The sequence below is a fragment of the Dipodomys merriami genome, unplaced genomic scaffold (genome assembly GCF_024711535.1).
Source record: "Dipodomys merriami isolate MVZ:Mamm:240054 unplaced genomic scaffold, mDipMer1.0.p SCAF_2, whole genome shotgun sequence".
Classification (NCBI taxonomy): Eukaryota; Metazoa; Chordata; class Mammalia; order Rodentia; family Heteromyidae; genus Dipodomys; species Dipodomys merriami.
In genome coordinates, this window is record NW_027203381.1 from 58,419,581 (window position 1) to 58,490,048 (window position 70,468).

The 70,468-nt window shown below is 50.1% G+C and overlaps 1 protein-coding gene and 1 non-coding gene across 2 annotated transcripts; one reads left to right on the forward strand and one right to left on the reverse strand.

The window, feature by feature from the left end:
• The first annotated feature begins 15,775 nt into the window (after positions 1 to 15,775).
• On the forward strand, positions 15,776 to 35,922 carry Ephb3 (EPH receptor B3). Its single transcript, XM_070029738.1, has 16 exons — positions 15,776 to 16,305; positions 24,285 to 24,349; positions 26,046 to 26,718; positions 28,885 to 29,040; positions 29,700 to 30,050; positions 30,211 to 30,335; positions 30,518 to 30,677; positions 30,762 to 30,870; positions 31,162 to 31,214; positions 32,585 to 32,707; positions 32,807 to 33,054; positions 33,678 to 33,893; positions 34,008 to 34,157; positions 34,248 to 34,441; positions 34,527 to 34,682; positions 34,986 to 35,922. The coding sequence occupies exons 1-16, from the start codon at positions 16,191 to 16,193 to the stop codon at positions 35,092 to 35,094; spliced, it is 3,003 nt and encodes a 1,000-aa protein (XP_069885839.1). The 5' UTR covers positions 15,776 to 16,190; the 3' UTR covers positions 35,095 to 35,922.
• Positions 35,923 to 56,370: 20,448 nt separating this feature from the next.
• LOC138832654 (U1 spliceosomal RNA) lies at positions 56,371 to 56,534 on the reverse strand. The gene has a single exon (XR_011373605.1). It is a non-coding gene; the product is annotated as a U1 spliceosomal RNA (small nuclear RNA).
• Positions 56,535 to 70,468: the final 13,934 nt, after the last annotated feature.

Below are 70,468 nucleotides of genomic sequence, written 5' to 3' on the forward strand. Positions count from 1 at the left end.
TGAGCCTCAGCTCCACCTCTGTTTTTTTTAATATTGTTATTATAAAGGTGATGTACAGAGGGGTTACAGTTATGTAAGTCAGGTAAAGAGTCTATTTTCTTTTGGACAATGTCACCTCTTCCCTTGCTCTCTTAGTTTTTCTCTCCCATCTCCACCCACAAGTAGTATAGTTCTTTTTTTTTTTTTTTTTTTTTTTGGTTAGTTGTGAGGCTTGAACTCTGGGTCTGAGTGCTGTCCTTGAGCTATTCAGCCCAAGGCTAGCACTCTACCACTTGAGCCACAGTGCCACTTTCGGTTTTATGGTGGTTAATTGGAGATGAGAGTCTCACGGAGGTTCCTGCCTGGGCTGGCTTTGAACTGTGATCCTAGGATCTCACCCTCCTGAGTAGCTAGGATTACAGGCATGATCCACTGGTGCCCTGTGTATAGTTCATTTTTAATATGATGTTTAATGAGTACCATTCCTGCATTTGTTCACCCTTTGCCCCTCCATTGCTGCGTCCCACTTACCTTCCCCAAAACATATAAACAAATAAACAAAAACATAAGGAAAATAGCAACAAAGAAAAATGCTGTTGGCTCCATTTCCTGGAGTTTGTTTCAATAAATATCACATTTGGCTTTCTGATGGTTAATTGGATATAAGAGTTTCATGGATGTCCTGCCCAGGCTGGCTTGAACAGTGATCTTCAGATCTCAGCCTCCTGAGAAGGTAGGGTCACAGGAGTGAGTCGCTATGGGCTATATTTTAGAGCCATGACTCTACTTCCAGTTTTCCACAATTAGAGATAACGTTACTGTGAATGGCTCACTTGTGTACCCAGCTGTGCATGTATGAGTCTCCCAAGAACAAATACCCAGAGATATTGTGCTCTTTAGGTCTGTTGTGCAATCTACCCTCTTGCTAGCCACAGGCCAGTGTCTGCTGCTTCCTAACTCTCACCCCACTCAATATTGTCAGATTCTACACATATAAGCATAGACTTTTTAAAAAATGCTATTGAGGTTTGAACTCAGAACCTTGTACTTGTGACTCAGGTGTTCTACCGTATAAGCCATGCACCCAATCCTTTGCTTTACTTATTTTTTTTTTCTGACAGGGTCTTATATTTTTACCTGAGATCAGCCTTGGACTAAAATCCTCCTATTTAGACCATCTTTCTACATAGCTGGGATGACAAATGCATCAGGCTCAGCTTGTTCATTGAGATGGGGTCTTGCTAACGTTTTCTCCCTGTGCTAGCCTCCCAATCTCCAACTCTTGAGTAGCTAAGGTTACAGGCATGAACACTGACACCCAGCTACCATTCCACATTCTTCATACTGTACTTCATAGCCTATTGTGGCAAAAACAATGAGAGAATTGCTGTACATGTTGACAGCATTCTGGAAGATTAAGACTTAGCAAAGTCTGGATGAAGCCGCAAGGCAAGCTGTGTCATTAGGAATTCTGAGCATGCTGCCCCAGAACATGGCGTGAAAGACATGAAATGAGAGAGGGATTTGGAGAGGCTTGTTGGCCATCTCCTCCAGCAATCTGCTTCCAGGCATTGTCCTCTTGCTTTGACCTTTCATCTGACCAGGGAGTCTAAATGCCTACGTTTTGGCTGAGGAGGCTGTAGTTGGAGGAAGTTGAATCCATACAATGATCAAACCATCAATGTGCTCTTTTTGAAAGGTAATTTATACAGGCCACCCATGAGAAGAGGGGTGATTAACTTCGTTCTCCATCCACAGACACTCTGCTGTGGTCCCGGAGTAGCTTGCGCGTCACAGGGGATGGTCGCGATAGTTGCTGTAGCAACAGCACTCCAAATGGAAGAAAGAGGAATTGACCACAGCACAGAAGTCCTTTCCCTGTGCAGTCCTGCTTGTGCTTCTTCATTACTGCCCATGGGACAGCTTACAGGCCCCGTGTTCCTTCTCCCAGAATCTTGTCCAAGTCAACAGACAGAGCTCCCTGCTGGCGTGTTCAGAGGAACAGTTGCCGGATACGCTTCACGCATTGTGACCAAGCTCTTGTGCCACCTACTGAAACAACAAAGGGATCCTTTGTGGGCAACCAGTGCTGCCATCAGCCTCAGGATGGCTGGACTCCCTCTGGCAAGTTCCTTTCTAGACAGTCCCCTCCCTCCCCACCCCCAGACATTTGTCCAAGAGAATCTGAGCTCTTGCTCAGACAATTGGGCCGTTTGAGCCACCTGGAGAGGTAGGTCAAGGGGCCTTCCCCCATCCAAACTTCTGGAGGAAATGACAGGACATCATGGGAGGTGACAGGTGGCAGGGGGGGGGGTGTGCTCAAGACCATCAGCATTTGCTGGTTCCTTTCCAGTGTTGTGTTACCTCCATGTGAAGGCCTTCCACTCAGCAGCCTGTGCATGTAACAAAGGCAGAGCCTTCCTTGGAAATAAGTCCATACAAGATTCGCAGCTGAGTGGCCTTGGCTCTTACTTTGAAGGGCAGGCTTATAAGAGGGCTACTTCTGCTTGTGGAGTTTCAAGGCAGGAGTCACTTGACCCAGGAGGTGGTGAGGTCGTGACCTCCATGAGGTCTTTATGAGTTGTTCCCTCCTCAATATCTTCCCACATGACTATTGTACTCTCTGCTTTTGTGATTCCTGTATTTTCCACTGAAAGACAGAAAGCGATTTGAGAGAGAAAGGCAGAGAGATAAAAGAGACAAAGAATCGAGATGACAGACAGAGAATGAGAGGGAGGAAACATATACATGTGTGTTATAGCACAATTACTCTCCCAGGGACAATAGCAGCATCTTACTTTTTTTCTTTTGTGCCAATATTGGGGCTTGAACTCAGGGCTTAGGCACTGTCCCTTAGCGTTTTTGCTCAAGGCTGGGGCTCTTCCATTTGAGTCACATCTCCACTTCCGGCTGTTTGGTGGTTAATTGGAGATGAGAGTCTCATGGATTTTCCTGTCCAAGCGGGCTTTGAGCTTCAATTCTCAGATCTCATCCACTTGAGTAGCTAGAATTACAGGCATGAGCCACTGACACCCAGCTACCTTACTATTTTTAATATTTTTCTTCATGATCTAGGAACTCAATACCTTTGTTGGTTAAAGAAAGAAATGAGGGGCTGGGAAGGTGGCTCAGTGGTAGAGTACTTGCCTTGCATGCATGAGACCCTGGGTTCGATTCCTCAGCACCACATAAGAAAAAAGAAAAAAGCCGGAAGTGGCGCTGTGGCTCAAGTGGTAGAGTGCTAGCCTTGAGCTGAAGAGCTGAGGGACAGCGCCCAGGCCGAGTTCAGGCCCCATGACCAGACCCCCCCCCCCAAAAAAAAAGAAAGAAAGAAAGAAGGAAAGGAGGAAAGAAAGAAAGAAATGAGTCAACCCTTTTAGAGTCTTGGAAGCAGAAGGACAGAAAAACTCAAATGATACTTTTTGCCTTGTTGCTTCTGTTTTGTTTTCTGTTTCTCCAGATGTTTCTTCTATTTTCATTTGGGGAAGATAACAATCACCCTTAATGGAAGTATTTCAGCTCTGGAAATGAAGAATGAAGGCAACCATGGTCTCTCCTTTCTTCAATCACCCCTGGGGCTATTTTTTTTCTCTTTTATGTTCCCCCCTGAGACTGGGGCTCCAACTTAGGGCTTCATGCTCTCGGTATTTTTTTACTCACAGATGGTGCTCTACCACATGTGTCTCTCCTTCAGTTCAGAGTTTTTGCTGGTTAACTAGAGGTAAGAGTCTCTCCGATGTGTCTGCCGGGGTTGGGTCTGCATGGTGATCCTCAGATCTCAGCCTCCTGAGAGGCTAGGATTATAGGTGTGAACCAGCAACATTGCCTCCTTGTGGCCATTTCTGCTCCTGGACTAGCATGACATGAGTCTGAATGGCCTAACTTGTACCCCTTCTCCCCATCACCTCGTGATGGGGCAACCCTGCCATGTGGAGTTGAGGATGGCAGACAACTGAAAGGAAGGCTAAGAGGAGGCTAAAAAGTCTATCTGGGGCAGACAGAAACAACAGCTGTGCCTCTATTTGCTAATAGCACATGCATACTAGTATTATTTCTGTTTTCCAGACGAGGAAACTGAGGCTTAGAGAGGTGGCACAGGACACACTGATAGGGACATAAACCTGACCTGCTTGATTGTAGCACCCACAATCTTTATATTTGCTCCCTATCTAAGGGCATGAGGCTGTAAGCAACTGGTGGAAACCCCTCACATAAACACAAATAGTACCAACAGAATGTCACACTGGTTAGGTGGTGTCAGACCTGTTCACAGGTCATTGAAAACCAACAGGCAAGAGAGGACTGATGTTACTGATGGAAGCAGCAGCTGAGAGGATGGGAGGACGTAGATGGCCAGAAGCCAAGAGAACAGGCAGGAATACTTGTGTACCAATTACCCTGATTGAGCTAATAAGACTTGTGAAGGGAGGATGGAATCACCATAATTTGGGACACATGGCAGGAGCTGTCTGCCCTTCACTGAGACACAGGATCCAAGGGGTGGAGATGGCTGTAATTTGGGACAAGCTGACTTGGGGACAGATGGAGATAGATGCCCAGGAGCTAGTAGGTATCTGGGGTCTGGAACAGAGCAATGAGCCCTCAGCACATCCAAGGTACTCCAAGGACCCTGAGGAGTGGAAGACTTGCAAATACCTGAGGACTAAGGGTAGAGATCAGAGCATTGCGGGGCACGGGAGATCAGAACACTTTCTAGAATTAGCGATTTTACAAGGGAAAGCCCAGAAACAAGATCTCTGTTCATGACTGCACCTCAGCGGGATTCTGCCTGCTCTTTGTGCCCTCCTTCCTCTCCCCAGTTTGCCTTGCCCGTGTCAACCATTCTTGGCATTTCAGCATCCACAGCATTTCCTCAGCACAGCTTTGCCTGGCCTTTGCCTTTATAACATCCAGGTCTTCCCACACAGCACAGTTATCATTACATTCGAATCACTTGACCGAGCCACTAGTGATTTTCCTGCTATGCTGTAAGCTCCCTGCAGGCAGGGACCTTGCCTGCCTTTCCCACCGTTGTATCTCTGTGGGCAACGGAGAGACTCCTCTCAGCCTCTTTCCCTTGCTCTGCCTTCCCCAGGGATGCTCATTTATGTGGCCAGTTTCCAAGACATCAATAGGGATGGTCACAGTATGAGAAAACACACCCAACATTGTTCTGCTCCTTCTGCAGCTTCCTTTATTGGTGCCACTGGGTCAGGAAAACAGCCTGGCAGCTTCTTTCTCCTGTCTTTCCACAAAGGGCCAGGGTACTTGGCAGGATCCTTGGGTGGATTCCACATCCCTAAGACCCTACCTGGGATGGCAGATGGAAGCAGGACCCCCATTCAACTCAAGAGCAGCCTGCCCTGGGGGACTCGTATACTCACCCAAGCTTAGAGTCATGCCAATTGGTTTCTTGCTTATTTTTATCCTCATGGCCTTTGGAAGGTTATGGAAAGAGGGATGACTAGAGGCAAAGGTTTGGCTATTCCTGGGTCCTCTGGTCACTTTTTAATCTAATCAATTTCTCACTTCATTTAACTCCTGTTCAATGCTGAGGGCAAGAGAGTGGGAAGAAAAAGCCAGACCAAAGTTGGCTTCTGTCCAGGAGTCAGCAACACTGAAGGGGATTTGTTCCTAGGAGAATCTCATCTTGGACATTTCCAATTTGGTGCAAATCCAGAGTCCTGCTCTTGAATAACTAATTCAACCCCATGTACCCGACAAGGAGCCAAGTTTCATCCTCAGGCTCTACGGAAGGCTTTGTGGTCAGTTTGGTCAATCTGGGCAATCATCACCTGAGCAGGTAAGGGTTGAAAGGTTTGATGGCCTATGAGATAGTATTTTCTTAACCCATAAATGGCTTTCAGATTTAATAGGAAGTCTTTCAAACTGGGCATCGGTAGCTCTCAGTTGTGATCCTAGCTACTCAGGAGGCTGAGATTTAAGGATCATTGTTTGAAGCTAGCCCAGGCAGGAAAGTATATGAAACTCTTATCTCCGATGAACTGCCAAAAAGCCAGAAGTAGAGCTGTGGCTTAAGTGGTAGAGTGCTAGCCTTGAGAAAAACAAACAAACAAAACCCATAAGGACATTGTCCAAGCCCTGAATTTGAGCCCCAGGACTGGTACCAAAAAAAAAAAAGTCAAAGTGCCTGCCCGCCTGCTGATCATAGCACCCTTATAAGCTATGTGATATATCTCCTATTTTACAAAGGGAGACACTGAAGTTCAAAGAATCTGGCATTAGACAGAATGCCCAGCACAAGTAATAATAATTATCATTAACAACAGTGACACTATTATTCTTTTCTTTTTTTTTTTTTTGTCAGTTGTTGGGCCTGAACTCGGGGCTTGGGGGCTGTCCCTCAGCTCTTCAGCTCAAGTCTGGCGCTCTACCACTTGAGTCACAGCGCCACTTCTGGTTTTTCTGCTTAGGTGGTGCTGAGGAATCAAACCCAGGGCCTCATGCATGCAAGGCAAGTGCTCTACCACTGAGCTACCTTCCCAGTTCGTCACACTATTATTTACTGAAGATCTACTTCGTGCTATGTACCCTATCACACTTTTTACAGGTGTCTCTCATTTAATCCTTACAACTTCTCCTGGTGATCAGAGATGGGTGACTTGCTAATGAGGAGGGAGGTCAGAAGCCACCTTCCTGTGTCTCCAAAGCTCTTCCGCCCCCACTGTGCCAGCTTCTTTCTTGCTAGTAGTGGAGTTTCACCCTGATCCAGAGAGGATCAGGAGGACCCAGACAGTCCGAAAAGGAAATGGCTGGGAGCCTGTGGCTCATGCCTGAAATCCTAGTTGATCAGGAGGCTGAGATTTGAGGATCATAGGTCAAACCCAGGCTGGACAGAAAAGTCCTGAGACTCTTATCTGCAATTAACAAGTGAAAAGCTAAAAGTGAAAGTGTGACTCAAGTGGTAGAGTGCTAACCTAGAGCAAAAAAGCTAAAGAACTGTACCCTGGCCCAGAGTTCAAGCCCTAGCACTGGCACAAAAATAAATAAATAAGAAAGGCTGTTAGGACTGGCTTCAAAATCTCAGCTTTCCGTTGTCTCCCTTTCTTTTCTTTCTTTCTTTTTTTTTTTTTTTTTTTTGCGGGGAGTGGGGGGGGTGTCTGGTCATGGGTCCTGAACTCTGGGCCTGGGCGCTGTCCCTCAGCTCTTCAGCTCAAGGCTAGCGCACTACCACATGAGCCATAGCACTACTTCCGGCATTTTTTCCCCCTGTTTATATGGTGCTGAGGAATCGAACCCAGGGCCTCATGCATACAAGGCAAGCACTGTACCCCTGAGCCACCTTCCCAGCCCTCCCTTTCTTAAGTATATTTATGACAACTGTTTGGGAAGGGAAGGGGAACAACAAAATGGTGAGACAAAGGACAAAGGGAAAACTAATGCAACAGTGATAGTCACAGACAATATGTTGGAAATGATCTGTACAAATGAGGGGTAGGGGGAAAGAGGGAGAAGATGGGGAAGGGGATAACAGACAAGAAATGTACTCACTCCCTTACTTATGTAAATGTAACCCCTCTGTACATCACCTTGACAATAAAATTAAAAAAAAATTTTGGAACATGGAAAATCTAACAGACTTGACATAAATAGATTCAATGTTCAATCTTTTTTCCGTGTGTGTGTGTGTGTGTGTGTGTGTGTGTGTGTGTGTGTGTGTGTGTGTGTGTCTGTGCAGTTCTGAGGTTTGAACTCAGAGTCTCTGCTGTCCCTGAGCTTTTTTTTTTTTTTTTTTTGCTCAAGGCTACCTCTCTACTACTTGAGTCACAGTTCCACTTCTGGTTAATTGGAGATAAAAAAGAAAAACTCATGGACTTAGCCAGGAGCTGGTAGCTCATGCCTATAATCCTAGCTACTCAGGAGGTTGAGATCTGAGGATCACAGTTCAAAGCCAGCCTGGGCACAAAAGTCTGTGAGACTCTTATCTCCAATTAACCAGCAAAAAACCAGAAGTAGTGCTGTGGCTCAGTGGGAGACGCTTGCTTTGAGCTGAAGAGCTGAGAGATAGCGCCCAGGCCCAGAGTTCAAGTCCCACGACAGACCAAAAAAAAAGGGGGGGGGAATCTCATAGGCTTTCCTTCCTAGGCTTTCCTTCATATCTCAGCCTCCTGAGTAGTTAGGATTAGAGGTATGAACCCCTGGTGGTTGGTATATCAATCTCTGTCTAATTCTTGGTGTGTGTTTTAATTATATTTCCATTATCTTTAAGCAGTTCCAATTTAACACATCAATTTATGAGTACAATGCTTCTTAATATGTTTAATAGTTTTCTTTCATCTGTCTCAACCCCACTCATCCCCTCAATTTTCCTAGTTTCATAAGATATGTTGAATATTATGACTGACTTCCTGCACTTTACAGTAGCTTTGAAAAACAGGGAGTTGAAATGGCCTGACTTGTTCTGTACACATTGCATGCAGTCAAGATCTAGTGCCAGTTCTGGCTGTGCTGGGAAGGGAGCCCAGGATGAAATTGGCCAGACCAACTAAGTTATCCTCTAGAGGGGTAAGAAGTGGGCATTCAGGATGTCTGGTCCACAGCTCCCATGGCAGGTATAGAGGGCTTGCGCTGCCCAGACATGGTAGATAAAGACCTCGCAAAGACCCTCAGCTCTGCAGAAGGAAGGGGAGTCCCAAGGAGGCTTCTTTTGGCAAGAAGCTAGGCCAGGAGACCTTGAAAGTGCCATGGTAGTCCCATGGACACCTCTCCAGAGTTCCCTTCACAGAAGCAGTGAGGGGAAAGGAGAGGGAGGGAGGAAGAACAAATGGGGATGAACTTAGGATTTTCTTATAAAGCACTGTTTTTTTTGTTTGTTTTTTTATAAAGCAATGAGATTGACTTAGCCTCTTCTTGAGGCCTTAGAACCTACCGGCAATGTCTTATTTCCCTGAGCGGGACTCAACTCCTCATACAGCAGACAAAGCCCTCTCCAAGGTGGCTACTCATCGCTGACCCTGAAATTAGGATTTAATGCCTCCCCCTTTTCTCCCCTTTCATGGCATTAGGGGAGCTTTGAAACTGTACCAGACCAGAACTCTGGAGATGGGTGAGCCTTCTTTCTTCTAAAACCAGCCCAGGTGGTCCCGGTGTGTATCTTTAGTAGAGACCCTTGCTTCTATCTTCTCTGCTAGTCATATCCTTCTTTTTTTTTTTTTAACTTTAAAAAATGTTTATTTTGTGTGTGTGCGGATGTGCCAGGACTGGAGCTTGAACTCAGGGCCTTACATTCTTACTTTTTTTTTTTTTCACTCACATCTGGCACTCTACCACTTAAGCCACCACTCAACTTAAAGATATTGCTGATTAATTGGAAATAAGAGACTCTCAGATTTATGTGCCCTGGATAGCTTTGAACCTTGATCCTCAGATCTCAGCATGAGCTAGTGGCACCTGGCTGGTCACATCCTCTAATTTAACATGGGTCTCAGAGCACTTCTTCCTTCCTGGAGAGGTTCCCAAGATCCCTGTCCTGGAGCTGTCTTTGGCAACTGGGTTGGTGCCCAGTCTCCATCTGTGTTCCTGTAAGGCGTTGTGCTTGTCCCATAATGCTTGCTACTGCCCTGATTCTCCTGTGAGTATGATCTCCCCAAGGATGGGGGCCCAGTCTACTAGTTCCCAATTTGAACTTGAACACCTGGTCCATGATCACTGCTCAAGAAATAGGCTGAAATGTTAAATATCAAGTTAAACGTCTAGCTTTCTAAAAACTCCCCCTAGTCCCTCATATTCCCTCCTTTCTAATTAAACATGAAAGCCAAAGTCTTTTCCATTTCTTAACTTTCCTGAAATGGCTGTGGGTATTGGTCCTTAATTAGCACTTTTGGATCCCTCTGGGTCCTCCCTGTCCTCCAGAGTCAGGAGCTGGCTCTGTGTTCCTGCAAACATTAGTGTTTCCTCAAATAGCTACTAGAAAAGAAGCCCGGGCTCCTAGTACAAAGGGACCGTTTGCAAACAAGAGCTCTGCACAGGCAGGTTCAAAGGCCACTGAAGCGCTCCCCCTCTTGGGGAGATGTTTAAAGTACCTCCATCCAAGATCACAGAGAGGTTCAGTCAATACTCATCCATTTCCTCCTCCACCCTTCCTCCAGGGAAGCCCAAACTGAGCTCTCGTCAGAGAGGATACTGGCTGTTAAATAGCTTCAAGGAACTGGAGGGGATGATTTGTGTAGGATCAGAAAGGAGATAAAGGCACCAAGCTGCCAACCAAGCATTAATTGGTTTTGGAACTGCGAAGAGCCTTGCTCTGGCCCAAAGACCCAAGGCAATTTCCAAAAGCAGCTGTAGAGGAAGAGGCCAGCACCTTTCCCACCTCCTTTGAATGGGTGGCTCGGAAGTAGGAGAAAGAGCCAGGCCTCCACAGGGCATCCTCTTCCTGCCAACTGCCTGGGCCTGGAGGGAAGCCAATCTGCTCACCTCGTGGGTCTTGGGAATGTGCCCAGGTATAAGGAAACTGCAGCTGTCTCCTCAGCACTGCAAGGAGGTGTAGGCGCTGACCTGAAGTGCCAGGGAGAAAGGTGGCTGCTACTAAAGTGGTGCTGGATGTAGACAACTAGTCTTTGTTGAGTTTCTGGCTCCTTTGGCTTTCCTTCTCTGAAGTCAATTTCTTGATCTGAAAAGGAAAGACGGTTTTGGACCAGATATCAAAGGTCCTTTTCAGCTTTTCTGCCAGGATGAAACAGGGAACAGAAAACTCCAGGAGTGGTTGTAATTCAACATAAAGACAAGAACTGTACCCCCTGTCTGGGGGACTGTGAACATCCATACAGTGGTATCCAGGTTCTAGATCAGGGGTCGGAGCATAAGGGAGGGATGAAAATCTATCCCCACATTTTTGTATGAAATATCAGATGAAGAAACGGAGGTCCAAAGAGGTTTAAAAAACTCACACAAGGTCACACAGGGAGCACGCAAGAATGGCAGGTAGATTTAACTTTCTTGCTTGCTTGCTTGCTTGCTTGCTTTTTGTGCTGGTCATGGGGCCTGAACTCTGGGCCTGGGCATGTCTCTCAGCTTTTCAGCTCAAGGCTAGCACTCTACCACTTGGGCCAAAGCCATTTCTGGCTTTTTCTTCTGCTTATATGGTGCTGAGGAATCGAACCCAGGGCCTTATGCATGCAAGGCAAGTGCTCTACCACTAAGCCACCTTCCTAGCCCCAGATTTAACTTTGTTATATCTGATAGATTGGCCAGAGCTGAATGGAGCAACCTATAGCAAAAAGAAGCCACAACTAATTAGTAATGTCTGCCACAGACTTGGGGATCAGAAATGGCAGAATGCACCACGTGTTCTCTTGCTTACGGTTTTAGTGTAGTGAATTGTCCTTGAGAGGAGACTTCATGTAGAAAGAACCCCGGTGCTTGTGCTGGAGACTCAGTGGCTAATAAGACAAATTCCCACTTTCAGGAAGCTTAAGTGAGAGGAAGACAGGGAGGGAGGAAGAGAGAATATGCTGATTCTGTTACTTGAACTCAGAGCCTCACACTATCGCTTGGCTTTTCTGCTCAAGACTAGTATTCTCTCATTTGAGCCACACCTCCACTTCTTTTTTTGTTTGTTTTTGTTTGCTACTTAAATTGGAGATAAGAGTCTCAAGAATTTTTCTGGCTAGGCTGGCTTCAAATAATGATCCACAGATCATAAGTATAGAATTGCAGGCATGAGCCACCAGCACCTGGCTTCTAGATTCTTTTTTATGTTGGCAGTACTGAGATTTGAACTCAGTGCCTTGCCTTTGCTAAGCCAATGCTGTACCGTTTAAGCCACACCCCCAACTCAGGAAGCTTACGTTCAGGAGAGACCAATGATAGATGTATAAACCAAAGAATAATTGGTATAATCTCAGTCAGTGCTAAGTAGTATAAGGAAAGTAAAATAGTATAATAGGATAGTTAGTGATGGTATGAGGAGAAGGTAGGAAACCAAGGTGGTCAGGAAAGTAACATTTAAGTTGAGGCCTAAATACTAAGATGGAAACATCCCTGTGAAGGCTAGAGAAAGAGCATCCAGGCAGAAGCACTGCCAGTTCCTTTCAGGGACCTTGAAGGGCCAGAGAGAACAGGATGGAGACTGCTCAGAGGCTGGGGGCAGGGGCGGGGGGATGATGGTGAGGTGGGAGGGGAGAGGGAGAGAGACAGCTGTCTAATGGGACTAACAAAATCCTGAGTCTCTCTCCAGTCATTTTGCTACCTCACCCCTTTACCACAATTGAGCCTACTCCTCCTAAGTCCTTCTTTCCCTTCTCTGTAAATGAAGCCACTGACACCTTAGTGGTCAGACTACTTACTGTGCTACCCCTGCCATGTCAACATCAACCCCTTACCTAGGCCTCTCCTCTGGCCTCTCTGGCTCTACTATACTTTTCAACATAAGCTCCCTAGTATTTAGCAAATTACTCCCACTATCACTTTTTGCCCAAGATCTTTTCCTCCTTGTTTTGCAACTATCCCAACAGTCAAATCAAGGGACAGACATGTCATCATCTTTAGAAAAAGATCTGAAGTTGGTTGCCAGTGGCTCACACCTATAATCCTAGCTACTCAGGAGGCTGAAATCTGAGGATCCTGGTTCAAAGCCAGCTTGGGCAGGAAAATCTGTGAGATTCTTATTTTGAGGGAAATGGAGTTGTGGTTCAAGTGATAGAGCATTAGCCTTGAGCACAAAAGCTCAGGGACAGTGTCTAGGCCCTGAGTTCAAACCCCAGGATCAGCACCAAAAGAAAAAAAAAATTGAAGTTTGTCACAGACACAGAAGCATGAAGACCTAATTGAGTTCACACACATTCCTGTAGTTGTCCCCAAAGCGGAAGTACTTGTTTTAGGGACTGGGCATTGATTATCACAGGGACTGTTTATCAGGGTCCTGCTGTGCTTCTGGCCAGAGTATCACAACAACTCTGCGAGGAAGGTGTGGATAGCATCTTATTCCTGTGGAGACTCAGCTTCTTATTATAGATCCTATTATAGATCTAAACCCACTGACTTGGACTTGGGTCTCTGATGCCAGTCAAAGCTTTTGCTTCTGTATCAAATTTCTTTCCAGATTCAAACATACTAAGGATGATGGGATCAGAGAAAGGTCTTGACCTCAGCTGGATGTCTACCCTTTGTTCCAAAATCCAAGGTCAAAGCTTGCCTCCTGGGTTCCTTGGGCCCTTCAGCCTGGAAACATAAGAAACCTGGGACCTTCTGCTCATATAATGCCAAAGGAAGAGCAGTGTCCCAGACCTCTGTATCTAGTAGAGTTCCCAATCCTACTGTCCACCTGCCCCAATCCCATGCCCCTTTGTTGCCAGGTGGTCATCTTCTTGTTCCAGGCTCTGGTAGCCAGCACCCCAGTGCTCTCTGGCCTGTTGGCCTTTTGTTCAGGAAGCATTCCCGTGGGAACCATGGTGCTAACATCCGGTGAGGACAGATCCTCCGTTACCTGCTGCCTTTACTATCAGGCCCAAGAACAAAGGAGCTTGGTGCCTGCCGCCTGGCTGGCTGTGTTTGTCGAGGGTGAGGTTTAGCCTGGCACAAATGCTGAGCAAACAGGAGTGTCAGGCTCACAGATCCGCCTTACAAAGAGGAGCTGGGAGGTGTTGGTGCTAGGCCACCTGCTGAAATATCAGCCTGGTCAACTCCAACCAGCACCCCGGGGAAGAGGGGACTACAGAAAAACAGTCCCATTTCTGGGCCTCAGTTTCTCTAGCTCTTCACAAATAGAGCTACAAGAAGGGATTCTGTGATCTAAAACATTGAGAGTTGTTTCCGAAATCCTTGAGGGCTTGAGAACAGGTCTGGGAGGCAGAAATGCCTGGATTCTGGGGTGGAATCAGGACCTCGGAATAATGGTCCTTCCCCATCTCCACCCCCTGCATCCACACAGGCTTCATTCAGTCTTTGACCAGAAAGACCGACTTCCCTCAGAGCAAGGACCTTGGACTCTGGATTCATGACCCCATCTACCATATTGGGATTTTTGCAGGACTGGAGTTCTAGGGTACTTCATGGTCAGAGGACTAACTGTTCCTCTCTTGTTTCTGTGACCACCTAGAACCTGACCCTCACTGGGCCGGAAAACTTGAAGGTAGCTGGGAAAGTCTCCTAGAGGTTTTGCAAGGATATCCCTTTAAAAGACAATGAGAGGCTGCATAGTAGCAGCGACTTTAGAATTTAATATGCCATTCAGGGCCCATACCCCAGAGATTCCAAGTCCTAATGTCCTAGGTGGGCAAGGGGAGCTCCAGATTCTAAATTCCAAGCAGGCACCTAGGTGCTCTTTGCATTTCTAATGAAGTAGAACACATGTCTAAATGCTATGCTCTTCTGGGTCTAAGTCCCATCTTTGTCTTGGTTTGGCTGTGTAACTTGGGCAAGCCACCAAGCCTTTGTAGACATCAGTTTTGTCTGTATAATGAGGCTATAATAACACCTACCTGAAATAAGTGTGAGCCATTGTTTCAGTGTTTATTGCACTTTGTAAATGTTTGTGGAGTGAATGGGGCTGGAGTCAATTTTCTGGAACCAGAATACTCTGGGTTCTCTTTGATGTTTCCGGCTACTGCATGTCTCTCACCCACCAAATCACAAAAATTTCCACAAATGCTACCTCTTAAATCCACCTTGAACCTGCCTTCTTTGCCCCTCCTGACAGTTATCATCCTAAGCCAAGGCACTTTCTTTGCTCCTCCTGACTTTTTTCATGGCTTCCTTGCTGGCCTGGGGATTGCACCTTTGTCTCTACCCATTCATCCTCTCCCAAAGCAGCCATACTAAGCTGATAAGGTAACACCACTTTCAGATTCCCAGCTCACAGGAAGGCCTTATCATAAATCCAAAAATAAAACCTTCCCCTGGTCCCCACCTACTACTTCTCAACTTCTTCCAGCCCCTTTCAGCTCTAACTCTACACTGAAGCTCTTTGGAACTTGGGGATTCTTCCAATCAGTTTCTTTTGCATGAGTGTATTTTCTCTGTCTGGAACACCCTTCCTCCTCTCCCCCATCCTTCCCTTACTATTTATCTTTTATATTGACATTCAGATGTCATTTTCTCAGGACTAAACGTTAGCCATGAGAAAACTCGGTTCTCTCTCTACAGTAATGCGTGTTACACTCTACAGCGAGACTACGTTTGGGCCCCCACAACCTGGATAACACAGTCCTCTGTCTTACACATTTGGTAGTGCCAGAAGAGAATACAGTCTGACGCATTGTGGGATGAACTGACTTGTTCGTTTCTTGAATGAACGGCTAAACGCATCGCTTAATGAATGAATGAACTGAAAAACACCTCCCTTTTTCCTCTCCTCTCCTACTCCTCCCTACCCCTCCAACCTACCCTGAATGCCTAAATTGAATCTAGGGACTTGCTAGGAAGAAGAGACAGCCACATGGGGGCGTCTCAGGGCCCGTGTAGGCCACAGGAGGGCGCCCCTGGCTCGCTCTATATAGCTGTCACCTCCTCAGACACAAGTTGACTACTAATCACCAATGAACGACAGGAGGCGGGCTTCTCCCGTGATTGACAGTTTAGCCCCGCCCAATCTAATTCATCTTTTCTTTGGCCCCGCCTACTCTAGCCCCAATCCGCGAGGGAGGGCCAGCTGGAGGCTCAGCCAACAGAACCTCCAGCTGGATGCTCCCGAAACCTAACCAGCGGGCCGGGCGGTCTGTGAGTGGGCGGCGGGACGCTGAGGGCGGGATCGAGGCAATGACTGGCAGGTGGAAGCTCCCGCCCCTCTTGCCCAGAGCGGCCGCGCTAGAGCTGGGGACAGCAGAAGTGAGTACGTGAGCCTCGCAGCAAGATCCCAGCTCGGATCCCGGACGGCGTGCGCTCCCGGAGCCCAGGATCTGAGGTCGGCTGGCAGCAGATTGCCGGATTACTGTGCACCTAGCATCCCGACCACCTGCGCCCTCCTGCTTCCCGGAGTCCGACAACGAACCTCCCAGCGCCCGGGATCCTCCTGGACCGGTCCGTCCAGATTCCCGCGGGACCGACCTGCCCGCATCTCAGGATCGCCAGGCTCCGGGCGCCGCCTCGGTTCCGGAGCCGCCCGCTGGGATCGCGCCCCCTTCTTGCCCGGATCTCCAGGGACCGTACGCGAGCCTTCCCACCAGTCTGCCGAGCGGACCTTTTCTCGGGTGCCTGTAGCCCCGTCGGCGCGGCGCGGCCCGGCTCGGCTCCCGGAGCCCCCCAACCCCCCGGCCATGGCCCGAGCCCGCCCGCCGCCGCCGCCGCCGCAGCCGCCGGGGCTTCGGCCGCTGCTCCCTCCGCTGCTGTTGCTGCCGCTCCTGCTGCCCGCCGGCTGCCGGGCGCTCGAAGGTGAGCGGCGTCGGGGGGCGCGCCCCGGGTAAGGTGCCCGGGGCTCCGGCGCGCGCGGGCCTGGCGGAACGGGCGGGTAGGGTGAGTCCTTGCGGGCTGAGCGCACGTCGGGGAGGTCCCGCCGCCCGCGCCCGCCCAAGGGTGGGAGGATGGCGTGGGGAGGGCGCCCCCGAAGCCGCCTGGGGCTGGAGCGGGCCCCGCGGCGCACGGGGTGGGGGGATTGCAGGCAGCCGGGCTTCTCAGAATGAGCGTCCCCACGGTCACCGGCTGGCAGTGGGCTTTGGTGGGAGCACCCCACCTCTCGGCAGAGAAGCCAGGCCCTGGGTCCCTCCAGCAGGCGAGGAAGTGTGGGTGACCCACCGGGGAAGGCTGGGGGCCGCCAGCCCGTGGCGGGTGGAAGCGACGAGCGACCGGACTCTCTAGTTGGGGGGGCGGCGGTGGTTAGGAGCCCGTTGGAGTTAACTGTGTGGGTGCGCGCACCCCTCTTGGTCAGGGGATGGCTGTGGGGTGGAGAGGCGGGGGCCGGTTATTGTTTAGGGTTTACCCAGCGCCAACTGCGCTGGAGGTTGTTGAGTGTCTGCGTTGCACCCTTCTCCGAAGCTCCACTTTCTAAGGGCTTGGGTTTCCATTGAGCCCCCAAAGCAGTGGGATTTGCCCCAGGTAAATACCGCAGCCAGTGCGGTGGGAAAGCCGGTGGGTTTTTTTGTGAAACCTGCCCAAACGACCGCTGTGGGGTAGCTCCAACTTCCCGACGATTGTGCTTGCATGGACAGCCTGCAGTGGCCCTGGAACGAACACACCAGCCACTTGACACCGACCTGCTGGAGACAGAGGCACAGACACAGGTCAAAAACAATAGGGACACACACACACACACACACACACACACACACACACACACACACTGTACTCAAAAAAGAAAAAAGAAAAAAGAAAAAAGTGGAGCCATTAAATGAGGGGGCGAAAGTCTTCCTTAATATGGGAGAAGAGATCACACAGAATTTTGGAGGAAACTGGAATATGGGCAGTAGTTAGGTTTGGCATCTCTGACAGATGTAGGCACTTTCTAGGTTTCGGAACAAAAAGGTAAATTCTACATAACTTGGTTAGTTCCTGTGTTCACAATCGGCAAACTTCATGGTTGGCAGGAAAGAATCCTTTAGCACGGTTGGAAGAGAAGGCATCTGCTTTGGTGCTTTTACATCTTTGCTGCTGGGGTGGGGAGGTTCTTGTGATCCCCCTCCTCTTTTTATCTTTGAGCCCACAATGCAGACAGATCGATTCACATGGGTGGACTTGTGTAAATTCAGACAGACACACCGAGGTCGCGCCTACCCGTGCGCACACTCACCCACATGTGTGTGATAGGATCGCAAGCGTGAGAAACCAGTGTGGGGCTTTGTTGTTGATTGCCTTTAGGGTGTGAACCTGGGAGCCAGTTCTCAGGTCTGTGTCTGTCTCAGTCCAGGAGAGGCGACATTGACACACCAGTACTCAGATTTACACTTGCCGAGCTGTGTGTCACCTGTGTGTGTCAGGCCCCACAGCCCTTGTTGTGGGGTGTGTGTGGGGGTGTGGTTTGGGTCATTGGAGGCTCACTCCCTGTCTCCCTCCCCCCTCCTTTTCCTTGCTTTCTCCTTTTCTTTCTAAACAGTCTCCTAGACCCCTTGAGGCATGCCCTAGCCAGGAACTGGTATCCAGGCCTTCCAAGGCCAAGAAGCTGGTGATGATAGAGACAGTGAGCTGGTGATGATAGAGACAGTTCTAGATTGGCTGGAGCAGCCCACTGAAGGGGCATTTTGTTCCCATTCCCTCTTCTTCCTTCAGCCCTGAAGAAGCTTGTAGGAGCAGGGGAAGGTCTCATACAGAAGTCCAGACCCATGGGCCTCCCCCTTCCCCATCCCCCCCAAGAAACAGAGCCTACATAGGGTGGTTTTCACCAGTGCCTTCACTTTTGCAGCCTTAGACCCTGTGGTCATCAGTTTGCAGTGTGCGAAAAGATACACAGATTCCAGCCTTACACCTACCCACCCCAGTTTCTTCCTCCATGAGATAGTGAAGGTATTGGCCTCAGTGTTGTGGGGACTGAATTGTGACTGTGTATAAAGTGCTTAGCACACAGTCATTGTTATTCAAGGATTAACTGTGGTTGTTATCCTTACCCTAGGGTCTGCTCCTTGGGGAGCGTGGGAAGTGAAACTGCCCTTATCCCGCTTGGGGGTGGGGGATGGAGGGAGGAATGATGGGAAAGAAGTGGGGGGGGCATGTCTCCCTGCAGCCAGCTCCAAAGAAAGAAGGGATGGGAAGAGAAATAACTCATTAGGCCCCCGCCTGTACCCACCCTACTCCTTCCAGGAATGAAGTATAGCATAGGTGGACTTCTAGATCCTGGATGCGATGTCTAGGGGACAAGGCTATGTGGGTCCCTTAGCACTGATGAACTCTTCAGCCTCCCACTCCCCAACACGTTCAGCATCCAGCGTCCTCCATCCGTCCTTCCATTTGACTTGGTCAAGATTCTGTTTGCCCTTGTCCTTTTGGCTTCTCTGCAGCTTGGGTCATCAATTGCATTTAGTCCCAGGTTCTCTGAGCTGAGTATGCAACTCTCACGTGCCCACTAGTTAGATGCTATTTGGCACCTGGCTCTTCTTCTTTCCTTGCACACTTGAGGTTCACCAAGGCTCTGCTTCTAAAGATCTTCTCATTTTCCATGTGACTGGAGTCAATTGTTTTGCTTGTCCTACCTAACCAGAAAAAAAAAATCACCTCTTACTGTCCTGCCTCCAGATTGCCCTGGGAGGTATTCCAGACACAGGGAAAGAGGCCACCTTGTCATTCAGACTCCTTTTGAGTAATGTTCTATAGTTTTCCAAGCCTCCCTCCTTCAGGACCATGAATAGATGGGGAAGTATGGTCCACTGGGGTGAGCAGGTCAAGAATGGGGCCTGGGGTGAGGAATGGTGACTGAGGCACCCTTACATCTGAGGAAGGTTCTCAGGCTGGGAAAGGAGAAACTATTAGCAGATTGTAAGAAACTATTAGCAGGCTCTAGCCAGCCAAGCAATGCCAGCTGAGGAGTCACCGCCATGGAACCTGACACTGGGGAAAAGGTAGTATGCCAGTCCATCTCCTCAGAGGAGTAACCCTGAGAATGTGGAAGCCTGGAAGGGACAATAGTCTAGGATTGTTGTGGCTTGTTCCCTTTGTTGGACTTGCCTCTGGCTCCTCTCCCCTTCTCTTCCTCCCTCTTCCCCCCACCCCCATCTTATTCTTGTTTATCCTGAGCTGGAGCTTCAGAACTGCTGGGAAGGGACAGTGACAGGTATTTGGGGAAACCAGTTTGTTTGTCACTGTTGCTGCCATCCACTACCGCTTTGGCCTCAGCAACCAGAAGCTAAAGCTAAGGCTGTCGTGGGCACGGCCTCCTCCACCGCCACCGGCCTTCTACTAATTAAGCAGCAGAAGAGGCTGAATCACCAGGCCTGCATAGTTTGAAAATTGTAGCCCTGCCTGTTGTGCTGAGTCAAACTGGTTTGTCGGGATTGGGCAGCTGGGGGTGGGGGGGGCACAAGACAGCTGGCTACCTGATGGGCTGGGGCAGCCCCCTGGCCCAAGGGTTACCCTGGGGCCAGATCTCCTATGACTTTCTGCTCTCAGCTCCTGGCCAGATCTAATGGGGCCCACATCCCAAGAGAAGGTTGGAGGGCTGTCTGTGGTCTTTGTCTAGCTGGCAGGGCTAACTTAGGGAGGGGGCGCTGCTGAGTACTGAGGCATTTGAGCTCCCTGCCTTGTGTTTCTTCCCTCTTTTCCCTCTCAGGTTTATTTAATTATAATTCCCCGTGATCTGAGGGCAAGAATGAAAAACAAAATGTGTTCTCTGTTCAAAGATTCCCCCCCCCCCCCACTGTCCCAGACATGTGTCCTGGAGACCAGGGGAGGGGTGGGATGGTGGCCCTGGGTGAGCTAGTCTCCTTCACAACATATATGTCCCAGGATGCTTTTCCCAGTGCCCCTGTCCTTCTGTCCTCCTGCCCCAGAACACTGCAGGCCCGGGGCCTGGGACTTGACCTTTCCTATCATTGAAGTACCTAGGCTGGAGTTTAGGCTGTAGGCTTTTTGTTATTGTTGTTTTTGCTCTGTTCCTGTTTTGATTTCCTGGGTATCAGTGGCACTCCTGTTGCACAGTGGGATGTTCTGGGTGACTTGGAGGCACAGTGGAGCCTGGAAGTTCCACAAAGTTGTAGTAGCTCTAGCCTTTCCCCAGGGCAAGTGGCAGGTTCTCAGAGACCTCTTCAAGAGGCCCTCAGAGGCAAGCTGAGTGCTACAATGTCCTCCCTATGCTGGGCCCCAACTTGTATATGGCACAGTATGACCGAAGGCTCCTGGGGCTAAATCTCTTCCTGGTGCTACCCCTTTCTCAAAGGCTCCGGAGCCCTAGACAGAGCCCTAGTGCTGGCTGGGAAAGCGCTTGCTGCTTGGGCAGGGGCTATACCTGGAGAGGCCGCACCCAACCACTCCCAAAATCTTCTTCATACCCCTGCCCCGCCTCTAGCCTCGTGACCTGACTGACAGCTCCTGACTGAGCCAGGACAACTGGAAGCAAGGGCTGGGGCTTGTACCTGCCCAGTGCTTGTGGCCAAGGCTGCCCAGCACCTCTGCTTTGTAATAGTGACCTGTGTATCTGCTCTGCCTGAGTGAGAGGCACCACAGAATTGGGGTCAGGAGAAGGGTGACACACTCTCTCAATTCCTCCTTCCATCCCACAGGTGATGTCCTACTTGCAGACACCTCAGAGAAAGAACACACTTGTAGGGTATGCATGTGTATGTGTGTGTATGTATGTGTATATCCGTGTGTGTGTGCTGTGCATGGGGGATGCACCATTGAGGTTTTGCACAAACTTAGGTATAAACTGATAGTGCGCCTGCATGATCCTTCAGGAGGGCTGTGGCATGTTCTAGAGCCATTAGGCATCTGACTATAACTCCCCATGTGGCTGCAAGGACATATCACCAAGTTGTACAGAGAAACTGATATTTGTGTTTTCACTCCACACCTGGACTGTGAGCCTTGTGGCTGGTGACAGTGTTTGCAGGTGGGCATGCAAGAAGGCTGGGCTGGGCGTGTGAGTGTGAGCCCCTAGGAAGGCTGAGAGGATGGCTCTAAGGCAAGTGAGATCAATCCACTGTATATCCACTGTATATGAATGTCAAAGGAAGACTAATCTGTTTGTACCATATGCATCTGGGTGTCTAGAAAAGACAGACTGGCTGTAGCTTTGTGTGTTTTCGTCCACCATATGTGTTGACTTGTCACTCTTTAGCCCCAGTGGTGGGGAACAAGCCCAGCCCCTCAGAACTGGGTACTGCCTGTGCAACTGTGCGTGTGCACAGGTGAGGGCCACACAGCTGCTGCCACGTGGCTGTCCCCCATTGCCCCGTGGAAGCCTCACAGAGTGTTGCTTTGCTCCTGAGCCTCCAAGACCAATCCCCCCTCCCCCCCTCAAAACCCCTGGCTTTGGACTAGCTTCCTCGGCGACTTGGGGCGGGGGCAGTGTGAGCCCTGTGTCTGGGGGGCGATCCTCATCTCTCATCTCCTCCCACAGCCAACTTAGTAGAGCAGAGAAGTAGGGTGCAGTTAGCAGCTGGGAGAGTTTGGAGGTTGCTCACTTGTGCTTCTTTTGTCCTTAGCGCATATGTACATACGCACGCACACAGCCACACACGGAGACATGTGTTCTAGGACACCCCCAGATACCTCTCTCAGGCTGGGGCACAGAAGAGGCCCTGGCCTGGCCTCCCGTGTGTGTGTGTGTGTGTGTGTGTGGACAACGCTGCAGGATAAGACCCCCCTCCTTTTCCCTCCCCCAGAAATGGGGAAACCGAGAGCCGCCCGCCCTCCTCCCCACCCGGGTGACCGGAGCCCTTCCTCAGGCGCACAGGACTCGAAATCCAAGTCCTCTCCTCATTAATGGGAAAAATGTGCCGAGATTGAGCGATGGCCAAGGCGGTGCGATGGCCAGGGGCCGATCCCCTCTCTCCCCGCTCCCTCCCAGCTCCCCAGAAATTAAACAGAAATGAAGAGCCGCCCGCCCTCCCTCCCGCGCCCGCCTCCCCACCGGCCCCTCCCTCCTCCCGAAGCCAGCGCAGGGCTTGTTTTAAACTGTGGAGGAATCTGGCTGGAGGGGGAGGGGGCTGAATATTTGGGTTTAAACAGTTCCAGATGGGTTTGGCACCGGCTGAGCAGAAGGAAGTGAGGGAGAGGGAGGAGGGAGGCTGCGGGAGGGAGCGGTGGGAGCCCTTGCCTGCTCGGGCGGGCGGGCAGCGGCGGGCGGGCGGCGGGCAGACAAGCAGGCGGACTGGCTGGCTGGCTGGCTGGCTTGGGGGAGGGGGTGCGCGAGGCTCAGCTCCACTGCTCCCAGGGACCAGAATACTCCGGGCTGCCGGCTGGGGAAGAGACCACTTGGCAACCTCCTCCTCCGTGTCTCTCTCTGTCTCTTTGGGCCTCCTGGTCTCTCCATCTCCCGGTCTTTTGTAGTCCGCCGCCGGCCATTCAGGCTGTCTGCTCCCAGCCAGCGCGCTCCGCACACCCCTCCAGCTCCTCAGCCCACCCTCCGCCTCCACCAAGCCCCAGCTTCTGCCTCCCTGCAGGACCCCCTGCCAAATGTCTGTGTCTGTCTGTCTGTCAGCCACGGGGGCCTGCCAGGCCACAGGGAGGAGGCTGGGCTAGCTCATTCTGCAGCCTGGACTCCCGAGATCAGCAGCTACTGCCACACAGGAAGGAGCCCAGCTCCCTGCAGGGTGGCTGCTGCCTGGGCTGTCCCTGGGGGTCTGGGGACACAGCTGCCCTGTCCACTCTCCAGGTCTTCTGCCTCCCCTGAAGCCTGTGGGTTTGTCTGGCTCCCTTTCCCTTGGATGTAGAGGGTTCCAGATATTCTGGTTCTGCTCTGCTCATTTCAGCCCCTTTGAGGGCTGAACTATTATTGGCTGCCCAGACTCCCAAGCTCCAGGGGAGATGGCAGCCCATCCCTTCCTGTCCAGCTACAGACTACTAGGTCTCTGTCCTCAGAAGAGTAGAACTTTCCCAGGTTCCTAGCGAGGGTATGTCAGGTATGTTTATGGGCCCCTCCTATGACTGAGCTAGGAGCAGAGGCCATGGGCTCAGAACCCAGGCTAGGTACTGCCCTCAAGCCTCTGCCTGGCCTTGACACCTCTAGCCCTTCAGTATATTCAGGGAAGGCTTCCTGGAAGGGGTAACAACAGCTTGAGTGGAACACATCATAATTTCCAGTCCCTTTCCTGTTCTTTCTTGACAGAGGGGTGAATGGTCAGAGGGCAGGGTTTTATAACCACAGAGTCAGCTAGAGCAGAATTTGAGCCCCCTTCTTCACCCCCTCATGTACTTTTTCCTAGTAGCCTAAGAGCTTTACCAGTTATCTCTAGACCTTCTCCAAGGATTGCTGGCAAGTTTGGTGTAGGATTTGGTGCTGGACCTCAAAAAGCATTCCTATCCCTTCCTCCCTTTCCCCAGGTGGCTGATGGGAGGCTGGGTGGGAGTGGGCCTGAGCCTGTCACTCTCTTCCCTTCCTCTGGACCCTGTGTGAGGCTGGGTCTTTGTGCTGGGATTGGAGTCAGGGGAGGCCAGGGCTGCCAGGGGCTGTAGCACACAGCCCTTTGTTCCAGGATAAAGGCCCTGCTGGCCCCTTTGTGTGGAGATTAGCAGAGCCTGTAGGTGTGTGAACCGGCCTCTGCTCCAGCCTCATTAACCCAGGCCTGGGGTCAGCAGCAGACACCCACCCCCCAGCCTGCCTGACCTGACATCTTTGGGGCTGTGACATCCCTGGGGACAACAGCAGGGTTTCCTAAAGGTTTTCCTAGAATCTTTGGGGACTTAGAGGTATGGTACCCAGTGGGGATCAGGGCAACTTGTTCCTCTGCATTCGGAGATTATTAGCTGTTCTTTTCTTCTTTGTTCCCCAGAGACCCTCATGGATACAAAATGGGTGACATCGGAGTTGGCATGGACAGCTCATCCTGAAAGTGGGGTAAGTGTTAGATTCCATTAGTTCACTCCCCCCCCCTCCCTTTTAGAGTCCTTACTCTCTTTCCTGGGCCTGCAGAGAGGGTGCCTGTGCCCTCACCTGTCACCCTCACCACCTTTTGTCACCTTCTACTGGTACCATCTCTCACCCCTGCCTGGGCCCTCCTCCAGGAACATCATCTTCCTCCCTCTCCCCCTACCTGGCAGCCCTTCCAGGTCCATCCCAACTATTCCCCTCCCTTCTAAGTCCCTGAGAGAGTGCTGGTTTAGGATCCAGGAAACCTTGGTTCCAGGTCTCCAACTTTCTGTGCCATCCTGAACAAGGCTATTTGCTCTTCTCAGCCATGGCTTATTGTCCATTAAATTCCTATAGTCCTGATATCGCTAAAACATTCTAACTTCCCGAGATGGCCGTGAGGGCTGGCCTGGGCCCTGGACCCTTGGGTAGTACCACAGACCCTGCAGTCACTAGGCCAACTATGATTCGGGGAACTCTGTCTGTCTCGTCTCGTCTCGTCTCCTCTCTCTCTCTCTCTCTCTCTCTCTCTCTCTCTCTCTCTCTCTCTCTCTCTCTCTCTCTCTCTCTCTCTCTCTCTCTCTCTCTCTCTCTCTCTCTCCCTCCCTCCCTCCCTCTCCCCCAGGCATGGTCACAAGGCCACAAACCATATTCGTATTGACTATTTAATTCCTCACAGCCTCACTTAATTCCAATCAGCTCCATTTTACAAATGAGGAAACTGAAGCCTAAAGATAAATCGTATAGCTAATGCTCATGCAGTAATTATGAAGGTCCTAACTCTGTTCTTGAAACTGGGTTTTTAGACCCCGTAAGTCCAAAGTCCAGGAGGCCCTTTTTAGGTTTAGCCACTTGCTCCCATATGCTAAACAGAGATACATGGTAAAAATGAAAAGATTTATTACATGGCAGCATAATACTGAAGGCAGCGCTTCAGTACATCTTCACATCTTCAGCCACCTTCAGAGGTTGGCTTCAGGTTAAATAGGGAGAGTTGGGGGCGGGGTGTGAGAAAGGTATGTAAAGTTGAAATAGTCTTACTGGCATGGCCTAGTTGACCATTAGCTCAGCCTTTGTCCTTGGAGGAATTCCAGAAAAGTAGTTATTGCTTTACCACTGGAACAGAATAGGAACAAGTTGCCTGGCAGGTGATCTCCTGAGTTTTTGACTATTTCCTCTGAGCTAATAAGAAGATGCCATTGTTTGTTTGAGGGACAGTTTGCCTTCGGTCTCAAAATGCTTATCAGTGACTCTGGTTCTTCCTGGAGCCCAAGGTGACTGAAAGTGACTGCGAGAAGGAAGGCTCAGCTCAAAGGGCACAGATGCAAGGGGGGGTAGGGGGGGCTGCAAAAAGCAAGGGAGCTCAACACCTCCTCATGATATACCGGCCCAGAAAAAGCATCTTTTAAGTTACCACTTATATTCTAAATGCTTATTCGCTTAGTCATTTATTCCTTACATAGCTTTATTATCTGTAGATTACAGTTGAGAAAACTGAGGCACACGGAGGTTAATTGACATTCATAGTCACACAGAAAGCTGGGATCTGAACCCCGATAGTCTGTGTGTTCAGCTGTTAACCATGAAAGCAAGTCTGCGTGAAGTCAATGGAGAAGATAGGGGGCATGGGAAACCCTTGGCCTGTGTTGGCACTCACTGCCTTTTTCGCATGGTTCCCGCGCAGTGGGAAGAAGTGAGTGGCTACGATGAGGCCATGAACCCCATCCGCACATATCAGGTGTGTAACGTGCACGAGTCAAGCCAGAACAACTGGCTTCGCACAGGCTTCATCTGGCGACAGGATGTGCAGCGGGTCTACGTGGAGCTCAAGTTCACCGTGCGTGACTGCAACAGCATCCCCAACATCCCCGGCTCCTGCAAAGAGACCTTCAACCTGTTCTATTATGAAGCTGACAGCGATGTGGCCTCAGCCTCCTCCCCCTTCTGGATGGAGAACCCCTACGTCAAAGTGGACACCATTGCACCCGACGAAAGCTTCTCAAAGCTCGATGCTGGTCGGGTCAACACCAAGGTGCGAAGCTTCGGGCCGCTTTCCAAGGCTGGCTTTTATTTGGCCTTCCAGGACCAAGGTGCCTGCATGTCACTCATCTCCGTGCGCGCCTTCTACAAGAAGTGTGCATCCACCACTGCAGGCTTCGCGCTCTTCCCTGAGACCCTCACGGGGGCCGAGCCCACCTCACTGGTCATTGCCCCTGGCACCTGCATTGCGAATGCCGTGGAGGTGTCGGTGCCACTTAAGCTCTACTGCAATGGTGATGGGGAGTGGATGGTGCCTGTGGGCGCCTGCACCTGTGCCACAGGCCATGAGCCAGCTGCCAAGGAATCTCAGTGCCGCCGTAAGTGGGGACTTGGGGAGAGGGTGGGAGTAGGAGAAGAGAATGGGAAGAATGACAGTCAGGGGCAGAGAATGGGGTACCAGGAGGGAGAGAAAATGAGGAGACACACAGAATGAGGGCTGGGTGCACAGCTCTGTGGTGGAGCACTTGATTGCCATGCACAAGGCCCTGAGTTGGATCCCCAGCTCTAAGAAAGAGAGCAAGTGGGGAGAAAGGGAAGGAGAATTCAGTGGAAGAGAGATGTGGAGAATTCTAAGCAGGCCTAGAGGACCTTTGGCAAAGACAGGAGGGTGGCAGGAAGGACTGTTTTGTCCTGCCACCAATGTATACCTCTTCCTGGAAGTTCTAGATGGACCCCAAAGCTCAGAGGACCCTCATGATTGACCTTTTACCTCAGGGGCTCATCTGCTCCTTCAGAGGCAATGTGTAGTTGGTGACTAAGTCCCTCAAGGCTTAATCTTGAGTCCTGACACTGTCACAACTTAAGTGGCCATGAGCAAGTGACCTTTGACCTTGCAACATGGGGACAATAAGATTCCTAGGGTTGTAGTGAGGAGTGAGGGAGCATGCAGTGCTGTTAGGACACTGCTGGTGCCTTGTAAGTGGTAGTCCTGGTGTCCGAGGGCCTGGATGCAGGGAGGACGGTGGTCTCTGGTCCCTTTTCCATTCATGAAGAGGAGAGGATGAGACTTCATCATATACTGGGCCTCCATCTGAATGGGGCTCTCTCCTTTGAACCTTACTGCAACCTTATAAGGGGGATTCTAGTTACCTTCTTACTTTGCCAGCAAAGAAATTGAGTCGCAGGGACCTTCCTAGCCAGGGAATGTAAAGGCTGGCCCTGAACCCTGTCCGTGGTTGTGGCACACAGGACAAGGTACAGGGGCTTTACTCTTATCTGGGACTGGTACCCGTATATAGCTCTCACAGCCATGGGTATGAGGGCCTAGGCTGTCCACCGGATTGTGAGGCCCAGGATTGAAGTCCTTGCTCTGTTCCTCTCCACTTCTCAAGGGAACCTGCACTGACTTCCTCTTCCCAAGTGGAGAAAGGGGGTGGGGGTGATGAGCCTGACAGCCTGAAGAGGGGCTAACACTCTGCAGGTCCCTGGCAGGAAGTGCTCGCTGGTTCCCATAGCAACCAGACTGGCCTGGCCTCTGCCCCCTCCCCCACTGGCTCATAAAGCTAGAGTGGAATATCACCTTCTGGAGGGGAGGTTAAACCCCAGAGAAGGGCACTGCTCCAGCTCTGGGCATTGCCAGGTCTGGGTGACCCCTCCAGAACTCATGATGTGAATAGGCTCGTCATACTTTAGTGGATCCAGGACAGTCTAGGATTATGCTCATTATCCTAACATAATTATTCCTAGTGCCCCCTTTCCACTCTCACAGTATACCAATTTGAGTAAAATCATATGGCCACCCTAGATAGAAGGAATTTGTAGAGACCATGTCCAGGGGACTGAGGGTAGCTGCAGGGGGGGGGGGGGCAGGGAAGGAGGAGATGGGCAAAAGGGTGTGGGTAGGGGGGTGGCTGTTAGCATTTTGGGACAAGTTGCCCCTTGGAGGCTTTGAGCCTCTGACCTTCAGGTGACCCCAGCTTCTAGCAGTTTTCTTCCCCCTCCATTTCCCACCCTTTCACAACCCCACCCCTGCCCAGGGCAGAAAGGCGCTGCTGCCTGCTCCCGTGGGTGGGGCTGAGCTTGGCTAGGAGGCTCCTGCCAAGGCTGTGGCCAGGCATCCTAGAAGAGTGCTCAGGAACGGCTTTCCCAGAGTGTCCGGGAGGGCTGGGTATCTCGGCGGAGCGCAGGGTGCTGCACTGGTGGTCCCGTCCCATCCTCTCCTCTTCCTCCTCCTCTCTCTGCCCTGCCTCAACAAGCCCAGGCTGTCCAGGTGATAGGGCTGACGTCTTCATCCATGAGGCCCCAGGGTAGGGGTGAGGGGGGCAGGGGCGGGGAAGAATCCGCTGACGTGGGGTTTCCACGAGGCAAAAGGGCCTTTTGTAGCTATAGCTGGAGTTGGGCAATCCCAGCATTGCCCCCACAGATTGGCAGGTAGAAGGACCAAGGCCTAGGCTGGGGAACGGCCAGGTTCTCACGGAAGCCTAGAGGCGTGATGTCCACAGGAGAAGAGAACTAAGCACCCACCGTCCTCTTCCCTCTCGCAGCCTGTCCTCCTGGAAGCTACAAGGCAAAGCAAGGAGAGGGTCCCTGCCTCCCCTGCCCCTCCAACAGCCGTACTACCTCACCAGCTGCCAGCATCTGCACCTGCCACAATAACTTCTACCGCGCAGACTCGGACTCTGCGGACAGCGCCTGCACCAGTGAGTGAGCACCTGGGGGTTCTCTCTGTGCTGCTGCAGACCGTACTGGTGTGAGGGGGAGCTGCCTATACAGCCAGCACCTGCATCACTTCTTCCAGAAGGGGAAACTGACGTTCAGGGAGGTTTAGGTAATATGCTCAAGATGGCACAGCTAAGAAGAAATCACACCTGAGCCTCCTATAGAATGTCATCTGGCTCATCCCTCCCACCAGCAGTAACAAATGCCTACTTGCTCCTGGATAGGCATTAGGAACTGGTTGGGACCTGCTAGTCCACTGCTCCTTCAGTATAGAACTGCTCCTCTGCTGGACCAACTCTAACCATGGAGGAGGTGCCTGGGTTGTGGAAGAAAGTGAGATATAATCCCTTTGATTAAGGAACTGGCACAGTTAAACAGACAATGACAGTTAAAGTGATCAGATTGGAAGTTGCTTGGGAATAGTGTTAGGGGAGAGCAGAAGGAGAGGAGAGGCTGATCAAGGTGGGCTTCCAGGAAGAGATGACGTTGCCTTAAGGCTTTGGAGGGTGAACAAGAATCTGCCGAAGGAAGAAATGGAGGAAGAGTATTCTGCTTATTGAAGCAGGGGTAGGATGGTCTGGGTAGAAGGGTGGTCCTAGGGCTTCTAGTTCACTGCTTTTTCCCCTCTATGTCCCCAAAGCGGTGCCATCTCCACCCCGGGGTGTGATCTCCAATGTGAACGAGACCTCACTGATCCTGGAGTGGAGTGAACCCCGGGACCTTGGTGGCCGCGATGACCTCCTCTATAATGTCATCTGCAAGAAGTGTCGCGGGGGCCCTGGGGCTGGCGGGCCCCCAAGCTGCTCGCGCTGTGACGACAACGTGGAGTTTGTACCTCGGCAGTTGGGTCTGACAGAACGCCGGGTCCACATCAGCCACTTGCTGGCCCACACACGCTACACCTTTGAGGTGCAGGCCGTCAATGGGGTCTCCGGCAAGAGCCCTCTGCCACCCCGTTACGCTGCTGTCAATATCACCACCAACCAGGCTGGTGAGGAGGGGACATGGGAAGAGGGTCTGGGTCATCTTCCCCTGGAGAGAGCCACAGTTGCCCAGGGGCTGCCTGCCCAGGGGTCCTGTGGGAACTGGGTCTCTGGGAGAGGCTGTCGGGGCTCTGGGAGCCCCTGGCGAGCCCCTCTGCTCTTCCCTAGCCCCTTCCGAAGTACCTACACTCCACCTGCACAGCAGCTCATGGAGCAGCCTGACCCTGTCCTGGGCGCCTCCGGAGCGGCCTAACGGAGTCATTTTGGACTATGAGATGAAGTACTTTGAGAAGGTCAGAGCTTCAAAGGCTGCCTGAGCCTGGGGCTGAACTGGGACACAGGGGGTCAATGCTAGGGAGTCCTGGGGGGGCAAAATCCAGAGCCCTGAGGGGACCCTGGGGGTGGGGCAGTGTGGCTAGGGGCCATTTGGCTTTGGAACCCATCTGAGGATGGCTCCTTCCTCTGGACATTGCAGAGCGAAGGTATCGCCTCCACTGTGACCAGCCAGAAGAACTCTGTGCAGCTGGACGGGCTGCGGCCTGATGCCCGCTACGTGGTCCAGGTCCGTGCTCGCACCGTAGCTGGCTATGGGCAGTACAGCCGCCCAGCTGAGTTCGAGACCACAAGTGAAAGAGGTAAGGACTCTGGCGCCTGGCCCTGCCCTGGCTCTGGCCCACCCTCTCTGTCCCTCTATTCATCAGTCCCTCCTTGGTCTCCAGGCTCTGGTGCCCAGCAGCTCCAGGAGCAGCTCCCCCTCATCGTCGGCTCTGCCACAGCCGGACTTGTCTTTGTGGTGGCAGTCGTGGTCATTGCCGTTGTCTGCCTCAGGTATTCCCAGGTTTACCGTTGCCCTCCTGGATGGAGTAGAGGATTCCCTTTAGCTCTGTAGAATCTGCCTGCAATACCAGGAAACTGCCCTGTGTTCCTCTACACCATGCCTTCCTCCTCTCGGGTTCCCCAGGCCCAGGGACTGAGGGGACTGAGCCTCTCCCTGCCCAGAGACCCACAGATGGCTGTGACCCATCAGCTGTGTGAGCAGGCCCCACCCCTCCCCTGTGCCCTCTGCTCCTTCAGGGTCCCCTGTGGGACCTGCCTCAGGCCATTCCCTTGTCCCTCCAGGAAGCAGCGGCACAGCTCTGATGCCGAGTACACGGAGAAGCTGCAGCAATACAGTGAGTGTCTCCTGCTCCTGGGCTACCCCCTCCTGCTACTAATCGAGCACGGTTTCCTGGCCCCTACCTCATTCCATATACTGTCTCCTCACCTATGTTGCCAGCCACTGATGAATAAAATGTGACCCCTGCCCCCAAGGCACTTAGTCCTATGGGAAAGAGATGGGCACACACAGGAAACAATTAGAGAACAATTAAGTGTTAAGCTGGGTGTTCCTGTGGGGAAGGGCAGGAAGAGTTCAGAGATGAGGAAGGCTTCCTGGAGGTGGCTGTGGGATGAGCAGGGTCCATCCAGAGGGGGGAGAGAGCATTCCTGGCCCAGAGGAGCCTCTGGAAGGAAGTGGGTGGGGTGGGGAGAGTGCCGGGATGTGGGGGCAGTGAGAAGACTATCTTGACAGCTGCTGAGAAGCCAGGCCTGAAGAGGGCAGCCAGCCCTTGGAGGGTCGGGAAAGACAGGCAGAGTTTGGACTGGACTCTGCCACAGGTAATTGGGAAGGCGCTCAAGCTGTGAGGAAGACAATGGCTGCATTGTTTCAGGAAGATATAGGGTAGCTGGGTGGGAAAAGTCCAGAGGCACAGAGCCCAGCCGCCAGACTATTGCAATAGTCTGAGTGTTGAAGGCCTGGACGAGGTCAGGCAGTAAGAAAGAATGAGGGAAGGTATGTAGCTGAGAGGTTTGGACATGGGGAGAGATGAGGGAGGAAGAGGAATCCTAGGTGTCTAGCTCTTGTGGTCCCTAGGCATTTTTTTTTTTCTTTTTGGTCAGGCTATGGGGCTTGACCTCAGAGCCTGGGTGCTATCCCTGAGCTCTTTTGCTCAAGGCTAGTGCTTTCCAACTTGAGCCACAGTGCCACTTCTGGTTTTCTGGTGTTTAATTGTAGATAAGAGTCTCACAGACTTTCCTGCCCAGGCTGGCTTTGAACTGTGATCCTCAGATCTCAGCCTCCTAAGTAGGATTATTGGCGTGAGCCAGCAGCCCCCAACTTCCCTAGGAATTCTTTTTATTTTTTTATTTTTTAGTCGGTCGTGGGCCTGAACTCTGGGCCTGGGCTGTCCCTCAGCTCTTCAGCTCAGGCTAGTGCTCTACCACTTGAGCCACAGCACAACTTCTGGCTTTTTCTGCTTATGTGGTGCTGAGGAATCAAACCCACGGCCTCATGTATGCAAGGCAAGCACTCTACCACTGAGCCACCTTCCCAGCCCCTCCCTAGGCATTCTTACATGGGGGTATGGGGTGGGCTCAGCACAGAGCATGGGCCCACCTCAGCTGGAAGATAGCTGAGTACGCTCCCAGCAGATCCCTGCACCTGACATTGCGTCCCTGGCCTATGGGTAGGTCACCTTTGCACGCCCGTCTCTTCCCCCTACAGTTGCTCCTGGAATGAAAGTTTACATTGACCCCTTTACCTATGAGGATCCCAATGAGGCTGTTCGGGAGTTTGCTAAGGAAATCGATGTGTCCTGTGTCAAGATTGAGGAGGTGATTGGAGCTGGTGAGTCTCCTGGGGCACTGTGGCCATGACCCAGGGAATTGGGCAGGATGCTGGGGGTGTCTTAGAAATACCTTATGACCCATGCCCTGTGCCCCGCAGGGGAATTCGGAGAAGTGTGCCGGGGTCGGTTAAAACAGCCTGGCCGCCGGGAGGTATTTGTGGCCATCAAGACACTGAAGGTGGGCTACACTGAGAGGCAGCGGCGGGACTTCCTAAGCGAGGCCTCCATCATGGGTCAGTTTGACCACCCGAACATTATCCGGTTGGAAGGTGTGGTCACCAAAAGTCGGCCAGTCATGATTCTCACTGAGTTCATGGAGAACTGTGCCTTGGATTCCTTCCTTCGGGTAAGAACCAGCACCTCTTCCTTCCCCTCAGAGAATAGGCCAACAAGCCTAGGGTCCTTATTCAAAGTCTATAAGTATTCACTGAAATGGTGTATAGAAAAACAGTTGGGCCTTTAACAGCTAGAACTCACACCCTCACTCTGCCTCTTACTGCCTGTGTGACCACAGGCAAGGTCCCTACGTGAATCACAGCCAGGTGCTGGTGGCTCATGCCACCAGATCTCAGAAGGCTGAGGTCTTAAGGATTCAAAACCAGCCTGGGCAAGAAAAGGCCAGAAAACTCCTAACTCTAATTACCACCAAAAAGTCTAAAGGGGAGCTGTGGCTCAAATAGTAGAGTGATAGACTCGAGTGAAAAAGATAAGGGACATAATTCCCAACTCTGAGTTTAAACCTCAGTACTAGAACAACAACAACAACAAAAAGGAATGGTTAAGAGCTGCTGGCTTCTCATGGGGATCAATGGGTTACTTAATATAAGGTGCTTTATACATAGCAGGGTAGCTCATGACTGTCCAGTCAGCATGGAGACATGATTAATGATGAGGCAAGGTCTCAGGACTTGGAGAAGGCAGGCAGGCCACTGGCCAGAGAGCCCCTCTGAGCCCACCTGTTGCTTTCAGCTCAACGATGGACAGTTTACGGTCATCCAGCTGGTGGGCATGTTGCGGGGCATTGCAGCTGGCATGAAGTACCTGTCTGAGATGAACTATGTGCACCGTGACCTGGCTGCGAGAAACATCCTAGTCAATAGCAACCTGGTTTGCAAAGTCTCAGACTTTGGCCTCTCCCGCTTCCTGGAGGATGACCCCTCGGATCCTACCTACACCAGCTCCCTGGTACAGGAAGCAGCTGGGAGGGGGCTAGTGGGTGGGGCCAACCAGGCAGGGGCTCAGGGGTTCAGGGGGGCAGCCTTGAGTCATAGGGTGAAGGGCATGTGCCCCCCCCACCAGGGCGGGAAGATCCCCATCCGTTGGACCGCCCCAGAGGCCATAGCCTACCGGAAGTTCACCTCTGCTAGTGATGTCTGGAGCTACGGAATTGTCATGTGGGAGGTCATGAGCTATGGAGAGCGACCCTACTGGGACATGAGCAACCAGGATGTGAGTGGGGGCAATCCAGAGAGGTTGGGTAGGTGGGAGCTGTTTGGGGAGGCGGAGAATGTAGCTCACTCCCCCCTGCCCTTGGCCAAGGTCATCAATGCTGTGGAGCAGGACTACCGGTTGCCACCACCCATGGACTGTCCCACAGCACTGCACCAGCTTATGCTGGACTGCTGGGTGCGGGATCGGAACCTCAGGCCCAAGTTCTCACAGATTGTCAACACCCTGGACAAGCTAATCCGCAACGCCGCTAGCCTCAAGGTCATCGCCAGTGCCCAGTCTGGGTCAGTGCCTCTGCTCCCTCAGGCCAATTGTCCCTAGCCCTACATTCCTGGCCCACAGGACTCACCAGGTCACTCTCTTCCACAGCATGTCCCAGCCCCTCCTGGACCGCACGGTTCCAGATTATACAACCTTCACAACTGTAGGTGACTGGCTGGACGCCATCAAGATGGGGCGGTACAAGGAGAGCTTCATCAGTGCTGGGTTTGCATCCTTTGACCTAGTGGCCCAGATGACCGCAGAGTAAGTATCTTACCATTTTGCAGCGACAGGACAGGTGCTCTGGGCTGGGTCTCCACATTGGAGGTGGAGGGACTAGGTGGGCCTGTCATCATAGTTCCTCAGGCATATGATGGATCAAATTAAAAAATATGTATATTTAAGAAGTCCAAGTATAGGTGTGGCTCATGTAGTAGGGTGCCAACCTTGAGTGAAAAAGCTGAAGGACAACACGTAGGCCCTAAGTTCAAGTCCCAAGAAGGGTACCAAAAAAAAAAAAAAAAAAAGAGGGAAGAGGCTGACTTTTTGCCTTTGCTCTATCTGCAGAGACCTGCTTCGGATTGGGGTCACCCTGGCCGGCCACCAGAAGAAGATCCTCAGCAGTATCCAGGACATGCGGCTGCAGATGAACCAGACACTGCCCGTACAGGTCTGACACCCACTTTCTACCGGGGATGCCTCCCATCTGAGGACTACGCAGGGACTCTGACCAGCCGGCTGGACTTTTGAACTTTTGGATGCCTGGCCTTAGGCTGTGGCCCAGAAGATGAAAGTTGGAGAGGGCTCAAGCTGGGACTCTTCCAGGCCTGTGTTCCTCCCCAGGAAGTGTACCCCAAACCTCTTCATATTGAAGATGGATTAGCAAAGGGGTAATGACCCCCTCCCCACATGCCTTGGGGCCCAGGACTTCCTGCTCTCCAGGGGGGAATCCCCCCAACCTCAGACTTAGCCATTCTTCAGTGCTGGAGGTCCTGGCAGGGTCAGGTAGGGGGAAGCCTGGTTCCTCAGGGCCCAGCCCTGGCAGGGGTCTGGCCCCCCCAGGTAGGCAGAGAGTAGTCCCTCCCTCAGGAGCTGGAGGAGGGCACTCTGGGGAGGGGGAAGTTGACGCCCCCATCCAGAAACCAGCTGCATCTCCAGTTTGCACAGGGACTTGTTGTATGGGATGAGGGCCCTGCCCCTACCCCGCCCTTGGTGCTGTCATAAAAGGGCAGGCAGGGGCAGACTGAGGAGCAGCCCCTTGCCCCGCCCCCCCTCGCCCCAGAGACTGACTCTCAGAGCCAGAGATGGGATGTGTGTGTGTATGTGTGTGGGTGTGTGTGCATGTGCGCGTGCACAGGTATCGGTGCATGCGTGTGTGTGTGTGTGTGTGTGTGTGTGTGTGTGTGTGTGTGTACACAGAGAGCATGGGTGAGTATGTAAAAGCTTGGCCCTGTGCCCTGCAGTGGCTAGCTGGGCTGACAGCGAAATAAAGGCAATAAGAAGATTCCCTTGTCTCTTCTCGTTCTTCCCACCAAAACAAGCTGTCGACCCTTTCCCAACTCCCTAGAGTCATTGGAACACTAGATCCTGGCCTGCCCAGGCCCTGTTTCCTATTTGTGTTTTGGTCTCATTGCTTTGAACATCTAATAGAATTGACCATGGATGGCAAACCAGCCCAGAGCTCCTCCCGCCACAGCCCAGGCCTTCCTGTGAAATGGCAGACACCTGACTCTGTAAGGTGCCTTGCAGAGTCCTCTCACATCAGCTGTAGCTGAGGGAGTGCTAGGGGATTGGTCATTTCCCAGGATTGCTTCTCTAGGAACAAAGAGGAAAGAGTCACAAGTATCCACAGGTAGAGACCCAGGGATATGCTGCTCTTTATGAGTGCTTGCTGTGCCCAGGCACTGGTCAAATGCCCTGATTTATACCCAATTTATTCAGTCTCACAACAACACAGCCAGAGGAAAAAAGGATTTTTATTTCTTTTTACAGAGGAGGACAGGGAGAGGTTAAGGAACTTGCCCAAAGACAGGAGGCTGGGATTTCCACCAACAGACTGCCAACACACTTGAAAGGCTCTGGAATGAATAAGAAAAGCCAAGGAGAGGGTTAGGAAAGCAGTCTCTGGAAAGTGAAAGGAAAAAGCATGGGGGTGCCCAGCAGCAACTCTGGACTCCAGGGAATGGGACCATCAGGAGCCCCTCTGCTCAGGCCTGGAGCAGGGGCGTGTTGGGTGGGCAATGTGATACGGAGCCTGAGAGCCTGAGGGTCTGCCGTTGGGCTGAGGCGCCTGAGCTGTCAACAGCGCAAGGTGTTGCAAGCCATTGGGGGAGGGGAGAGATGGTACTGGACTTAGGGCTGAGTGGTGTTCTACCCCACACTACATTCCCGACTGAGCACTTAGATAAAGGGAGAGTGGGCCCTGCCAGCTCCTACTGGTATCTACTTCCTACTCCTGAGGCTCCTGGGATGGGTGAGGGGTCTGGTCAGTGTCTCCTGGAATGTTCCTGACCAATCCCATCCATCTGCCATTATAGCCAGAGCCTGGAAATGCTCTGGGGAAGGGGAATGCTCTTGGTAGGGGAAGATGCCCCATCTATCCCAGGATGGGATCCTGGTGGTTGAACACCAGTAAGGAGGGTGTTGGACCAGAGAAGCTTGGCTTATTTCCCAAGATCTCCAGAGACATCTTGAGCCCAGAGCCTGGAATGCATAGAGCCTTGAATACATAGACACTCTACTGAATGTGTGCTATACTGGATATAGCTCATCTTCCATCTCTTCCTCCTGGCCCACATGTTCTCTGTGCTCATCCTTCTCCTCTTCAGAAGTACATATAATGTACCCAAACTACTACAGCCACTCCATTACCCCTTTTCCTATTCATGGCAGCACTCAGTCCTACCCCATCCGTTCCCCCTTGTGTACCCTAAGAGCTTCCTAGGACCCAGAAAAGATGAGGGTGGGAAGGAAGGGAGAGAGGGAGGAAGGAAAGGAAGGAAGGAAGGGAGGAAGGGAGGGAGGGACAGAGGGAAGAAAGGAAAGAAGGAAGGAAGGGGAGGGAAGGAAGTGCCTATAATCCTAGCTATTCAATAGACTAAGACCTGAGGATCAGAGTTTGAAGCCATCCCAGGCAGGGAAAATCCATGAAACTCATCTCCAATTAACCAACAAAAAGCCAGAAGTGGACCTGTAGCTCAAGTGCTAGAGTGCTAGCGTTGAACATAAAAAGTTCAGAGACAGCACCCAGGCCCTGAGTTCAAGCCTCAGGATTGGCACAAGGTAAAGAGAAAGAAGGAAGGAGAAAAGCCACCCCCTTTCTGGAAAGGAGAGGATCTTGGTTAAGGCAGAAATAAATTGAGCACCCCAGGAAGAATCTAGCTTGTCACCCCAGGAGAAGATCTAGCTTTTCTGCAGGCACATATGGAGTGTGCAGGGGAGAAGGAGAGAGAAAAGGTTGTAGTCTGTCTAGTCTTGCTTAATTATACAGTCTGGGGGCAGAAAATTAGATGTGCCATGTTAGTGCTTAAAAAGGAAAATCAGGGCTGGGAAGGTGGCTCAGTGGTAGAGCCCTTGCCTTGCATGCCTGAGGCCCTGGGTTCGATTCCTCAGCACCACAAAAGCAAAAAGAAAAAAGCTAGAAGTGGCACTGTGGCTCAAGTGCTAGAGCACTAGCCTTGAGCTGAAGAGCTGAGGGACAGCGCCCAGGCCCAGAATTCAGGCCCCATGACCGGACCCCCCCCCCCAAAAAAAAAGGAAAATCAGTGACAGGGGTTGTAGAGACTAGGTGAGGAACAGCCCTTCCCATCCCTTATTCTACCTGAGATCTAAATCTGGACATCAGACCTTGTTCAGAACCTGGGGGGTCTGGGGCCTTCCAGTGAAGCCCAGCTCTTTTCTTCTAATCTGTGACCTTAACAGGTTGACCTTGGTTTGTCTCAATAAGAAGGTTTGTCTCTATAAGAAGGTGTAGTAATCATTTCTATCTCTTGATATCAGCTACCAGTGTTCCATCCAGTTGATACATGTAAAGTATGCTCCCAATGGTACTAAGTGCTTAAAAATGTTGGCTATTTTTTTCACTGTATTAGGATTGAAGTCAAGGCCTAAGCATTCTATCCCCAATCCTCTGTGTGTGTGTGTGTGTGTGTGTGTGTGTGTGTGTGTGTGAGAGAGAGAGAGAGAGAGAGAGAGACAGACAGACAGACAGACAGACAGACAGACAGACAGACAGACAGACAGACAGACAGACAGAGACAGACACAGAGATAGACACAGAGACAGAGAGACAGAATGAGAGTTGAACCAAGGGCCTCTCACTCTTGCTCAGCTTTTTGTCTCATGGCTGGCATACAGCCACACCTCTAATTCTAGTTTTTTGCTCGTTAACTGGAGAGAAGAGGCAAGAAGATTTGTTTTCCCTGGCTTGCTTTAATCAGGTTCCTCAAATCTCGGCTTCTTGGATAGCTAGGCATATCTCTATCTCTATCCATATCTATCTATATAATTTTGCCTGGCATTGGCCTTCAATCTGCCATTCTTCTGATTCTTAACACTTAAGTAGCTGAGATTACAGGCATGTACTACTACATTTAGCTTAGCTATTTTTCTTTTCATTAGTGTGAAATTTAATAAAATATGGAGACAGATAGAAAAATGGTGAACAACATCTGGCATATAGCAGAGATCTGATAAAGCAAGGCACTTGGGGAAAATCTGTCAAGCTCAGTCATTTCTGTAAGAGAGAGGTCAAGGTTTCCCTCTGGAAGGGAAGAGGGTGAGGAAGCTAAAGGAACAAACAAATATCCTACCTAGGGGGATGTTGGATGTTTTTCTGCAGGCTTAGCCTAGGCCCTGGCCCCGTTCCTAGAATGGACCGCTGGGACTTGGGTGGTTTGCAGGTGATGAGTGTAGAAGCTGATTAAGAACAAGTTGCTCTTTCAGGGAGCATGCCAGTGGGAGCCGTCAGCAATCCCAGAACTTCTCAAGCCCATCTGAAGGCAAAAGCAGGGAGAGACAGTCTTTCCTATAACAAAGGAGGGGAATCCTATTTCCAGACATCGCTAGTTCTTCTGTAGGAGGAAGTTAGTGAAATGTCTCCTGGGACTCTTATCTAGTATAATAATTCTGATAATATTTGGACCCTGTGTTCTTAATCTTCTTATTAAGCTTGTTTCTTCTAAAGTCCATCAAGCTACAAATTGTCATAGAAATGGAGCCTATATACATTATCATCTAGAGTTTTAATGTGGTCCACTGTAACAGCACATCATGTCCACCTAAAACACCTTCCTAGAAGATCCCAAATTGCTGTACCCTACTCTGTCCATTAGGGTTTCCATCCAAGAGAGAGATGAAAGGGACTGTTAGGTAGATAGGAATAAAAGATGGCAGACCTAATACATGGCAGAGAACATGAGGCCCATCTTGGTGGTGCTTCTTTTTTTTTTTCTTGGTGCTTCTTGTTGCCAATAATGCACTCTTGCTCAAATGCTTCTTCTTCCCATAATGCTGTAAATTCCTACTCAAATGCTGCTTCTTCCCATAATGCCCTGGATCTACTCAACCAATGACAAGGGCCAGGGCAGTGCATGCACAAGAACTAGCCATCAAGCAATCCACATAAAGCTCAGGAGGTATGAGAAGAGCCCTGTATTATAAAACCACCCTCTAACAGGACTTCTTTGGGCCCCTATCCAGATGAAGAAGAGTTTTCTACTTTCTTTCACAGCTTTACTTTCAAGTGAGCATATTCTGTTTACCTTTTTAAAAAGATGAAAAGAGGGGATGGGAAGGTGGCTCAGTGGTAGAGCACTTGCCTTGCATGCATGAGGCCCTGGGTTCGATTCCTCAGCACCCCATAAGCAAAAAAGAAAAAAGCCGGAAGTGGCGCTGTGGCTCAAGTGGTAGAGTGCTAGCCTTGAGCTGAAGAGCTGAGGGACAGCGCCCAGGCCCAGAGTTCAGGCCCCACGACTGGACCCCCCCCCCAAAAAAAAAGATGAAAAGAGCAAGTTGCTGAGGAAGAAACGTGCTCTTCATTCATTCTTCAAATTCATTCATTCTGCAAATATTTGCTGGACAACTACCTATGTGCCAAGTATTCTACTGGGTACTGGGATACTACAATCATTTATTGCTAGGATGAATGTTTCAGAGACCTTAAAGTCTGATAGGGAACAGGGATGTGATTTGAATAGTCACACAAAGAATTGAATATAATTACAAGTCAAGGTAAATGCTACAGAGCAAAGTTGGGCATTGTGGGGTCTGAGCAGGGCCAGGGGCTTATCTAACCAGTTATGTGATGCCCAGCAGAGGGAGCTACCTCCTCCTAGCCCCCTACCCCTGTTACTGTCAGGGTCTTTTCATCTACTAGTGTCTGACCTTGAGCAAATCTTCATTTACTCCCTCACTGTTCATTGATTCTCCACACTTTTCTTAGGCCCTTCATGAACCAAAGTGAGGAGCTGAGGAAATGGTGATGAATTAATTACAACCCCCACACCCTGGAGATATGCACTGCTCACATGGGGACATATCTATAAAGCAACTAACACACCATGGTGTATGCTATACTTGTAAGTGCTGCAGTTGGTTAGCACCCTGTGCTGCAAGGAGGGAACCCAGGCTGGGAATTCTATCTATCAGGACTGGGGAAAAATGACTCTTGAATAAAGTCTTGCAGCCTGTGCTACATTTTAAAAAAGGGGGGTGGGGGTGGGGCAGAGAGCAGGATACACAAGGCTCTGCGGCAGGCTAGAGTAATGTAGGCTGGGAGCCCATGTGCCAATTCAGAGGACCAGGAAAAGACAGGTCTATGGGCATATATTGACCAGTTCTTCCCTTTCCCATAGTTTTTCCCCACCTGAGCCACCTACTTCTCACAACCCAGAGTACCAGTCTTGGGCATCTGTCTGGTTCAGAAGATCTTCAGTTCTGAAAAGTACCTTGGGTACCTACATTTCACTTCCATCACCCTTTGCTTCCTTCCTGCTGCCAGGCACATTTGTCCAAAGTGTTTCTACTCCCCTTTCTCTGAAGGAGCTCAAAGTATTTACATGGATTGCCTAAAAGATGCAGTCACTGACAAAGCCCAAATCCAAATCCAGCCTAACCTATTCACGATTCTGTATGTTTTCCACTGTATCCGGAAAACCTGGAAGTCCCTCCCCACCTACCATCCCCTCTTCCCCATCTCCCCAGGGAAACGTGGAAGTGCTGCATTTGGGATGGTGCCCAGGCTCTTCCTGGCCCACTTCACATTGGCACTCATCCCCTGGAGTGGGTTCAAGGACACAGGTTCAAGGACTGTCCCAGTCTTTGTCATGCAGAGAGGATAGAGGGCAGAGGGCAGAGGACAGGGAGCTAGCTGCCAGGTACTCATGGTCCATACCAAGGCACAGCCCAAGGACCAAGGGTGAACAGGCAGGTGGCTCTTTCTCACCTGCCCTTCTGTGCTTCTCATTAATTATTCTCATCTCACGGAGTAGGAATGAAAACAGACTCTGAATCTGGCCGGAGGCATACTGTGACATCAGTTCACAGGTGGTGCTCTGCCCCAGGTAGGGAAGACCCCTTTCCTACTTTGTCCTGGTCTGACAGAGAGAAGGGAAGGGGGCAGAAAACAGCCCTCTCCCTACCCCTCTCTCTTCTCTGGACAATGAACTTGGGGCAGGTAAAAGAAGTAGCACTTGCCTGAGGAGACCAGGAAAGGGTGCAGGGATAGGAATGTGGGGGATGGCAGCTGGCTTTCGCCAGACACCACTGCCTCCCACACATCCTGCCCCTCCTTCCCTCACAGCCACTCAGCGCCAAGCCTGGCCACTGCTCTCCAAACAGCTCCTCCACGTGTGTGTGTGTGTGTGTGTGTGTGTGTGTGTGTGTGTGTGTGTGTGTGTGTGTGTGTGTGTGTGTGTGTGTGTGTGTGTGTGTGTGTGTGTGTGTGTTGGTATTGATGCTTGAACTCAGGGCATGTGTGCTGTCCCCTAGCTTTTAAAAAAGGCAATATACAGAAGGGTTATAGTTACATCCATCAGATAAAGAGTAGATTTCTTTTGAGACAATGTCACCCTCTCTTTGGCATTTTTTGCTCAAGGCATTTTTTGCTCAACCCCTTGAGCCACAGCTTCACTTTTGGCTGTTTTGATGGTTAATTGGAATTTAGAATCTCACAGTCTTTTCTGTCTGGGTTAGCTTCAAAACATGAGCCTCAGATCTCAGCCTCTTAAATAGCTAGGAATAGAGGAGTGAGCTCCTGGCATTCTCCACTTACTTGGAAAGCCATCTCCCTTTCACCACTTTCATCTTCTTGTCCTTTGAGCATCAACAATGGGACATTTTCTGGGACATGACACCTACCTTTGGGTCCCAGCCTCTTGCCTTTCATAGCCATATGTGGACATCTTAGCTCCAGTGACCTCTGCCTTCATTCCCAGCTGCAACTAATGGCACATTGGACCACATCTGGCCATATTTAATTATCAGCTCCAGGATTTCAAGTCCAATAACCAGGTTCCCACCACTCCTTTCTGCTCTGTTTCAAAACGCTCTGGACCTCCAAACCACTTCTTTCTCCCTACCTGAAGGCTTTCTGAGGTGCACCTTGTCTCACTCCATTCTCTCAGACAATCCTTGTCTTGTTTTGCTGATTTCTAGTCTCATTACATCATAGAAGCCTGAGAAGATATTTCTATACTACTCAAGCCTGCAGTGTCACATTCTCCCACCTATACACCACTGACGTCCCTCAGCTTCTACTTTACTAAAACAATGCATCTTCTCACTGAGACACTGAGCCTTGGTCAGTGGAGTTAAATGAGACACCTTCAAGGAGTGCACAGTCCAGGAGGAGAAAGCCAGTGACAGGCAGAGTGGCATCCTGTGAAAAAGGTTCTGGGAATAGAGGGAAGCAATTGTGGGACAGAAGGACAGAGGCAGCAACAAGAAGGCAAGGGAAGACATCACGGTTCAGAGAAAGGGTGATGAATAAAATCCTGGTTGGGATGGGGGAGGGGGAGGAGGAAGAGGTGATGGGTGTGAAGGATCTTGCAAAAGTAAGTAGCAATATGCTTAGTGATGGGAGAAGTGTTGGAGAGGAGAGAGTAGATGTCTGAGCCTGGATGGTTCTGGGAATTGAGGGTACCTGGCACCATTTATAGATACAAAAGGTACAGAAGAAGGAGCATTTGAAGAGGAACAGAGTCCAGTCAGGCTCTCGAGGAGCAATGCCCAGAAGCTGGAGCTTAGGAGTGGAGTCTGAGATGAAGCAAGGAAGTATAGCATGGAGGTAGGACAGGAAATTCAGTGGAAAGCATTGTCCAAAAAAAGTATATATAGAGACAAATCGAGGCTGATGTGGGCATGACACTTTCTAACTGCTCGTACAGGTTGTTCATGCCTGAGAGCGCTTACCATGTGACATTGTAAGTGTGCTAGACAGTTTTTGTTGTCTTGATATACACTCTTGAAGGAAGCGTCATGTCCCCATAACCGATCTTCCCCAGGAAAGTATGCCAGGAACTGGCACAAGATAGGACTCAGCAATGTCTGTGGGATGGATAGATGATAATAATAAATGGACTGTTCACTGTGTGCCATGCAGCATTCTGTTTGCATGTAGTAATTCATCTAATCTTTAGAACATCCTTGTGGGTAGGTATGCTTGCCACTTCCATTTCACAGGTGCAAGGCTCAGTTAAACAAAAGTAAATAACTAGTTCAAGGTGGGAGAGGAAAGATCTGAATTCAGGTAGCTTAGGCCCAGAGCTTAGGCACTTTACTCCCATCTATTCTGCTTCTTGAATAATATCTTAGAATAAGAAACACAACTGCAATTGCATTAAATACTTACTGTGCCAGAACCACTAAGAATTTTATTGTTCCTTTCCTTTCTTTTCCTCCCCCCCGCCCGCCCATCTCTGTCTCTGTCTCTCTGTCTCTGTCTTCTTTCTGTCTCTGTCTCTGTCCCTGTCTCTGTCTCTCTCTTTCTCTCTCTCTGTGCTGGTCCTGGGACTTGGACTCAGTGCCTGGGCACTGTCTCTGAGCCTCTTTGGATCAAAGCTAGCTCTCTTACCACTTGAGCTACAGCACCACTTCTGGATTTTTCTGAGTAATTTAGAGAAGATAAGAGTTTCATAGACTTTCCTGCCCAAGCTAGCTTTGAAACACAATCATCAGATCTTAGCCTCCTGAGTAGCTAGGATTTTAGGCGTGAGTCACCAGCACCTTGCACTGATTATTTTATTTAATACGAGTTAATACATGAATGAATTTGGTGAATGTGAGGATACAGTATTTGGATGAATGTTTGAGTAAAATACATATGTATCATTAAGTTATATAGGTAGACAAGTAATTGGATAGGTGAATGAATGGGGAGATGAGATGATAAATGGAAGAATGGATAGAGGAATAGATAGACGAGTGAGTGAGGAGATGATGGGTGGTAGGTGAATGGATACATGGAGGAATATATGAGTGGATGGGTAAAGGGGTGAATGGTAAGATGAATGAAAAGATAAACCAGCAGGTGTATGGATAAGAGACTCATGGATGAATGAATGCACACATGAATAGAAAAATAAATAAGTGGATAAGCATATAGAGAGATAAATATAAGAATAGGATGATGAATGGATACATAAGTAGTCAGGAGCTGGTGGTTCATGCCTGTAATCCTAGCTTCTCAGTAGGCTGAGATATGAGGTCGCAGTTTGAAGCCAGAGGCAAAAAAAAATCTGGAGTCTCTCATCTCCAATAAACTACTCAGAAAAACACAGAAGTGGTTGCTGCGACTCAAATGGTAGAGTGAAGGTGCTGGGCTTTGTACACATTTGTCTTTAGGTTTAGCATCTTCTTTGCTCAGCTAAATTTTTGAGGTATTCGAAATGGATTCAACCCAGACAAGTAGACCTTACCAAAACAGTCATGAATTCGAAGACTACGTCAACAACAGATCGCTAGCCTTCCAGGTGCAGATGTGCCTGCTGGATGGCATCTTTGGTCCACAGGGATCTCAGATCCCTCACATCGAGAAAGTGTGCAAGGTTAGGCTTGAGCTGAAGACTCTGGAATCTTCTGACCTCACCGAGGTGGTGATTCAGGGCTCCTCTGTACACAGGGATCATACCAAGTGGATGCTAGAGAGCATGCTTGAGAGGCATCGGCTGCGGCAGAAGCGAGGAGTCTCCCAGCTTGAGGCTGCTATGAATTCCCTGGAATTAGATGGCTGAACGCAAACTGAATGGGATTGAGTCCTGCTTACAGCCTTGATCTGAACATCTTTGTTCCAAGGTATCAAGAATAAAACTTTAACTATATAAATTTTTTAAAAATGGTAGAGTGATAGCCTTGAGTAAAAGAAGCTTAAGGATAGCACCCAGACCCAGAGTTTAAGCCCCAGGACTCACACACACACACATACACACACACACACACACACACACACACACACACACACACACACACACACAGATGAATGGTTAAATGGATGGAAAAAGAGAAGAGTAATAGAAGATAGACATTGGATATATAGATGTAAAGGTTGAGAATCGGATGTTTAGATGAGAGGATGGCTAGATGAATGGATGGTTGGTTAGATAAATGAATGAGTAAGTAGATGGATGAATGGATATTTAGTGGATGAATAAAGGAATAAATTTCTATATTTATGTCTGTAAGAGAGAAAAACTACAGCCGGGCACCGGTGGCTCATGCCTGTAATACTAGCTACTCAGGAGGCTGAGATCTGAGGATCACAATTCAAAGCCAGCCTGGGCAGGACAGTCTGTGAGACTCTTATCTCCAATAAACAACCACAGGGCTGGGAAGGTAGCTCCGTGATAGAGTGCTTGCCTTGAATGCATGAAGCCCTGGGTTTGATTCCTCAGCACCACATAAACAAAAAGTCAGAAGTGGAGCTGTGACTCAAGTGATAGATTAGCCTTGAGCTGAAGAGCTGAGGCACAGTGGCCAGGCCCAGAGTTCAGGCCCCACGACTGACGAAAGAGAGAGAGAGACAGAAAGACAGGGAAAGACAGAGACAGAGAGAAAGAGAAACTACAAATTATAGTCCTTTCCCTTCTCCTAGATAAATTTATGTCTTTTCTTAGCCATTTCTTCCACACGGATACATAGAATATGTCATATATTTTTTCTTCCCTAATATATATATGCACACAGAGAGAGAAAAAGAGGGAGAGGGAGAGGGAGAGAGACAGGGGGAGGGAAAGGGGGAGAGAGAGAGAGATTGTGTGAAAGAGAGGGAGAGAGAGAGGAAGAGAGGGGGAGAGAGAGAAGAAGAGAGGGAGAGAAGAAGAGAGGGAGAGAGGGAGAGAGAGAGAAAGAGAGAAAGAGAGGGAGAGAGAGAGGGGGAGAGAGAGAGAGAGAGAGAGAGAGAGAGAGAGAGCACAAATGCACCAGGCATCCCGGCCTGCTCTTCACTCCTCTGTGCAGAGACTTAGTAGAATGGTTGCAGCCATCCTGATTCCTTTCTTGCTCTTCTGCCTTGATGCCTAGGGAAAACACTACCTGTCAAGGAACAAGGCAAGTGGTGATTTGGTTGAACCCTCCTTCCACTTCCTGATGTAGTCTCTCTAATAATTCTAATCCTAGACTCCCATGACCTTAGCAGATACCAACCTTAGAAAGGAAACTAACAGGTCTCCTGAAAGTGATAGGGACAGAAAGTTTAGGGAAAGAGGCTGACTGGAAAACTGTATCTTCTATTCCCGAATAGATAAGGGGTTTCTGGAATGTAGCATCCAAGCCTGTTGGTAGCAATGCAGCCTTGCAGAGTTACAAATCAGGAATAGAGATGGTGACAGGTCCCAACTCATAATCTGATCTGTCCAATTTCAGGTCCTTAATACAGTCCACAAACCTGGGGGCTGTGCAGTCTTGGGCGATCCATTTTAGCCTTTCTATCTTTCCTTATCTGTAAAATGAATTAATATCAACTGTTCATGGTGGCTCAGGGTAAAACAAGATGATGCAAAGAAAGCATAAATGTTTTAAAGAAATGGCTGATGGTGAATGATGGTGGCTCATATCTGTAATCCTAAGTATGCAGGAGGCTGAAATCTAAGGATTATGGTTTGAAACAAGCTAGTGCAGGAAAATCTGTGAGACTCTTACTTCCAATTAACTAGCAAAAAGCTGGAAGTGTAGCCAGGCACAGGTGACTCACGACTGTAATCCTAGCTACTCAGGAGGCTGAGATCTGAGGATCATGGTTCAAAGCCAGCCAGGGCAAGAAAGTCCATGAGACTCTTATCTCCAATAAACCACTAGAACACTAGAAGTGGTGCTTGGCTCAAGTGGTAGAGCACTAGCCTTGAGCTGGAGAGCTCAGGGCCAACACCCAGGCCCCAGAGTTCAAGCCCCATGACCACCACCAACAACAACAAAAAGGCTGGAAGTAGAGCTGTGGCTTAAGTGGTAGGTAGAGCTCCAGCCTTGAGCAGAAAAGCTCAGGGACAGTACCTAGGCCCTGAGTTCAAGCCCCAGTACTAGCATGAAAATAAAAGAAAAAGAAATGAGAGAATAAAATGCATAGATTTCATGTAGGGGTGATAAACTAAATAAGGAGTTTATGCTCTGAGTCTGTACAGACACAAGTGTGGCTTTGGAGGTATGACGATGTCATGGACATAGGTCCCCGTCATGGGATTGTCCTTGAGAAGACTCCTGCTCCCTCAAGCCCTATAGGTTTAGATCCTTGGAGACCCCCTACAGCCTGAGCAGGAAGAAGCTGCAGCAGGATGCAGGTGGGCAGGGCCTAGCCTGGGAGCCCCTCCCCCAGCTCATCCTCCTTCTCCAGGCCAGGTGTCAGGTGCCAATGGGCAAGGCACTGAGCTCTAAGCTAAAGAACAAAACCAACCAACCAACAACAAAAAAACCTATAAGGGGATGTGTCCTGGATCGCCGCCCCCCCCACCCCAATGTTCTTGGGAGGAAAGAAGAGAGGCCCAGGCTTCCCACACAGCTGGATTACAGGCAGCCTGACTTAAGGATGCTGAATGAGTTTGTGCCTTTTCCGCCTCACTGCTTGCTCTCACCTCCCTCGCCCCATCTTATTCCCACCATGTATCTGTGTTTTCAGAAAGAGCAACGGAGGCCAGAATGCTTGCCTTGGGTCTTGCAGCTATTTACATTATTGAACAGCTGGACTTTTGACTCAATTGGGGACGTTTTGCCCCCTCAACTAGACCTCTACTGGCCCAGAAAAAGACAATGGCTATACCTTGTACTAGACATTGTTCCCCATACTGGGGACCGAACCCTGCATAATAGGCAAATGCTCTTCTAAGAGCTAACATTTCCAACCCCTTAAAAATATCCTTTAAAAATGTTGAGACAGGATCTGGTTAAGTTCCAAGCTGTCCTGGAACTTAAAATCCTCAGCCTCTCAAGTAGCTGGGATTATAAGCATGTACTTCCCCTGCCCAGCTTTGGACTAGACATTTTTCTTTCTCTTTCTTTTCAGGTCATGGGGCTTGAACCCAGGGCCTATGCACTGTCCCTGAGATTTTTTGCTTAAGGTTAGTGTTCTACCACTTTGAGCCACAGCTCCACTTCCAGGTTTCTGGTGGTTACTTAGAGATGAGTCTCACAGACGTTCCTGCTTGGGCTGACTTTGAACCACAGTTCTCAGATCTCATCCTTCTAAGTAGCTAGGATTACAGATATGAACCACCAGCACCTGTCTGGACTAGACTTTTTATATAGATTCCTCCCCACAGCAAGCCTGCAACAATGACTTTCCTATTCCATTTTACAGACAAGGCAAATGAGGGTACAGAATTCACTGGTAAGTATTACAGCCCAGCTTGGACCACAGTGGTACCCTTATGAAGGGAGTCTTGAAGACAGGGACCCCCCCCTTCCGCCCCCGCCTCAGGAGTCTGAAGGAGGAGATGGAAAGCTGTTGCAGAACAAGGAGGACTGGGGTACTGTTCTGTTTGACTCAGTGCCAGGGTTCCTGCTCCACATGCAACTCTGTGCCAGGAGCCCCAGCTCTGCATGTGCGAAATGAAGATGCTGAAACGATGCCAACAGGGCCATACCCAGCTCCAGCCCCCACCTGAGGGCTCAGGAAATGACACACCTGAACCATGGAACAGATTGCTGGACCTGGCTCCAGGATCACCTCCCAGGGGAGGGACTTGCAGATGGTAGCTCAGCAGTCTGGGAAGGGGGAGGGCTGGCCTCCCAGCCTGCGGAAGGCCCTTCCCCAAGGCCTGAAGCCTGCAGTGCTAGGCGGTGAGCACCCAGACTGTCAGGGCCAGCGCCTGCACTCTGGTCCTGCTGTGTGATCTTAAACAATTTACTCCATATTTCTGGGCCTCTGACTGCTCTTCTGTAAACGAAAATACTTTTTTTCCCCCTCTCCTGCCTATCTTCTGGGCAAAGGGCCTAAAGAAAGTTGTCCTCTTACCTCTGGGGGTCTGACTCTAGGTCCTGTCAGAGTAGGAAAGGGAAATATGTATTTGCCGGTGAGAAGTGTTAGGAAGCATTAAACAGCACCCAAAGGGCTGACTGTAATTTTTTTCCAAGGTATCAGAAACATAGCCTTTCCCATCCCCCAAGTCTAGAGGACAGGAGAATAGGGGGTGGGGGGAGGGAAGGGGAGATTCTGATCGGTATTATCATGCCAGCTAAGCTCAACTATAGCCAGTGCTGAGTGCCAGGCTCAGTTCTACATCATCCACTCCTGGCCCAGGTGAGTGACTGAGGTACAGCCAGGAAAACCAGCAGAGCCCAAGCTCTGGTATTTTCCTGCAACTGTGAGGTCCTAGCCCCCAGTCCCAGGGGGCTTCTCTTTCAGGCTGCCTAAGAAGTCAGTGTGGAGGTCCAAAGAGGGGCACAGAGGTATCATTTCCAGTGTGTGTGTGGGTCACCCCTTCTACCACACCAGCCTTGGCAGAGCAGAAAGGAGGCTGGGGGAGGGGAGAGCAGAACTTTGCAGAGGAAGAGGCAGGAATTCTGCCTCTGGAAATCTGGAAATCATTCAAATGAGGCTATGAAACCAGAACCCTGTCTCACAACAAATTGGCCAGATTTGGCCTGGGGCCTGGGTACAAGGGGAATGGAGGAGGTTGGGCCCTGTCTGAGGCATGTAGGGTTGGACAGGATTCTGGTAGATGTCCCCAAGAGGATTTTAGAGTTGGGGTGTGATGGGTGAAAAGGGCAATCCTCTCTTTTCTCCTTCTTGCCATCCTGTGGATTACCTGCCATGGCAGAGTGGGGAGAGGCCAGTTGTCCCAGCCACTCATCCAGCTTGACCTAGAGGGAGGTATCGAGCCTATCACTGACCCTGTTTTAAGGCTGCTATGACCTTGTTACATCTCTGATGCAGCCCCTTTTCTATGTTCTATGTCCACCCCTGAAGTTCTCTATCTTATCAAGAACTCAAACATTTGTTTCCCTTTTACATTTCAATGCACTGTGCTAAGCCAGGGCTATGTACCAGGGCACAGACAGGTAACAGGGGACTAGAGGCAGGGTTGAGGGGGAGTCACTATTTAAGGCCTGCTTATACCATAAAAATGAACTCTGAGGGCTGGGAAGATGGCCCAGTGGTAGAATGCTTACCTTGCATGCATGAGGCCCTGGGTTCGATTCCTTAGCACCACATAAACAGAAAAAGCCAGAAGTGGTACTATGGCTTAAGTGGTATAGTGCTAGCCTTGAGCTGAAGAGCTAAGGGACAGTGCCCAGGCCCAGAGTTCAAGCTCCATGACTGAGAAAAAGAAAAAAAATGAACTCTCACTCCTTGTTCTAAGTAGGAAGGCATCTGGCCGACCTCTCACAGGGCAAACATTTGCAAAGTGCTTCTTCTTCCCCTGTCAGGTAAAAAGTAGGGGGAGGATGGACAATAGAGAGGTTCACAGTAGGGCCAGGCAGGAGCAGGCATGGAGGAAAACCAGACCCATCAAAGGAGCTGTTGTGTGAGAGGTGACCTTGGAGGGGTCATCTGGGGTCATATGGCCTGGAAAAGCATGTAGGCCTAATGTGATAAGGGACACTGGAGTAGCTAGGGACCAAACCGAGAAGGGAAGACAAGGTGCAGGACAGCAGGCTCCCTATTCAGGGCTAGCTTCCTGTCTAGCTGGCTGGCAGCCGACAGCAGAGCTCCAGGGAGCTCTTTCTAGGAAAAAGTGCTGTCTGTTTTCCCATACTGAGTCTGGGTGTCTAGGCCCCCTCTAGGAGAAGTTCCATGCACCCTACCTCCACTCCTCTGTTTCCAGACTTAAAGTCAAAACCAAGCCTCAGAGCTAGGCTGGAGCAGGACTCAGACCCAGTCATGACATATTCACTCTGCCCAGCCCTGAGGGCCTTGCTGGTCCAATACCTAGGGCATCCCATTTCTCAAACACTACCCTATGACAGGCACTTCCACCTCTGACCTCCCCTGTGGAGGAACCAGAGACTGTGTGAGACCACTTTACCATTCTTCATTGAGACCAGAAATCTTTCTCCTTACTACCTCCAGTTGGGAGTCTCAGAGGCTCTTAGCCCTGTCCAGAATACTCTCTACATTTCCCTTCATATGCATTTCTACATGCTTCTCTGTCCTGTCCCTCAGAGTATTGGTAGCCATTGTCATACCCTTACCGTATCTCAGTGAGCTTTAGGGTTCTCTCGGTCCTCCCCTGACCAACCTGTGGACTTCTAAGGTCCTCTGTATGGTTACCAATGGAGACCTAGACAGGCACTTTCCAAGGAATGAAATGTGGTTTCATCCAATTCCCTCGGATTCTAACCAGTTCCACCTTCATCCCGTTCAGACTAGTTCCAACTGTTCTGATTGGCTCTACCCTGTTTGACCTGTCCCATTTGATTCTTTCTGGTTTGAACTGGCTTGATCTGGCTCCATGTGGTTCTAACCAGTTTCATCATTCTAGCTGGAATTCTACCTGGTTCTACTATGTGATTCTACTTGATTGCATCTGGTAACATGTCCAGTTCTAGCTGAAATTTTGTCTGTATCTATCATCTGATTCTACTTCATCATAGCTGGTAAATCATCTAACCCATTCCAGCCAGCTCTATCTGAAGTTTTTTCTAGTTTCAACCAGCTGCAGCTGGTTCTATCTGATTTGAACCAGCTTAACTTGGTTTGAATTGACTTTATCCAGTTTGACTTAGTTCGGGCTGGTTCTATCTAGTTTAAAGCACTTTGAAACAGTTTGATCTGGCTTGATCCAATTCTATCCTGTTTGATATGGTTTAACATGGCCAAATAGTTCAAAATGGAGAATATCCAACAAGCATTTCTTGCCGGTCCCACCGAGAGTGAAAAGGGGTCACTATATAGGATGAAGCCTAGAATCCTGGGGCTAGGAAGCAAAGGACCCCATGTAGGAGGTTCAGCTCTGCCCTTAAGTTAGTGTATGGCCTTAGGGACCCTCTCAGGTCCTCCAATTTGCTATGTCTCCTTTACTTGGATTGCCCCAGGACTCTGAGGCATCCAGCCATGTCAACTTGGAATTTCTAGAGAGATTGTTTCTCAGATAGCAGGGCTCCTACTTCCCTCCTATGTAACCTCCACAACAGGCCTTTAGATTGTCCTGATCACTCCCAGGAACAGGGAATTTGTTCCTTGCCAAGGAAGTCCTTACTAGGTTGGCAGCTGATATGACTGAAAAGTTCAAAGTGGGCCAGCAAGCATTTCTTCACTGTGGGAGTGAAGAGGGGTCAGGGTGCACAGCTGCGCAAGTGTCCATCAGGGAGGGTGGTGGGCAGGGCTCCCTATGGAGGATGAAGCCCAGGCTGGTGGGGGAAAGGCTCAGGCCTAGAAAGCAAGGGGTATAGTTAGGTTCTCTGCTCTGCCATTAACTCACTGTGTGGCCTTAGGGAGCCCCTCACCTCCTTGGGCCTCAGTTTCCACAAGTGTAAACTTTAGAGGCTGGGCAGGGGCCATGCTCTTGGTGACGGATGCTCTTCCGTGAGTCTATGAATAGCTGGCACACAGGGGTCAGCCTCTTGGTCTGCTGGGGATGGGCTGGCTTGGAAGTGCTCAGAGAATGAGCCCTGTGTGGGAAGGCACAAGGTTCCCTTTCATTCCGCGAGGTTTTGGCAGCAGCCTCAGGCCTCCAGGCTTTCCCTCCCGCCAAGGTCAACCCAACCCTGACCTGAGGGGCATAACTGCCTGGGGCAGTTGAGGTCAGGAGCCGGCGACCAGAGAAGAGTTGCAGAGCAGACATTCTGACTCTTGGACTATGGGCTCAGGTCAGGGGCTGAGCTACAGCCGCTCTCTGTGTCTGGTGTTCCCAATAGCAATGCAGAGCTTCCTCCCCAGCCCTCCCCTCTGCAGCTTTGGTGGTCCCTTGAAAGACCTCATGGCCTTGGCGTCAGACAGACGTACCACTTAGAAATCTAGTGACCTTAGGCAAGTCACTGGTTCTCCTGATCTGGAGGTCAGTGACTCTAATGTCTATCTTCTGTGGCTGTGGGAGTTAAATTCCAAGACAGAATCATGTCTGTAGCTTGGGCTCCTCCTGCCACAGCCCCCTGTCTCTTGGCTGTTTGTCTATCAGGGCACTGGGGGCTTCCAATTCTCAGGCCCTAAAATCCGCACAGTTTAAAGTAGTCAAAACAAACCCTATACTCGCTCTATTTATGCCAAGAGGGAACAAGCCCCTGGCCAGGCCTAATGGGTTCCAGGTGTGCTCGGTGCCCAGCAGCAGCAGCAGCAGCAACAGCAGCAGCAGCAGCAAAGTCGGCCAATTTGATGGTGGCTGTGACTTTGCCATGGTGGCTGGGAAGGCTCTGTGAAGCCGAAGCCCTCTACCCTGGCTTCCAGCCTGTGCAAATTGTAGACAGATCAAGTCCTTTTTAGAATGGGAGACATATATTAGCATGTTCAGAGGACCAAGGGTTCAAAGCCAGGATATGTCATGTTCACCCTTGGCAGCATACGCAGGGATATCCTTACAACCGGAAGGACTACCAATCCAGGCAGCCCTTCCTAGATAATTTTCATAGACCTGTTAAATTCCCTCTTGTGGGAGGTCGGTCACGGCAGTAACCTCCCAGACAGGCACCAAGCACCAGGTGGGAGCCCAGAGGGCACAAGTGAAGTTTCTTTTATGACCATTATATAATAATTATCACATTATATAATCAGAGTGACAGCCTTGCTTTTTAATGGCAAGCTACCAGTGAGGTACCACATTTAGTACTTCCCATCTAGAAGCTCATCAAATCCTTCGTTACTGCCATTATATTGCATGATCTCCAAGAAGAGAGGACAAGAGATCCAAGGATAGCAAGAGTCTTGCCAGAGGTCATGCAGTTAGGATGGGGCTGAAATGGGACTTGAGCTGTTTGAGTTCAAGGTCATCTGCTCTCCACGCTGATTTGCTGTCCCCTCTGTCCTCCACAACAGAGCGGGCAGTTCTTCTCTGGGGGAGGCCTGGGGACCCACCATAATGTTACAGGTGCTGTATGGGTGTGATGGCAAATGAAGGGTTATTTTAGCCCTATGATTTGGGAAATTATTAACAGTAATGATTTTTAGCCTCTGTAGTTTCAAGAGTCACTCATTGCATGTAGCATTCCTGATGTTAAAACGTCTCAAATCACCTGGTACTTACCAGTATAAAATTATAAATGTACTTACGTTATCTCTTTGGTTAATTCTGCCTTCTCCTAGACTGCAAGTTCCAAAAGGGAAGTCTGCATAATAGTAGGTCTCATAAATATATTGCTAATGCATCTGTGCATGAGTGAATGAAAGTGGATGAAAGTCACTGGAAGAAGTGTTGGGAAAAGCTGGGTACCAGTGGCTTACACCTGTAATCCTATCTACTCAGGAGATGGAGATCTGAGGATCATGCACTTAAAAGCCAGCCCTGGCAAGAAAGTCCAAGATACTCTTATCTCTAATTAACCACCAAAAAGCCATAAATGAAGTTTGGATGAATGAATAGAGTGATAGCCTTGAGTACAAAAGCTCAGGGACAGTGCCTATGCCCTAAATTCAAGCCTCAGGACCAGTGTGCATGTGTGTGTGTGTGTGCAGAAGGTGATGAAGGAGGAAGAAGAGGAAGAGGAGGGAAGAGGGAAGAAGAAGATGAGGAGGAAGAGGAGGACAAAGGAGGAGGGGAGGGGGAGGAGGAGGAGGGGGAGGAAAGACGATTGACAGGACAACTGGGAAGGTGTGAAGGAGAATTGGATGATGCCAAGTCTATGTATAGAGCTGAACTGGAAGATCAGGCCCAGTTGTGTGTGTGTGCGTGTGTGTGTGTGTGTGTGTGTGTGTGTGTGTGTGTGTTAGTCTGCATCCTTGTGTGCCTGTGGCTTGGGATGGAGGAACTGGGCAGTATGGCTCCTTTCCCTGCCTGGAGCTGAAATGTAGATGCCTGAAGGTAGGAAATCTGAGGGAAGATTCAGCACTATCTTATATCTCTTACTCTTTTATAACCGGAAAGGAAATCATGGAGAGAGGATCTGATTCCTCAAGCTGCCAGATGGATTCTTCCAAGTATGTTCCCTTTCCTCTGACATAGGACACAACACAGTCCACCCCTCAATTGCCACTCCTTAGCCTCCTATTTTGAGGGTGGAAAGGGAATTTTCTTGGATCAAGAAGATCTGGTAAACTGGATGCCAGTTGCTCATGCCTCTCTGTAATCCTAGCTACTCGAGAGGTTGAAATCTGAGGAGTGTGGTTCAAAGCCAGACCAGGCCAGAAAGTCCACAAGACTCTTATCCCTAATTAACCAACAAAAGACAGAAGTAGAGGTGTGGCTCAAGTGGTAGAGAAACATCCTTGAGCAAAAAAGATAAGAAACAGCACTCAGGCCCTGAGTTCAAGCCCTGCCCCCCCCAAAAAAAAACACAAAAAGAAAAGAAAACAATAGAAGAAGAAAAGGAAAGAAAGAAAGAGATCTGGGCTTGGAACCAGCTCTACCACTTTCTATTTGGCTTCTTTTTTTTTTTTTTTCAGGGGAGAGCGCAAACGCAGTCCCCCACTACCACAAATTATGCAGTCGAGTTTCCCGCATTTGGGGAAATCGCAGGGGTCAGCACATCCGGAGTGCAATGGATAAGCCTCGCCCTGGGAAAACCACCTTCTTGATCATGGTATCTCCCCTGCCAGGTAAGTATCTCTATTTGGCTTCTTTAAGACTCCGTTTCCTTATTGCCAGGATGGATGGAGATGGTAAATTCTACCTTGTAGAGTAGCTAAAGGGTGAAACACGATCACTAGATGGTGATAGGCCCCAGGCCCTCATTCCTCACTTCCACCCACTAGTTCTGGGATTTGGGTCTCAGCTTCCAGATCTGTCAAACAAGAGGGTGGCTCCCATAATCTTGAAGGCCCCTTCCAGCTCTGACTTGCTTGGTTCTATTCTGAGCAGAGAGCCCCACCTCTGAGGAGGGGGAACGTGAACATTCTTTCAGCTCAGATTCAACCCAGGCACATGCTTGCCCAGCCCCATCCTTCCCATTTAGCCTGTAGCTGTTGCCATATGGGCCGCACCCTTGGCACCAGGCTGTTCCCCCCACCCCACCCCACGTGCCAGGGCCACAGGTGGGTGGCTCCCGTTCTGGTGCTGGAGAGGCTGGGAAGGAAAGGAAGAGAATGGGGAAATGTAGAAGGGTTGGGGGGGGGTGGCATCCAATTTCAGCCCTTCCAAACCCTGAGTCCTTGGACAAAAGCATTAACCTTTTAGGAGCTTGTTTCTTTCTTTATGAACTAATAATAATAATAACGATTATTTAAAAGGCTCTCTTAGATTGCTGGGAGGATTATGTCTATGGTGCTCTGTTTTCTGGGGGAGGTAGGAGCGTAGCCCCCTCTCCCTCCGGGGAGGGGCAACTTCTACCTAGGCTCCCATGGGGGCGCTTGGGGGACTTTCTAGAATCCCCAGAGCGGCCAGCTCCCCCTGGGCGAGCAGTCTGGGGGCCTTGGCCTAGGAGCCCCAGCCCACCGAGCCGGGGAAGGCGCAGCCCGGCCCGCTCCGCCCCCACCGCACCGCCTTTGCCTGGTACAAGCGCCTTTGATCTGCAACCTTCAGGAGGATTAAGAGCCTGCGAGCCCCGCTCCCCGGGGTCCCCCCGCTCTCCGGGGTCCCCCCCCCGCCCGGCTCCCCGCCGCCCTCCCTCGGGCTGACCTCCCAGTCGGCGGCCCGGGCTCCGGGCTGGCTCCGCCGCCGGTGGTCCCTCGCCGCCCAGCCGCCGCGCCTCCGGGCAGGCCACTTGGATTACAGGGGCTGCAGCCACGGCTTGGCGGCTCGGGGGAGCCCCAGGATTGGGGCTGAGGAGAAGGGGGGGCGGGTGGGCAGAGGAGAGGGAGCGGAGGCTGGGGCGGGCGCCTCCCGGACATTTTGGCTGGGGAATCTGTGTAAAGTGTTTAAAAAGAAAAACTCTCCGGAGGAGGACGTAACCTTTTCTTAACATCTGGGGCTCAATTAGCTAATGACAGCAAAGCCTTCTCCGGTGTCGCTGACCCCTGGGCAGCAGCCCGGCTCCCCCACCCCCGGTATTTATACAGCTGCGGCCCCTCGCTGGGACGGGGGGCAGGGGGCTTGGCTGGGTTATCTCGGCGGAGATCCGCGCCCACCCCAGAAAGGAGAAAGAAAAGGCTTAGCACACGGTCCCACCCACCCACAGGCCCTCCGGGCTGCCGTTCCCTCCCTCCCCCCTCTCCCCCCCTCCCGCGGTTCTTCTGGGGACCTCGGCCTTTGTCGCCCCTCTTCTTCTCCCCTTCTTCCTCTCTCCCCATCCCGCTCTCCGTCCGTCGCCGCTTCCTCTCCTTCACTCCCCCTGGCTTTCCTCGATCTTCTCCCCTATCTTTCTGGCCCCTCCAGCGTCTGTCCCTCTGCCCTTCCCAGCTCCTCCTGTGGGAGCCCCCTCCCAGCCTGTCTGTCTCTTTTCGCCTCTCTTTCTGTCTCTCCCTCTCCCCAGCGGCCTCCGCGCGCGCTTGGGCTCGCTGAATAGCTCCCTTGTTCCCCTTCTGGGTTCCTGTCTCGGCCTTTCCTAGGGCTTCCTCTCCACCTTTGTCTCCCTGCCTCGCCCTCTGAAAGCCTCTCTGTCCTCCCCGAGGTGCGTCCTGCCCTAGCTGCCGGGCAGACACCCCAGGGGGAGCAGGCTTGGTGCTGGGGCCACCTGAGGGTCAAGCATCCCGCTCACCCCAAGCTGGGCTGACCTGTGGCTGGGCACCTGGGGGCGGATCCCACGTCTCAAGTGTGGGCTACTTGGGGAGTGGTGTTTCGTTGGGGGCTGGGGTGAAGGGTCGTCAAGGCTCTGCAGAGTTCACGCTGGAGGGGATCTCTGGGGCTTTCCCCAGGACACCCAGAATCTCATCTTCCCTGGAGGGCTGTTCCCTGATACCCCACCCATCCCCACTCTACCTCCCCCCCCACACCCTGCCTGTTTTGAACCTAGGCACATGTACAGACACACTTTCTTCTGCCTCCTTAAGCAGTTTTTTTTAAAGCTGTATATTGATGAAAGTGAACTAAGCAACTCAAGGGCAGCGATGGGAGGGAGGGAATGCGAGAGAAAGAGGGAACAGCTTACACTAAGCAAAGGAAAGACATCTACGTTATCACCCGATTTGGAAGAAATAGCTGTATTATCAAAATTTGTAGACTTCACAAGCTTTATAGACCATGATAATGACAATTCGCCGCCCTGTGAAGGTTAAAATGTGTTTGTGACTTTAGCTAAGTATCACTATCCCATAATGCTGTGAAATTTATGTAATCACTTAATCTCAATAAAGACATTTTAAAAATTCACCAGTAATAAGGGGAAAAGTGCTAAGTGCAGAAACGACTAATCGTTTCAGTCAAGTCCAAAGACAGTGCTGAGCAGGAAGGAAAAGGGGAGACAGTAAGAAGGAGCAGTTCTCACTGCATTGTTTACACAAGTCTGTAATTTGAGGGGAGTCGCTTGGACCTAGGTTCTATAAAATGGGCATAATAATAGCTATTAAACAATAATGAAACACATTGCTTGTAAAAGAGCAGTTAGTGGAAATGTTCTTTCATTAGGACATTTGCTTTTCTGTTTCCTGGAGAAAAATCTTAGAAGTTTATGATTTTTTTTCTCTCTCCCAGCATAGAGGTCTACTACATCTTACTCTCTCAGATAGGTTGAAGTTCTGGCCTCACTGCAGACTCTTCTACTTCAGGCTGAAGCTTCAGACCCTGGTCCCGGAAAAACACGGGCATAGCCGGCGTGGGTGAGCGGTGTTCACGGGAAGCGGTGTTCCCCAAGGCCTCGTGGCGAGGGGTGGGCCCCTCGATGCGTTGGGGCGCATTCTTCCGGCATCCTCTCCAGAATCAAAGCAAAGCGGCGGCGTAGCCACTTTTTGAACGGGAAATCGGAGACACGGGCATTCAAAGGCCACAGCTACCATGGGACTGAAACGGAACTGGAGGCCACCGTCCCTCCTCGAGAGCCGGGGAGGTTTCTCCTGCGGGTGAGGGGTAGAGGAGGTCGGTTGCTCGGAAACCTCCGGTAGCTGGCCGGACCTGGGCAGCGGAAAGCACAGCTGTCACCCCCCCTGACCCCGACCGTCCCGCTGGTGGCTGCAGGGGGTGGGGAGGCGGGGGAAGGGGCCAGGGGCCCCGGGGCTGGCGCTGCGCTCCCCCGGCTGGCGACTCCCGAGAAGGCTTAATTTGCAGCAAGACCGCGGGGCGCTGCGGCCGGGGGTCGCGCCGGGCTCCTCCCAGCAGCCCTCCCCCCAAGCCCCGGCTGGGCGAGAAATCGAGATGGTGGCAGGAGAAACTAGACCCCGGCGCCGGGGCGGCCGCGAGGGGCCGAGTCCTTCGCGAGCTTGGCTGCCTCTTGCCAAGGTCAATCAAAGCGTCCCACGCTCGGGAGGCGCCCGGTGCGCGCTCCGCGGCCCCGCCGAGGCCTCGGGCTGGGGGTCCCGGGGAGGGCGGGGGAGGGGAAGCCGCCCCCACCTCCCACCCCCGCCGCAGGTGTTCGAGATTCCCCGGCCTCGCAGGAGGGTGGGTGGGGACTGGGCTCAGGAGGCGGGGAATGACCCGCCCGGGCGGAAAGGGATACCAATTAGGGCTGTTTTATGGTAATATGCACCTGGCTGCACTTTTCTGAGGCTGAGAAAGGGTGTCGAGCAGGAGGGGAAGAAGTTCGGGAGAGGCGGAAACTTCCGGAAACACTTGATTCCACGATAAAAAGACAACCTGGGCGCCGTGGCTGGCGGGCTGGGTGGCCTTGGGGAAGTTACTTGGGGGAGCTTCAATTTCCTCCTCTGGAATAAAGTGTGAGAGAGAGGATACGGGTCCGATTTCTTCCCAAGCTCAGGCACTCAGTCAGCAAAAAAAAAAAAAAAAAAGAGATGGAAGTCTGGGCCTCCGGGACGAGGACACTCCGGGAGACGTGGGCCGAGAGGTCGGCTCCCCCGAGGGGCGCAGAGCCAGGGAGGCCCAACGCAGCCTCCAGACTGACGGTGGATGGTCGGAGGAGCTGATCTGGCTATTAAAGCCGATGGGAGACGGTGTGGGGGCAGAGTGGAGGCGTGGATGCTAGAAGCGGGACCCGCCTTTGCTTCATTCTAGGTTGGGACCCTGGGTTAGGTGATGGCGCCATGGGGATCAGGTCCTGACTCAGGGGGTGGGGGCCGGCGGGAGGCGTGAGAGGCAAGTTGAGATGGGGGTGGAAGAGGAGCTAAGGGGGATTGCAGGGATTCCTGGTTGGCCCTACTGACCTCCGTGGCTCGTTGGAGGATGTCTTAGTATCTATCACTCACAGAGTGGGGAGGGGACTTGGGGAGAACGCGCTGTTGAGAGAGAATCCCGAGTAAGGCGGGGAGGATGGAGGGCAGCCAAGCGGCTAAGGATGGATCACAAATACTGGAAAACAAAGACAAGTGAAAGTATGTCTAGTGAGCCAGCCTTAAGGGTCTCAAGGCCCTGAGTTCACTCTCTAGTACTGGCCAAGAAGGAGGAAGAAGAGGAGGAACCTTTGAAGGGGTTGGAAAGGGCTGCATTCACAGAGATCGATTTGTGCTTTTCTATACACTAACTTACTGATGATTCCCACCATGAAGTGTGGTGTTATCAAGCCCATTTTATAGATGGAGAAACTGAGACTTTTTATTCGGGCTTCCCATTGTGCTGCACTAATCCTGACCCTGCTGCCACAGATCTTCTTCCGGTGTGTCCACCCTGGGGCATTGATCCATTTAGCTGGATTAAGTTAAAAGCCAGGAAGCTTCTATCTATATAGGAGGAAAGAAGAAACTGGTGTGTTTTTTTTCTACAAAAGAAACAAACCATGTATTTCATCAGTAACATGTTATATAGACTATTTCCATGCCTATGTACATATGCATATATCTTTGTCTAAAGTTGCATAGTATTCTTTTTTTGGGGGGGGGTCCAGTCTTAGGGCCTGAACTCTGGGACTGGTCGCTGTCCCTCAGCTCTTCAGCTCAAGGCTAGCGCTCTACCACTTGAGCCACAGCACCACTCCCGGCTTTTTTCTTTTTGCTTATGTGGTGCTGAGGAACCGAATCCAGGGCCTTAGGCATGCAAGGCAAGCACTCTACCACTGAGCCACCTTCCCAGCCCGGTTATATAGTATTCTTTGCAGAGTCATTTATTATTTATGTGCTCCTCTACCACCAGACATGGTATGTTGTCTCTAAAGTTTGCAATTACAGTGCTTCAGTGAGCATCCTTGTAAGACCATCTTTGTACAGACACAAGCACCTTCTAGAAGACAAAAATGCCAATGAGTCACACTTGCTTGTTTTAATGTCTTAGAAATAGTGCTAGGTTTCCCTTCAAGAATGCTATACCAACTTGTAACACTCCACTAAACTATGTGTGTGCCCACTCTCAGATCATTACCACTGGTTACTGTATGTGTATTGTAGTTGTGGTGTGTGTGTATGAAAGATGTGTGTGTGTGTGTGTGTGTGTGTGTGTGTGTGTGTGTGTGTGTGTGTGTGTGTGTGTGCTGTCAGTCTGGTGAGTTTTGTTTTTCACTTTTGTTTTCATTTGGATTCCCTTGAGCCCCAGCCAAGACCCATTAGACCCATTACATTGAAAAGACAGCATTGTTTGTGAAGAATGGAAGAGCTGTGAAGTAAATAGCAGGGATTTAGGACAGCTCTGAAGAAGAACTATCTGTAAGTACCTAGATAAGATAGGCACTGAAATTCCTTTCTCTGAGCACATTCTTGTATTCCTGGGTGGATCGTAGGAGTGCAGGGTGACACTGGCTACATGGGGTCTCACACCCAGGAAACTTGACTTCACACAATCTTCAAAGACAGGCTACTTAAGCTACTTGGAACACAGGGTGCTGGGTGTGAGGGAGGGAACAGCAATGGGTTCAACTTGTAGCTCTGGGTTCACCTCTAGCTCTGGGTATTAAGTGAAAACTGGGAAGCCCATCTGTGGTCTGAGGAGGGGTGCAATGGGGGAGAGGAGGGGACTTCAAACTGTGGCTGTGCTCACCCCACCCCATACACACATCCATCCCAGCCCATAGGTGATAATAACATAGCTGATGGTTTTGAGTTCTTTCTGCATACAGTATTGCTCCAAGAGTTTCAATTTATTAAGCAATTTTATCCTTGCAACAACTCTATGCGCTAAGTGTAATGACTATCCCCATTTAATAGATGGGAGTGGGGAAGCACAGGCTGAGGGGGTTACCTGAGGTCACAGCTAGGAAATGGCCAGGCTGGGATCTCATTCAGGTTGGGAGGCTTCAGGGCTTTTCACAGCCTCTGTGTGTGTGTGTGTGTGTGTGTGTGTGTGTGTGTGTGTGTGTGTGTGTGTGTGTGTGTGTGTGTGTGTGTGTGTGTGTGTGTGTGTGTGTGCCATTCCTGGGGCTTGAACTCAGGGCCTTAAGCTCTCACTTAGCTTTTTCACTCAAATTTGGCAAGCTACCACTTCAGTCACACCTTCACTTTCAGCTTTTTGCTGATTACTTGAAGATAAGAGTCTCTTGGGGGCTAACAAGGTGGCTCAGTGGTAGAGCACTTGCCTTGCATGCCTGAGGCCCTGGGTTCGATTCCTCAGCACCACATAAGCAAAAAGAAAAAAAGCCGGAAGTGGCCCTGTGGCTCAGGTGGTAGAGCGCTAGCCTTGAGCTGAAGAGCTGAGGGACAGCGCCCAGGCCCAGAGTTCAGGCCCCACGACTGGACCCAAAAGAAAAAAAAAAAGGAACAAAAAAAAAACACATGGTCAATAACAAAAGAGTCTCTTGGATTTATCTGTCTGGACGGGCTTCAAAGTGTGATCTTCAGATCTCAGTCACCTGAGTATCTAGGATTATAAGCGAGAGCCACCAGTACCTGATTTTATGGGCTTCCTACCCCCTATAAAAAATAGCATTATCTGAGAACAGACCAAGCACATGAGTATTTTTATTTATTTTTTTCACTTGTGCTTACAATGCATCTATGAACTGGGAGGTGTTCCTTGAAATTTAGAGATGAGGAAAATCAGTCTTCTTGACTAAGATCACCCAGACTGAAAGTGGTTGGGCTGGGCTTTGATCTCTACCCATCAGTCAAGGCTGACTGGGGACCAAAGTGCAGTTTAGGAGGGGGCTCTGGGGAAGAAGACATACTTACCTGTAATAGAACCTGGAAACTTGCTGCATACCCCTCTTCTTTGTCGGTTGTGGGGCTTGAACTCTGGGTCTAGGCACTGTCTCTCAGCTTTTCAGCTCAAGGCTAGCCTCTGCCACTTGAGCCACAGCGCCACTTCTGGTTTTCTGAGTGGTTTATTGTAGATAAGAGTCTCACAGGCCGAGCGCCGGTGGCTCACGCCTGTAATCCTAGCTACTCAGGAGGCTGAGATCTGAGGATCGCGGTTCAAAGCCAGCCCGGGCAGGAGAGACTGTGAGATTCCTATCTCCAATAAACCACCAGAAAACCGGAAGTGGCGCTGTAGCTCAAGTGGTAGAGTGCTCGCCAAGAGCTGAAGAGCTGAGGGACAGCGCCCAGGCCCAGAGTTCAAGCCCCACGGCCGACTAAAAAATAAAAAATAATTAAAAAAAAAAAAAGTCTCACGGACTTGCCTGCCCAGGTTGGTTTTGAACTGTGACCCTCAGATCTCAGCCTCCTGAGTAGCTAGGATTATAGGCATGAGCCACTGGTGCCTGGCTGCACACCCCTCTTTTCCCCACACTCTATCCTCTACTACCTATCTCTAGTACCAATGAAGCAGGAATTGGTATTCCAAATAGAGTCTCTTAGGATGGGCCCCAGGGTACCATCCTGGGTGACCTAAAGAGAACTGTCATTTCACCTCTTAAACCAGCCATCTCCTACCCCTGTGTAAGTCTGAAAAAGCCTGCTATCCTCCCAAGACCTGCAGCACAGCCAAAAGGAAAATCAGAGTCATTCCATCTTCCTGCCAAGTGGTTTATCAGCTAAGTGTCTCCAACTTGGGCTAATGTTGCTTTTTCTTTTTCCTTTTTTTTAAAATAATTTTTTAATTGAGATTAAGTGATTACATAAATTTCACACATTTCACAGTATTGTGGGATAGTGATACTTAAAGCCACAAACACATGGCTACCTGCTTTCTAAGTTCTCAAAATGTTTCAAATCTGGATTGAAATATCAATGGTATTCTTTTTATAAAACAAAAAAAAGCAGTTGTGAACACAGACTCTGCAGTTAAGTATTTTCACAGATTAGAACTTCAGCTCTTTCCATTGGTGTTGCTCAACCTCCCATCTCTGAACTTCCAGAAGGTTGTAGATGGGATGGAGATGTGTGTCTTCTTTCAAAATGTGTTTAATTTAATTAAATTAATTTATTTATTTTTGGTCTGGTTGTGGGGCCTGAACTCTGGGCCTGGGCGCTGTCCTCAGCTTTTCAGCTCAAGGCTAGCGCTCTACCACTTGAGCCACAGCGCCACTTCCGGCTCTTTCCTCTTTCTGCTTATGTGGCGCTGAGGAATTGAACCCAGGACCTCATGCATGCAAGGCAAGCACTATACCACTGAGCCACCTTCCCAGCCCTCAAAATGTGTTTTATTACTCAGGTTTAGAAGCTACCAGTCAGGTATGCGGCTTTTCCAGCCTGGTGCCATGGTAACAGATGTGTTGGGGGCCCAGAGACCTGAGTCATAGTGTTAACCACACGACTACTGGGGGAACCTTGGTTTCTTCAAGTGTAAAGTTTTTCCTCACTCCCATTTCGCAGTACTTCTCCAGCAGACCGACACAAGGCTACAGAGACAGGTCAAGATGAATGACTCCAAGTCCAACCCATGAGACCCAGCTGAGCTGTGAAGGCGTTGAGTGTGACACTTTTCCAGCTGACATGCAAGGGCAGAAGCACTTCCGCAGCAGAGGAGAGATAAAGGTGACAGGGAATAGTGGAGGAAGCCAGCTCTTCTGCCTGCTGGACTTTGTTAGGCTTTGCAGCTGCCCTGGCTTTGAGCTGGGCCTTGAGCCAGGGCCCCAGAGGGTGAGGGTCTGGCACTCCAGGCAGAGGGGAGAATGGAGTATATTAGATAGGGTAGCTTGGACAGAGAGCCTGGATATGAAGACCCTTTGAGGCAATAGACCTAGAACTGAGCAACCACAGAACCATCCAAGCCCATCCTTAAAGAGACAGGGGTCCATTATGGATTTTAACCCAATGGTTGTAAGGGTCTCTTTAAGTTCACACAGCCATGGGGGCATGCAGGAGGTAGAAAGGAAGTTTTTTTTTTAGTCTCAAGAATGTTTTTCAAAAGCTGAGCCACTAGCAGAAAAGTCCTAGAGACTCTTATCTCCAATTAATCACAAGAAAACTGGGAATTGCCACTGTGGTTCAAAGTGGCAGAGCACTAGCCTGGAGCCAGCACCAAGGGAAAGCTTGAAGACCTGAGTTCAAGCCCTAGTACTGGCACATGCATGCACACATGCATGCATACACACACATACACAACATAGAAAAAGATAAAATAACTTACATTTTTGGGAGGGGGGGTCTAGCCTAAATTAGACTAGTTTCACACACACACACACACACACACACACACACACACACACACACCACGAAACCACATCTCTTCAGCTCCCAGTGCTCTGATGCACTTGGCCTTCAGGCCTGGGAGGCATTTTAACTTTATTTCCACTCAACAAAACAGCGTCCTGGCAGAAACCAAGGTGATGGAGGTCTTTAGCATACCCTTCCCAGCCTGTAGTCCTCAGGCTGCAGTAAAAGATAAGAACTTGGGAAGTGGCACTGTGGCTCAAGTGGTAGAGTGCTTGCTTAAGAGAAAAAGCTCAGGGACAGTGCTCAGGCCCAGAGTTCAAGCCCCACGTCTGACAAAAAAAAAAAAAGAAGAAGAAGAAGAAGAAAAAGCATTGCATGGCTTTGGGCTGGGAAAGTGGCTCAGTGGTAGAGCGCTTGCCTTGCATGCATGAGGCATTGGGTTCAATTCCTCAGCACCACATAAGCAGAAAAAGCGGGAAGTGGCTCTGTGGCTCAAGTGGTAGAGTGCTAGCCTTGAGCTGAAGAGCTAAGGGACAGTGCCCAGGCCCAGAGTTCAGGCCCCACGACTGAAAATAAAATAAAATAAAAAGATCAGAACTGCCAGGTGCTGATGGCTCCTGCCTGTAATACTAGCTACTTAGGAGTCTGAGATCTGAGGATCATGGTTCAAAGCCAGCCTGAGCAGAAAAAAGACTCTTATCTCCAATTAGCCACCAGAAAACAGGAAATGGTACTGTTGCTCAAAGTGATAGAGCACTAGCCTTGAATGAAAAGAGCTCAGAAACAGTGCATAGGCCCCAAGTACAAACCCCACAACTGACCAAAAAACAAAACATGTCAGAACTGAGGCTGGGAAAAAGGGTGAATGCTAGGCCTGCAAATGGCTTCTATTGATCCTCATTTGCACAGCCTCTTGGATGGGGTCAGAGTATGGCACCACTAGCTTTTGGATAGCAGGAACTCTAGGATACAGCCTTACATACAAATAGCTTGCCTTCATTCAACACTTACATCTTCTCTTTGGCTGCAGGGACTCTCAAGCTCTACCTACCCTTACCCCCTCCTCCCCTTTGTTTTTGTTGTTTTGTTTTGGGGCTTGAACTCAGGGTCAGGACACTGTCCCTGAGCTCTTTTTGCTAAAGGCTAGTGCTCTACCACTTTGAGCCACAGACCTACGTCTTGTTTTCTGGTGTTAATTGGAGATAAAAGTCTCACAGACTTCCTGCCCAGGCTAGCTTTGAACCATGATCCTCAGATCTCAGCCTCCTGAGTAGCTAGGATTACAGTTGTGAGTCACCAGCACCCAGCTACCTACCCTTCTGATCTATCCTCTGAAGGCCAAGAAGAGGCTCATTACCCTGGCAAGACTGTGATCACCAGGATAAGGTTAGGTCAAAGTGCTGGAGTCTTGTGCCTACTTTACACAGCAGAGATATGGAAAGAATGACTAGTGCAAGTGTCCATTGTAGGTGCCTGAAAGGATGGCTGTGAAACCCGGATTTGCCAGCTGCTGTGGTATGAATGTGTCACCCCTTATAAATGTGAAATCAAAACAATAAATTCACATGTTGATGGCATTTAGAAGTCGGATCTTTGGGGGCTGGGAATGTGACTTAATGGCAGAGTGCTTGCCTAGCATGCATGAAGCCCTGGGTTCCATTTCTCAGTACCACATACACAGAAAAGGTCAGAAGTGGTGCTGTGGCTCAAGTAGTGGAGTGCTATCCTTGAGCAAAAGAAGCTCAGGGACAGTGCCCAGGTCCTGAGTTCAAGCCCCAGGACTGGCACAAAAAGAAGGAGGAGGAGGAGGAGGAGGAAGAGGAGGAGGAGGAAGACCAGGACCTTGAAAGGTCAGTAAGATTATATCAAGAGTGTGAGGTGCCCATGATGCATTGATGGATTTTTATGAAAACAGAGACCTGAGTTCTGGTTCTGTGCCAGCAAGATGCCCTCCACCATGTGGTAATGCAACAGGAAGACCCTCATCAGAGTCTAAATGGCATGCACCTTAGACTTCCCAGCCTCCAGAACCATGAGCTAAATAAATATTCTCTAGTCTTTACAAAATACTTGCTTTGTGGTGTTTTATTATAGCAACAGAAACAGATTAAAAGACTGTATCTTGTGTGTGTGTGTGTGTGTGTGTGTGTGTGTACTGGAGATTGAAATCTGGGCCTGGGCCCTGTCCCTGAGCTTTTGTGCCCAAGGCTAGTGCTCTTATCACTTTGAGCCACAGTACCATGTCTGGCTTTTTGGTATTAATTGGATATGATCCACTCATCTGGTGGAATCACTACTAAATAACCCCATGCTGCTGATCACATGTATGGTATATATGTGCACACCGGAGGGGAACCAGGAAGACGACACAGAACTAGAGGGAATCAGGGAAAAGCATATAACAGTGGGACCCATCAGCTACACTGGACATTGACCAAAATTGCTGCTTAATGGCAGCTATGGGAGGGAGGGAACAAGTGGGAAAGAGGGAACAGCTGACGCTATGCAAAACAAAAGAAATGTACATACCATCCAATATGGAAGAAATAACTGTATCACAAAGCTCATAGAACTCATAAATGTTATAGACCATGATAGACAATTTGCTCCAGGAAAGTTAGAATGTGTTTGTGACTTTAACTGAGCATCACTATCCCACAATACTGTGAAATTTGGGAAATTATGTAACCATTTCATTACAATAAAAAATTTGAAAAAAAAATTGGATATGAGTCTCATGGTCTTTCTTGCCTGGGCTGACTTTGAATTGTGATCCGTAGTTCTCAGCCTCTTGGGTAGCTAGGATTTACAGGCCTGAGCAGCAATACTTGGCTACTTTAGCTTCATCCACTGTAGCCATGACCACCAGAACCACCACTGACTGCTGTGACATTTCCATTTCAACCACTGTTCTTGCTTCCCTCTTTAACACAACAGCCACAAACATTTCCACCACTATCAACTCCTCTATCTTCACTGTGTATCACCAGCATCTTCATCACCCTCATTACTACCTCAACCATCACCCTCCATTCCATCTCAGCTACCATCCCCATCACTACCTTCATCATCACTGTAACTTCCATTACCATCACTATATTCACCACAATTGTCACTCTGACCTCCAATATGACTACCTCCATTATCATAATCACTTTGATAAACATAAACACCTTTATAAGCTCACCGTCTCTATCATCACCATATCACCTCCATCACCATTTTCACTTTGATTAATATAACTACCTCTGTCACATTACCCCTCCTATCACATTACCACTTATATAACCATCACCACTACCACCTCCATCATCACCACTATTACCATCTCCATCACTGTCACCACCATGATATCACCTCCATTACCATCAATCCTCTCTATCGCCTCGCTGCCTCCAACTCTCACCACCTCCATCACTATCACATCTCCATTACCTTCACAACCTCCATCATGTCACTACCTCTATCACTACTGCTATCACCATCATGTCCTTCACCATCTCCATCATCACCCCATCATCATCTCCATTACCATCACAATCTCCATTACTTCGCCATTTCTGTCACTACCTCCATTTCCATAATTACCACCATCACCATCACTACCTCCATTGCCATTATCACTTCCTTATCATCTCTATCACCATCACTACCATTTACATTACCACCTCCATCTCCATCACCATTTACATTACCACCTCTATCTCCATCACCATCGCCCCCTCCATCACCATCTCTATCACCACTTCTATCATGGCCTCATGGTCAACAGCATTACCATCTCCATGACTATCACCCCTCCTACTTCCTTGACATTCCAGTCACCCCAACAACGGTCCACTACCTCTTCCCACTCTAATCAACCTACCCTTCCTATCTAGAACATGAACTGCTATTGGGGTCAATCCTTCAACTGCTTTTCATTTCCCAACCTCAGGAAGGCCAACTATAGACCTCCATTTCCCCAGTTTTTCCTTTGGGTCTTCTCATGGAAGATGAAATGAAATGCCTTGCTCTTTAAGTAAAGGAAGATTATGTGTCTCTTGCCGTTCCTGATTTACCAGGCCCATCATTCTGTCCTAGAAGGAAATTGGATTACTCT

What these genes read in the sequence shown, in the direction of transcription:
- Ephb3 (XM_070029738.1), top strand. Translation starts at nt 16,191, where the DNA reads ATGGCCCGAGCCCGCCCGCCGCCGCCGCCGCCGCAGCCGCCGGGGCTT. An exon ending in TATCACCACCAACCAGGCTG is followed by an intron (nt 30,051 to 30,210) that starts GTGAGGAGGGGA and finishes GCTCTTCCCTAG; the next exon opens with CCCCTTCCGAAGTACCTACA. An exon ending in GGGACATGAGCAACCAGGAT is followed by an intron (nt 34,158 to 34,247) that starts GTGAGTGGGGGC and finishes CCCTTGGCCAAG; the next exon opens with GTCATCAATGCTGTGGAGCA.